Source organism: Dreissena polymorpha, chromosome 3 (genome assembly GCF_020536995.1).
Source record: "Dreissena polymorpha isolate Duluth1 chromosome 3, UMN_Dpol_1.0, whole genome shotgun sequence".
Classification (NCBI taxonomy): Eukaryota; Metazoa; Mollusca; class Bivalvia; order Myida; family Dreissenidae; genus Dreissena; species Dreissena polymorpha.
Window position 1 is genome coordinate 52,729,602 of NC_068357.1, and position 72,089 is coordinate 52,801,690.

The 72,089-nt window shown below is 35.5% G+C and overlaps 1 protein-coding gene and 1 long non-coding RNA gene across 2 annotated transcripts; both read left to right on the forward strand.

The window, feature by feature from the left end:
- Nucleotides 1-15,567: 15,567 nt before the first annotated feature.
- On the forward strand, nucleotides 15,568-16,770 carry LOC127874158 (uncharacterized). The gene is made up of 3 exons (XR_008046669.1): nucleotides 15,568-15,768; nucleotides 15,960-16,150; nucleotides 16,342-16,770. It is a non-coding gene; the product is annotated as an uncharacterized LOC127874158 (long non-coding RNA).
- A 6,865-nt stretch (nucleotides 16,771-23,635) lies between these two features.
- LOC127874157 (dystrophin-like) lies at nucleotides 23,636-52,246 on the forward strand. The gene is made up of 18 exons (XM_052418347.1): nucleotides 23,636-23,776; nucleotides 26,512-26,572; nucleotides 27,297-27,358; nucleotides 27,743-27,817; nucleotides 29,296-29,500; nucleotides 31,704-31,789; nucleotides 35,388-35,467; nucleotides 38,813-38,887; nucleotides 39,902-40,013; nucleotides 41,256-41,310; nucleotides 41,928-42,039; nucleotides 42,852-42,982; nucleotides 43,476-43,623; nucleotides 46,668-46,762; nucleotides 47,965-48,118; nucleotides 49,528-49,660; nucleotides 49,969-50,322; nucleotides 52,101-52,246. The coding sequence occupies exons 1-18, from the start codon at nucleotides 23,752-23,754 to the stop codon at nucleotides 52,241-52,243; spliced, it is 2,106 nt and encodes a 701-aa protein (XP_052274307.1). The 5' UTR covers nucleotides 23,636-23,751; the 3' UTR covers nucleotides 52,244-52,246.
- The last annotated feature ends 19,843 nt before the right edge of the window (nucleotides 52,247-72,089 follow it).

The following is a 72,089-nucleotide window of genomic DNA, read 5'->3' on the forward strand; positions in this document are numbered from 1 at the left end:
GACAATCTAACGACACTGGATAGACAATCTAACGTCACTGGATAGATAATCTTACGTCACTGGATAGGCAATCTAAGGTAACTGGATAGACAATCTATAGTAACTGGATAGGCAATCTATAGTCACTGGATAGACAATCTTACGGCAGTGGATACACAATCTAACGTCACTGGATAGACAATCAAGCGTCACTGGATAAACAATCTACCGTCACTTGATAGACGATATAACGCACGCCTTGTACAAAAACACAAAACGCTATATTGGCAATACTACGTATTGCCAACCTGTGAACTTAGTTATCCCTACGCTTTTAAAAGCGTTGGGATATTGTATTGATCTTCGCTTTTTGTCCGTCTGTCCTGGACACTTTATCCTTCTACACTATTAGCCCTAGAACCTTGAAACTTACACACATGGTAGCTATGAGCATATGTGCGACGGTTAACTATTTGGAATTTTGATCTGACCCCTGGGTCAAAAAGAATGGGTAAAATTATGGGTAAAATGGGTAAAAAAAACTTATTTTACTAACAAAATGCGACGCACATGATAATAACTTTTGACCCAGGGGTCAGATCAAAATTCCAAATAGTGCATCGTTGCACATATGCTCATAGCCACCATGTGTGTAAGTTTCAAGGTTCTAGTGCTTATAGTGTAGCAAGAGATAGTGTCCGACCACGCCCATCCAAAATTTTGTTTTAACATAACTTTTTCATTTATTCACCAATTGAATTAATATTGAACATCTCTTTTGACAACACGGTCTATCTCGACCATCCATGTCCACATCATCCTCCCCAGGGCCATTGATAAAGGTAAAGGCAGCTTGGTTCCCGTTCTATTTCAAATTTATCGAGAGGTCCACGGGTACTACCTCCCCGTTCCCCCGAATGTTTTTTCGTACACAAAATATTTCGTACCCAATTTTTTTCGTACCCAATATATTTCGTTCCCAATTTTTTTTCGTACCCAAATTTTTTTTCGTTCCCAAATTTTGTTCGTACCCATTTTTTTCGTACCCAAATTTTGTTCGTACCCAAATTTTTTCGTTCCCAAATGTTGTATCGTACCCAAACTTTTTTTCGTACCAAATTTTGTATCCCCACGCTTTTTAAAGCGTGGGGATATTGTATTGATCTCCGCTTTCTGTCCGTCTGTCCTGGACACTATCTCCTCCTACACTTTTAGAACTAGAACCTTGAAACTTACACACATGGTAGCTATGAACATATGTGCGACGGTGAACTATTTGGAATTTTGATCTGTTTCCTGGGTCAAAAGTAATGGGTAAATAAATGGGTAAAATTGGTAAAAAAAACAACTCATTTTACGAACAACATGTGACGCACATGATAATACCTTTTGACCCAGGAGTCAGATCAAAATTCCAAATAATGCACCGTCGCACATATGCTCATATACAAACGGAAAAAAGTTAAGCTACATGTGTTCGCATGCATATAAATATTGACACATTAAAATTGTTTCCAATTTATTTTTTAATATTGAAAGATTAACCATTAAGCCACATTTCTGTATCAAAACAAATTCATTTCTTCAAGTTCATCTGGTCAAAAATGTTACGTGAATTTCGACATATCATAATCCAATGTCACATACTGTCAATATATGTTATGGCCTCCCGCTTTAGCAATAACTGCTATGCATCTTCGTCTCATGCTGCCAATAAGGTCACGTATGACTCCTCTAGGGATCCTAGCCCACCCTCTCTGAAGGGACCGCTCAAGGTCGTTTACGTTGTCGACGTCATGACGTTTACGTACTCTTCGGCCTAACACGTCCCACATGTGTTCAATTGGAGAAAGGTCTGGAGATCTGGCAGGCCAGTCCAGTGTTATAATAAGGTTTTGTTGTAATACAGCCCGTGTATGACGTGCAGTGTGAGGCCGAGCATTATCCTGTTGAAATATGCGGGCGTGTCCTTGGCGTATGAAGTGTACGACAACAGGTCTGATGATCTCGTCGCAATATCGAACGGATGTGAGTGTCCCGGGGACGTGAACACGATCTGTTCTTGACTGGTGAGTGATGCCACCCCACATCATAACACTGCCACCTGCGTATCTGTCGTGTACCTACGCCGAAACCGTTCGCCACGACGCCGCAAAACCCTCACTCTTCCATCGGCAAAATCGACGGTGAATCTTGATTCGTCCGTGAATAAAACATCGTTCCAGTTGGCACGTGTCCATCGCTGATGAAGTATCGTCCAGTTGAGCCTTTCCTGGCGGTGGCGTTGTGACAACGGCACCCCAACGTAGGGTCTGTAGTCACGTAATCCTGACGCTCGCAATCGGTTGCGAAAAGTCCTATTGCAAACGAGCGTCCCTGTAGTGTTGTACAGCCTAGGGACAATCTTACCACTCGTCCAAAATCGATGACGCCTCGATGACGTCACGATGTAATTATTTTTACGTTGGGTGGTCTTTTTAGGCCTACCGGAGCGAGGTCGGTCTTTAGCGCTTCCAGTTTGCTGATACCGTGTCCTTAGGCGACTAACAGTACATCTATGGACACCAAAACGATTGGCGACGTCATATACGGGCATGCCAGCAACAGGCATTCCAACGTCAGTCCAGGAACACATCCCATTTGGAATATCGAATTTTGTACCTGGCTTTCTTTATGTCACTCCTCTATCAATCTACACATTCAAATCGTTTTTGTTTTTACAAAGCACGTGCACGACGTGGTTTTGTGTTTTTCCGCCCGTATGCTTTCAAGGAACAGTATTACACACGAACACATATTTAACCGATTTAAGGATCAACACCCCAACGAAATGCAAAGATAAACAAAACCCAAGGTCATTTGATATTTCTAATACCGTAACATTAACCATGTAGCTAAACTTTTTTCCGTCTGTATAGCTACCATGTGTGTAATTTTCAAAGTTTTAGTGCTAATAGTATTTTCGTACCCAATTGTTTTCGTACCCACATTAATATTTCGTACCCAAATTTATTGGTACCCCAAAAAAAATGTCCACATTACCCACCCCGGGGCCCCACCAACATAGGCCTTGCCAACCCAAAATTGCCTTTTAGTATAACATCTATGCGGCGTGTGGATACGCGTGGGCCTCTGCCGCGCCACTTTTAGTAAAAATTTTAATAATATTTTAACTTGAATGCAACCGAAATTAATATAACAAAGAGACACATGCATACAATAAAAAATAATGATACATAACAACATAAGAACTTAAGAAAGTGTACCACATAAAATCAAAGTACGATTCTCCAAGTTATGTTTTCAATAATCTGATCTAGAATAAACACACTGAGACAAAAACCATGGACACAATACGTTTAAAAATTACAATATTAACGAGTATTTCATAGTACTTTATTCGTATAAACATTATCACAGCACGAGCAATTATAAAGAGCGGATGGGTTGTTTAAGTTCATAATTTACCAAGAATGGATACAAATCCAATGTAAAACAATTAAAAACGGCATACACTATTTTATTGTTTGTGCGTGTAGCCATTAGTAAAGGCGATACGCACATACAATTACTTAATATATGCCGTACCGTCGGCTGCTTCGTGTTGACTTAAAATGGTAAAAGTGCCTGGAGAGCAAGTACCGAAGAAGTTCAAATTATAATCGGTACTTTTAAAAATAGGACATGAACCAATTCGGGAATAAAAAGAAAATTTATCAAAGTTTACTGTGTTTAAAATGTCTATTTTACATACAAAAATACAGCCATCAAACGCAAATTACTTGCGTCTGACATAATGAAGTATTAAATTCAAAATCAGTATGCAACTTTAAGAAATTTATTTAGTTAATTAAAATTGACTTAGTGAAAAAAACAATGTATAAATATGTATTATCTAATTTCCAAGAAATTAAATAATAAAATGTAAAAATATGTTAATGACATATACATTTAATTTAAACAAGAGGGCCAAGATGGCCCTTGTTCGCTCACCTGAAAGGAGTCGGTTCATTCAGATATTGTCCAGACAAACATCCTGGTCAAGTTTCATCATTATTTGATCTGCGAGTCATGATCAATGTACCTATGAAGTTTCATGATCCTAGGCGTAAGTATTTTTGAGTTATCATCCGGAAACCATTTTTCTAAGTTGAGTCACCGTGACCTTGACAGCCATTGTTTGAATACGTTTGTTGGCACTATGACCTTGACCTTTGACCTAGTGACCTGATAATCAATTGGGGTCATCTGCGAGTCATGATCAATATACCTATGAAGTTCCATGAACCTAGGCATAAGCGTTCTTGAGTTAACATCCAGAAACCATTTTACTATTTCAGGTCACCGTCACCTTGACCTTTGACCTAGTGACCTGAAAATCAATAGGGGTCATCTGCGAGTCATGATCATTGTACCTTTGAAGTTTCATGATCCTAGGCATAAGCGTTCTTGAGTTATCATCCAGAAACCATTTTACTATTTCAGGTCACCGTGACCTTGACCTTTGACCTAGTGACCTGAAAATCAATAGGGGTTATCTGCGAGTAATGATCAATGTTTCTATTAAGTTTCATGATCCTAGGCATACGTGTTCTTGAGTTATCATCCGGAAACCATTTTACTGCTTTGGGTCACCGTGACCTTGACCTTTGACCTAGTGACTTGAAAATCAATAGTGCTCTTCTGCGAGTCATGATCAATGTATTTATGAAGTTTCATGATCCTAGGCATAAGAGTTCTTGAGTTATCATCCGGAAACCTGTTTACTATTTCGGGTCATCGTGACCTTGACCTTTGACCTAATGACCTGAAAATCAATAGGGGTCATCTGCAATTCATGATCAATGTACCTATGATGTTTCATGATCCTTGGCATAAGCGCTCTTAAGTTATCATCCGGAAACCATCTGGTGGACGGACGGACCGACATGAGCAAAACAAGCAGCCATTTTATTCAACTGACCGGAACCATTTTTTAACTCAACTCTCGTATCAAGGAAACAAATGTTCTGAGCAAATTTCATGAAAATTGGGCCAAAAATGTGACTTCTACTGTGTTCACATGTTTTCACTATATACATTTAGAGAAAAATGCCCCGCCCACTGGCGGCCATGTTTTTTAACCGATCCCGACCATATCCTTACTCGTCCGAGTTATCAATAAAACCAATGTTTTGACCAATTTTCATGATGATTGGGCAAAAATTGTGACTTTTAGAGTGTTTACAAGGTTTCTCTATAGCCAAATAGGGAAAACTGCCACTATATACATATAGAGAAAAATGCCCCGCCCACTGGCGGCCATGTTTTTTGCCGATCTCGACCATTTTCGAACTCGTCCAAGACAGCAATTGAACCAATGTTTTGACCAACTTTCATGATGATTGGGCAAAAATTGTGACTTCTAGAGTGTTTACAAGGTTTCTCTATAGCCAAATAAGGAAAATTGCCCCGCCCACTGGCGGCCATTTTTTTCAACGGATCGGAACCACTTTTGAACTCAACCAAGATATCATTAAGACAAACATTTTGACAAAGAAACATGAATATTGGGCATGAAATGTGACTTCTACAGTGTTTACAAGGTTTTTCTTTTTTTAACCTAGTGACTTAGTTTTTAACCCGGCACAACCCAGTTTCGAACTCGGCTGAGATTTCATTGGGACAAAGCTTCTGACCAAGTTTTATGAAGATGGGACAAGAAATGTGACCTCTAGAGTGTTTACAAGCAAAAGTTAACGGATGGACGGACGGACCATCGTGATCTTGACCTTTGACCTAGTGACCTGAAAATCAATAGGGATTATCTGCGATTCATGATCAATGTATCGATGAAGTTTCATGATCCTAGGCATAAGCGTTCTTGAGTTTTCATCCGGAAACCATTTTACTGCTTTGGGTCACCGTGACCTTGATCTTTGACCTATTGACCTGAAAATCAATAGGGGTTATCTGCGAGTCTTGATCAATGTATCTATGAAGTTTTATGATCCTAGGCATTAGCGTTCTTGAGTTATCATCCGGAAACCATTTTACTATTTTGGGTCATCGTGACCTTGACCTTTGACCTCGTGACCTGAAAATCAATAGGGGTCATCTGTGAGTCATGATCAATGTACCTATGAAGTTTCATGATCCGTGGCATAAGCGCTCTTGAGTTATCATCCGGAAACCATCTGGTGGACGGACGGACCGACATGAGCAAAACAATATACCCCTTCTTCTTCGAAAGGGGGGGGGGGCATAATGAGAAAACTGCCCCCCTCCCAGCAGCCATGTTATTTAACTGACCGGAACCATTTTTAACTCAACTCTCGTATCAAGAAAACAAATGTTCTGAGCAAATTTCATGAAAATTGGGCCAAAAAAGTGACTTCTACTGTGTTCACATGTTTTCACTATATACATATAGAGAAAAATGCCCCGCCCACTGGTGGCCATGATTTTCACCGATCTCGACCATTTTCGAATTCGTCCGAGACATCAATTAAACCAATGTTTTGACCAACTTTCATGATGATTGGGCAAAAATTGTGACTTCTAGAGTGTTTACAAGGTTTCTCTATAGCCGAATAAAGAAAACTGCCCCGCCCACTGGCGGCCATGTTTTTATACGGATTGGAACCACTTTTGAACTCAATTAAGATATGATTTAGACAAGCATTTTGACAAAGTTACATGAAGATTGGGCATGAAATGTGACTTCTATAGTGTTCACAAGGTTTTGCTTTTTTTGACCTAGTGACCTAGTTTTTGACCCGGCACAACCCAGTTTCGAACTCGGCCGAGATTTCATTGGGACAAAGCTTCTGACCAAGTTTCATGAAGATGGGACAAGAAATGTGGCCTCTAGAGTGTTTACGAGCAAATGTTAACGGACGGACGGACGGACGGACATACGACGGACAAAGACCGGTCACAAAAGCTCACCTGAGCAATCAGGTGAGCTAAAAAAATAAACGACTTCTTAATCACAACCGTATTGCATATACATTTTTGTTGCCAAGCATACATTACTTTGTAAATCAGTGAACAGTTTGTTAAACAGCCATAGTGTGGTTCATCCAGATTCATGGTTTTGTTACATCAAATACTTCTGCCAAAACAAAACTTGCATAATGCTCGTAATTACCTGGTTACTCAACAATTCAAAAACAACAGCAGATGTACTTAAAACATGTGTTCTTTTGATGTATTGTTGTATTGTCGTATTGTAGAGGCGATGTATACTCATGTATATAGTTAGACGACTTAAAAACACACGAGCGTTATGTTATATATTTAATCAAATTTTGCGATTAATGAAAGCTGATGCTTTCCAAGTTGACACAGAGAGCGCTAATTGGATTGGTGGCGATCGCATCATGACTGCTTCTTTCTAACAAAGAAGAGGATCACGTTAACATAACGCAGTGCTATGCCCCGACGAACGACATTGAAGAGAACGAGAATGACAACTTTTACAACTGACTGTCAACCATCATTCAAAACAGACCAAAAAGTGACAACCGAGGGTATAAGGCAATCGTTCGTAACCTAGGGTAGGCGAGATGAACGACAACGGGAATAGATTCGCCGAAATGTGCGCCTCAAGTAACCTAGGAATCGGAGGCAGTCTTTTCTGTCACAGAAGGATACACATGGCATCTTAAATGTCACCAGACCTGTCAACGGAGAACCAGATCTACAGGCTGAGCATCGCAATGACGTTTCGTCGCTCTCTTCAAGATGTACGTCTTAAACGAGGAGCAGGCCTTGCTTCGGACCATCAGTTCCTTGTCGCCCGATTGAAACTGAAGCTGAAAAAGAGTTGTCGGTGTGGCCCAGCCAACGCCAACGTTACAATAATGCTACGCTGAAAGACACCTGGAAGCAAGAAAAGTTCAAGGTCAGTCTCTCCAATAAGTTCCAGCTCCAAGAGAAGCTGCTTTCAGAAAAAAACGATAGAGCAGAAGATGCAGAAAGTGAAAGTAGGAGTGACTTCAAAATGCCAAGAATTACTTTGCTCCAAGTGGTACACCCACAAAGAATGGAAATCAGCAAGTTGAAGAAATACGAGGAAAATATAGGGCAAGTTTTAACAATAACAGATCACGAGCCGCAAAAGTGAAAGCGCAAGAAGATAACACCAAAGCAAATAGAAGCGAAAAAACGAAGTATTTTAGCGGATTTTTCTAGAGACGCTTGCAACTGAGGCCGAAGAAACAGAACTACGGATCTGTACCCCATCAACATGAGAATAGCAGGAAAGTTTGCCAAGGCAGAGAGTCCAGTAAGGGAAAAGAAATGGAGGATTTATGACAGAAGACGAATAGCAGAAGAAGATATGGCTTGAACTATTTCAGGAGCTACTCAACAAACCAGCTCCTGCTAACCCAGTTACATGCGATCTACCAATCAATTGATGCGCTCCCACGAAGAGATCAGCAGCCATCAAGAAATTGAAAAAAGGTAAATCTACTGGACATGACAACATACCGGCAGAAGCGCTGAAGACTGACAACGAGACGAGTGTTGAGCTACTCTTCTCGCTTTCAAAAGGGGGATCGTGCACGGATCAGATCATAACCCTGTGCATTATTCTGGATCTATCCATGGAGTGCATTCGCCCCTTTACGTCAACTACATCGACTATGAAAAGGCGTTCGCCAGCGTTGACCGGTAGTCCCTCCGGATACTTCTGAGGCACTTTGGAGTGCCAAGAATGATTACCAACATCATCAGAAAGTCACATGAATGGATGACCTGCAAAATCGTCCATCGCAGATAGCTCACCGATGCATCCAAAGTGAGAACCGGAGTAAGGCCATGTTGCTTACTCTAACCTTTACTATTCCTGCTCGTCATAGACTTGGTCATGAAGACCTCGACTGATCAGAAGCGGAACGGAATCCAGTGACCATTCTTGAAACAGTTGGATGACCTCGACTTTACGAATGATCTGGCTCGACTCTCATACAGCCAGCAATGGATGCAGGAAAAGACAAACATGGTAGCGGACAATTCAGCTAGACTGGGCCTCACCATTAAACAGAGGGAAGAACAAGGTGTTCAAGACCAACGTATTCAAGGACACACCCATTACAATCTAAGGCGAGGCACTGGACTAGGGCGGCAGCTTCAGCTATATCGGCAGCATTCTTGAAAACCATGGAGGAACGGATGCAGATGTCAAACCCCGCATCGGTAAAGCATAAGCAGCCTTCCGTCAGCTGAGAAACAGCTTGGGATCCAGCACAACTGGCATGACCATAAAGATAAGGTTCTTCAATACCATCATGATGCGAATACTCAACCATGGAGCAGAGATCTGGAGAACTATGGTCCCCACCATAAAGAAAATATGGTCTTAATAAATGTTTGTCCCAGAAAGATCCTCAAGATCCGTTGCTCAAACAAGATCTAAAACGAAAAATTATGGAGAGGTCTAAAGCAGCAGCGGTTTGAAGAAGACATCCTTCAGAGACGTTTGCGGTGGATAGGCCACACCCTTTTCAATCCTGCATCCATTGCGACAATCCAATATCTCGCCTGGAACCCCGAAGAGATGCAGCCATGAAAAACCTGTCGCCATGATCTGGATGCAGATGCTAAGCAGATGGGCATAACGTGGGGGCAGTTCGAGAGACCCGCCCAGAACCGACACGCCTTGAGGAAGCTGGTTGATGGTGTAGCGTGAATTTCGCAAGACCGTGAGAACCGGATAGATTTACCGGACAACGATTGGCTGTGTGCATGCGCAGTATGATGTTAACATGTTAGTGATAAAAGCAAGACTTTATTATGATCAAACGACGATTCTTACCCATTATGTAATGATAAGTGCAAATACACATGATTTTGATGAAGATGGACCATTCAACAATCCCGGACAAGATCGTCATGATCTTTACTTGTTAGCTTTCTTATAACGTGAACACAAAAACAAGATTGTCATTATAACGGTAGCAGGCTGAGTCCGCCCCAAGCTTTTTCGGCTTGGGTCTTAAGCCTGGTTCAGTTATTCTTTAAGCATATTTTAACAATTATTTTTGGTCTAAAATAGCCGTTGTGATGCGTCATTTAACTCGGTGTTCGCACATGTTCACAGGCCTGTTATTCATTTTGCTTATCAGAAAGAATGTTTTCAAAGAATATCAGCAGCATTACCAGGATGTTTAAAAACCTTTAACATACCTACATTGCACATATATTAGTAAATGAATCAGACGGACTCCTTGTATAGTCAAAGTGCGTCAATGCCCTAGAGGAGCCTTGCACTTAATAAAAAGAAAAAAATGCATCCAATATTTTAAGCATCGGCAGACATATGACCATACACCGCACTGACATATGCCTTATGTCCGTTTCGGACAAGTGTTAGTCAGAAAACTGACACTACCAAACGTAAATCATTTCTGGCTTTTTTCATTAAGTAGCTTTTTTAAAGTATTTGCAAATCTTGCACAAAAGATGAAAATATTAATTAATATTAATCAAATTATTTTTAAAAATAACAAACTGATAAAAATAATATGTTATTTTTTGTGCTTCAGTTTTTTAGTGTTGTTTTTTAATAAATGTTTACTCAATGAATAGTAGAAAGGGATAAAACTTCATAATAACGGATCATAATAATAAAAATAATGTTAAGTAATTGTTAGTATGTTTATGAAATAATGCATAGTCTTTATCAGTATCTTTAATATAAATGGTATTCTATTTTTATTATAAAATCATACGGCACTGTATTTGTTAAGTTCTTGTAAGGCAACACATTAAGAATTGATATATTCGGTGTATTTCTTACACACAAAACACAGTGCATTTGAAATTGTTCTTAAGCATATATACATTGATATAAAGATATTTAAGATTATGTATTTTATTGTATGTGTGTTATTTGAATATCTTTATACTTTTGTTTTCAAATCGGTTCCCCATGGCATTTACATTATTAATCATTGTTAGTTTTCTCTTTTCATTGTAGATAAGAATTGCTTATTGTCTGTGTAATGTAACGGGTTATAACGGGTATATTTCAGTAAAATGTATATGCAATGTATTTTATTATTATGAGTTTATTTTATGAAAGGATAATAGATATATTTCAGAAATATGTAGCGAACAGAAAAATATAAGAATCGTGACTCGCAAAATGCATACAAACAATTAGTAGGTACATTAAGCAATACAAATTGAAGATGTCAAATTAAATGGAGACCCGCGAGTACAGAGGCGTAAAAGTCCGGTATGCACACGTTTGACGCCCATTACTTGATGACAGGCGTGGGTCACGAATTAGGCGAGTACGTAACGAAATTGGTATAAAAGCGGAGTAATTTTAAGGGACCATGGGGGGGCTAGTTTGACAATCGAGTAGAGTAGTCACGCTTTCTTGACGTGGCGGCCAATAGGCCGACGCGCTGTAAAATTGTACTTCATGAACATTAGAAGCGTTGTGTTTGAAAATATAGAACAGAAATAAATCTCGATGAAAACAGAAATGAACTTTGGTTGTTACTGTGTGTTTTCCACGAACGATACATAATTACGTGACACAGAACATTTATGGTGCCGTGACCAGAATGAACCAGAAGTGCCACTCATTTTAACGACCAACAGGAAAAAACCAACGCGACATGGAAAACGGAGTACAAACAACACTCTACGGAATCACAGGCCAACGGAACAAAGAACAAACGCGACAAGGAAAACGGTCAGTGTTTTCATAGATTATGGCAAACAGGTTTTTTTTCAAATTTTATCAAGTAAGAAATAAAAAGTAAAAGGCGTCATGACAACGAAATTTTTAAAAATTGTTTTAAAGAATTTTACGTAGTCAGATGTTAAAAATAATAATGATGATAATCAATTATGTACGAACAAATTTTGCAAATATCAAAATCATGCCAATTTTGCATTTAACGGTACATTTTTATAAATAGCGGTGAATTGAGAATAAAAAGAGATATTTGAGTTTTACATTATTTTTATGAGTTATGGAAATCATTAAATTAAAGGTGTACACACAGAGAGTATTTAAAGAATTATTATATATTTTTGGTATTGTTATAATATAGGATTATGTACGGACTTATGGTGGTTTTTTTTGCATACCAATACTTTTTAAATTGTTGGAATGTTTGTAAATTTTCATAAAATAAAAATGTACGAGGAAAAATAAGAGTATTTAAAACAGTTTTGTTTATTATTTTAATAAAGAAAATAAGACGGGTTTTGTTTATTAGAATGATAAAGAAAATTCAAGAGGACGAATAAATAAAATTATTGGAAATTAAAAATAGTTTTCCGAATTGTAAAAGATAGAAAATAGGAAATAAGAACAGTAATGGTAATTGCGAATATGAATAGGACAGACACTTAAAAAAAATTATGTAAATATGCATATACGTCATTGTGTTGATGCAAATATATGTAGGATATCGGTAATAATGAAGGTCTTGAGTAATTTTAAGTAAGAATTTAATGCGATCTGACGCGTATAGCGCAGTTAAAATATAACGATATGTACGCATTAAATTTCTAATATAATTGTTTAAGGGTTACAATTATATTTTATGAGCACGGCTGACTAATCAGCGTTCGGACATACCGAGCCCGAGGTTCTGATAACCTTAGCGTCCTCATGAGTAAGAGAATTTATCCCTGTGCCATCGAAGCAAATTACGCTATGGACAGAAGATGCGATGTCGCATAAGAATTATTTGAGTAGTTCGATTAGGAGCAAAGACCTGAATTTTGAAGTATACCGATACGTGTTCTTATATTATGAATGCATATATATAAAAGTCTGCCTTGTCATATTTGCGCATTTTTACAAGTGCACAGGTCACACATGTCAATAAATCTATGTCCAACGGCAAAACTTTAGTAGTAAAGATGAGGTTCATGAAATCATTATATGAACAGTTACGTCTATCATTACCCATTACTCTAGGGCAATAAAGTGGCGCGCGCCTGTCAAAAAATTTACTGGCTGCACGTGCGCAAAATGACAAAATACCAAATAGTCGAAATAGTAATCATATGATGCCTAAGGCGGTACACAAGTCATATTAAGTAAATGGCTTGTCAGATGTCAAACTGTCGTGTACTTATCCGAAGTATGTTTTGAGGAATTGACTTATATTTTTCGTTGTAAAGAATTTATTTTTTTGAATAAGATATCACAGTAAGTTGTCATGACGATATTCAACAATAACTAAGGGGATATTTATAAATGTTTGCCATGATTTTGAACAACTGATACTTGTATCACCACGACGCAGATAAAATATCGAGATTTGAAGACAACGCCGAAGAAGAGCGACTTCGCGAGACAACGCCTTCCACAACGAATAGAAGAAACAAACAACATGATTAAGATGGAACATCACGGCGTTTACTCTCAAAGTGAATACCTGGTTCTATCGATAAAAGAAGACCAACGCCAGAAGATTTCGAAGGACAACAAGTGACGCAACACTGGACACAATACTTGTGACGTTAAACACTATAGAGAAGATGCAGCCGTTCAACTGTTTGACGTGCGTAGATAACGCGTTTGGAATGATACTTCCGAGGCCTAAGACATCAAGGAGAACACTGCTATAGTTAATACCTCGTGAGCATTATGGCCAATAGAAGATCTTAATGTCCCGAGAGAAACGAAGACGCTGGGACCATCAACAAACGTACAAACGACAACGAAAACAACAACGACGATGAATACAACGGAAACGACAATCGACGACGCAAGTTAAACATCGGAAAGCAGAGCTGAATCAACAAACGCATTCCAATCGCCACGGACGAACCTACAATCGGCGTATCTTCATGACGGCGGCGATGACTTCAATGAAACATCGTATTCGCCGCGAGCTACAACTTCAAGACAACATGGACGACACCAGATGTACAGATGGCCAACGATCAACAGATGATGTTCTACACAACATTTTGATTGACATTTAAATTGTATAACAATTACTAATGTTATTTATTTCAGCAGAGACGCTTGTCAAGGAAATCTTATTGTTATCCGCATATTCTCCATCATTTGTGTGTGTTTATATGAATCTAGTTTCTTTCTTCATTAAATTAGTGATTGAATAGTAAAAATTTTAAAAGATTTTTTTAATATCCTAAAATATTAAAAAAAAATAAAATAAAGGGGAAGTTGTGTAATGTAACGGGTTATAACGGGTATATTTCAGTAAAATGTATATGCAATGTATTTTATTATTATGAGTTTATTTTATGAAAGGATAATAGATATATTTCAGTAATATGTAACGAACAGAAAAATATAAGAATCGTGACTCATAAAATGCATATAAACAATTAGTAGGTACATTAAGCGGGAAGAAGCGACATTCCGATAGGTATATTTCAGTAATATGTAACGAACAGAAAAATATAAGAATCGTGACTCGCAAAATGCATACAAACAATTAGTAGGTACATTAAGCAATACAAATTGAAGATGTCAAATTAAATGGAGACCCGCGAGTACAGAGGCGTAAAAGTCCGGTATGCACACGTTTGACGCCCATTACTTGATGACAGGCGTGGGTCACGAATTAGGCGAGTACGTAACGAAATTGGTATAAAAGCGGAGTAATTTTAAGGGACCATGGGGGGGGGGCTAGTTTGACAATCGAGTAGAGTAGTCACGCTTTCTTGACGTGGCGGCCAATAGGCCGACGCGCTGTAAAATTGTACTTCATGAACATTAGAAGCGTTGTGTTTGAAAATATAGAACAGAAATAAATCTCGATGAAAACAGAAATGAACTTTGGTTGTTACTGTGTGTTTTCCACGAACGATACATAATTACGTGACATCTGCTTATGCACGCATTATTATGTCTTGATTTTAAGCAATCCTTTTCTTTTAGAGCTTCTGTTTTATTTGGTTGAAGTAGGTATCTCTCACAATTGGCGAAATCTTCTGCCATACTTATCAGAGTTGCTGTTTCGTTACTTTTCGCCACGGTTACTGTTCGGTAACGTTCGTCTAGCAATCCCGTTCTCCTTGACCTTCGATCCAGCGGTAGCCCCTTGGATCGAGTGCTTTCTCAGAATTGGTGTCGCGACTGACGCAACGTCTTTCAATGCATCGACTTTATTTGCCCCCGCCTGTTTTCGTATGACTGAGCAACTTGCACCGGTTTACCACATGTAAGAGTTGCACCTTCGTTCATCAGATTTCCCCCTATTGTGTGTATAGGTCCCTGTAACTCGTCATTAATCTGGTATATTTTCATGACTTGATCTGAGCAACGCTTACTACATATTATCGCTCCCGGAAGAAAATGTGCCCAGGTAATGTTAATGTTTCTGCCAATGTCGCAAAGTTTACATGGAAAATCAATGTCGGCCGCCAAACAAATATTACCGGTATTTTTAATACAGACTTTTCATAGGCCGATTTAACCTCTGGCCGTTTTGACTAAGTTCTGAGCGTTGCTGTAAACGGGGTCCATACAATAACCGAAAAGCACCGAAAAGCACCGAAAAGCACTCAATTTCTCTCTATATATAGGCAATATATCGTTTTTAGTGTATGTTAACGAGTTTAATTAGTAACAAATGGTTATATGATTGTATGTTTATACTACATTGTGCCCAAAATGGTAAATATCGGCAATTACCGACCGAAAAGCACTTCATGTGGAAACCGAAAAGCACTCAATTTCTCGCTATATATATGAATATTTGCGTTTCTATTGTGTGTAAACGGATTAAATTAGTTATAAATGGTTATATTTCATGCATATTTATACTACCTTGGGTTTATTATGAGGTATTAAGCCCCAAAATTGGATAAATATCGGCAATATACCGACCGAAAAGCACTTCAAGTGAAGACCGAAAAGCACTCAATTTCTCGCTATATATATGAATATTTGCGTTTCTATTGTGTGTAAACGGTTTTAATTAGTTATAAATGGTTATATTTCATGCATATTTATACTACCTTGTGTTTATTATGAGGTATTAAGCCCCAAAATTGGATAAATATCGGCAATATACCGACCGAAAAGCACTTCATGTGAAGACCGAAAAGCACTCAATTTCTCGCTATATATATGAATATTTGCGTTTCTATTGTGTGTAAACGGTTTAAATTAGTTATAAATGGTTATATTTCATGCATATTTATACTACCTTGTGTTTATTATGAGGTATTAATGCCCGAAATTGGATAAATATCGGCAATATACCGACCGAAAAGCACTTCATGTGAAGATCGAAAAGCACTCAATTTCTCGCTATATATATGAATATTTGCGTTTCTATTGGGTGTAAACGGATTGAATTAGTTATAAATGGTTATATTTCATGCATATTTATACTACCTTGGGTTTATAACGAGGTATAAATGCCCGAAATTTTATAAATATCGGCAATATACCGACCGAAAAGCACTTCATGTGAAGACCGAATAGCACTCAATTTCTCGCTATATATATATAATATTTGCGTTCCTATTGTGTGTAAACGGTTTAAATTAGTTATAAATGGTTATATTGCATGCATATTTATACTACCTTGTGTTTATTATGAGGTATTAATGCCCAAAATTGGTTAAATATCGGCAATATACCGACCGAAAAGCACTCCCGCGACAGCAGAGAATCACCGAAAAGCACTCAAGTTCTCTATATATACATGCAAGTTAACTATAAGGGCCGATTTTAATGGATTGAAAAGATGTACATATTTATTTAGTCAATAATGACTTCATTAAATAAAAAGTTTAAATATAAAGCTCATTACTATTTTTGGTGGCCACCGAAAAGCACTCCCGCGACAGCAAAGAATCACCGAAAAGCACTCAATTTCTCTATATATAAACGAAACTAAGCTATAAGTGCCGTTTATAATGGATTGAAAAGATGTACATATTTATTTAGTCAATAATGACTTCGTTAAATATTGATTTAAGTTTAAAGATAAAGCACAAGCACTCAATTTCTCTCTATATTTAATATAATCAATGATGACTTCGTTAAATATTGATTTAAGTTTGAAAATAAAGCACTATATATATATGAGGCGCGTTCTGAGAAAAGTGGGCTTAATGCATGTGCTTAAAGTGTCGTCACTGATTAGCCTGTGCAGTCCGCACTGCTAATCAGGGACGACATTTTTCGCCAAAACGTGATTTTCGGTGAGGAGTGACTTCCTTGAAACTAAAAATACCATAAAAGCGGAAAGTGTCGTCCCTGATTAGCCTGTGCGGACTGCGTAGGCTAATCTGGGATGACATTTTACGAACATGCATTAAGCTCCTTTTTCTTCCCAGAACACGACTCATATATACATGAGGTAGTTTGCCAACATAATGAATATGTTGCCCAGCTCTTGCCACGTGGAGGCCACCTCTTGTAAGAGCCAAATTTTGAAAAAAAGGCCGAAATATTCCCGAAAATTTATGCAAGAAATAAAAAAAACGGAAATAGTCCCATTTGTATAAACAAGAAATTAAATATTTGCAGCTGTTTGTAATGAAATAAAACTGCACAGCTTAAGATAAGCTTGTCTGTCAATGATTATGTTACCCTCAAGTTCAAATCAGATTATGATTATAGAAAGTAATGATATGTAAAAAAAAATCCAGGACATACACCGGCATATGGGACGCAATGTGTATATAAATATATGGTACATACTAACTAATAAGTGGTACATAATATAAAAAACATAGAATAAAAATGGATAAACTATACATACAACTATGTTACATATACATATGCAAAGAAGGTAGTAAAGTTCGAATAAAAGATAGATTAAACAAAATAAACAAAGATACAACTATGTTACATAGACATATGCAAAGAAGGTACAAAAGTTATAAAATTCAAGATCATGATTATAATAACAAATGTGAACAATGATAAAAAACCAGGTATGATTATCATTAAGATTTGTAAAGAAATCTATACGACGGGGCATTTAAATCGTGTTTCATTTATTTTCAGATATAAATATCAACGGAATGCACAGGTAAACTATCAGTGAGTTTTAATTACAACACAACTGATCGAAGGTGTTAATACTGTTATCTTATCAGCGGGGTGTTAATTAAATAGCATCCGATTGAAGGTGCGATAGTCTTAATACACGCAGCGCGCAATCTGATTACCCGCTGCGCACACGCGTCAATATGATAGAAATGGGGTTTAATTTCCCACTAAACAATGTTACAGTTTTGTCTGCCTCAGAAGCCGTTGCTTGGTCATTTGTCAGTTCATCATTCTGATTTGCATCACTGCTCTCAGATAATGAGTTTTCAAAAGACCTTTCAACAGTTTCCGAGTGGTCATAATCGGAGTCGTCACCATCAAATACCACAAAAGTTGCATTAGCAGGAATTGAACATGTTTCTACCTTTGTAACTTTAATATCATCACTGAGTGGCGAAACATCATTTACTAAAATTTTGTTTGCAGGAATCAATGGCACAAAATGGTTAGGTTCTAGTCTGATTATCTCCGAGCGAGACATTTGAGACCACATTATTGTTATATCAGGTGACATGTCTTTACATCCCCTACCCACAACACGCCGTGTTAAGACATCGGACGTATAGTCCGAGAATGGCTGAGGCGGATAGTACGACTTAATGCATTTTTTTATTACTGCGCTTACCACAAAGATTAGCTCGACGACTGACCAAGTGTATAGACCTATAACATCATGCAACAAATTTGAATATTCCGCCTTAAGTATTCTGTCATCGGCGAGGAACTGATCAGATTTGTAGTAACTTTCGTTTTCAATAAGTTCAAGAGCAGATAACAATCTCAACAAAATATGTTGCTCTTCACTACCATTCAAACATTTTGAAATAGATCTAAACAGACAGTTGCCGTCACCGATTGTTTTTATAGGTGTGTAATGCCCTATCATTGCAGGATGAAATTTGTGCAGAATATTGATCGCCATCTTGTCCGCGTCTGAAGACGGGAACGTAACATCAGTCTGCTGTAATCCCACATTATACGCATCTAATAGTTTCCTTTCGGACTTAGCAGCATTTATCAATGCATTTTTCTTTTTTGACTGTAATGCGGCCCGAAGTCTGTAAAAAGAGGGTGTCCCGAAGAGTTGACTAAATTTCTACAGCTAACATTTAATCAAGCGCGTAAACTTCTCAAAAAACGATATTTCCCTATTTCCGTTCACATTTTAAAAATGTATGTATTAATGGCTTACTAACGCTCGATTGGTCATTGTCGGCTCGGGTACTACCTACATGTACCCGGTCGATATTAGACTGTACCCCAGTTGTATTTCCCGCCCAAAATCCGATGTCGTAAAACGCGCTAACGATTATCTTAAACAAACTTCTGTTAAGAAAAACTGCATCAACATGAGTATGAGTTACTTAAGAGTACCCGGGGTACATGTAAGTTTTACCCGAGCCGACAATGACCAATCGAGCGTTACTAACAGTAAAATACCCAACAGCGGTATAATGTTATAGATTTATTTTTGCATTAACATTAATTCAAAACATTTTTAGTTCAAAATGTTATTCACGTTAAATAAATACATCAGTTCTTCTGTTCATTTGCATCAAATTAAAGGTTAAAGTCCGATTGTTTTTAAAAAACTGCTATTTTATGAATATATCAAGCATGTACACTTAACAATAATGATGTTTTAAAATTTTTTGAAGGGCGCGGGCCATTGAACGTTGAGATAAGCAATGTTGCGAATTAAATTACACATAATTAAAAACTTATTTATTGTAGGATACCGATTACACGGAGCTTGATTACGCTGCGAACTAGAACTCTGCCGCAATGTATCTCCAATGAAAGATGTAACATTAATTCAAGCACGTATACTTACCAAAAAAAAGATATTTCTTTATTTCCGTTATCAGTTTAAAAATGATGGTATTAAGGTGTTACTAAACAGTAAAATACCCAACAGCGATCGGGATTAATGCACTTGGCCGCTAGACGAAAAATTTTATACAACTATTCTGGGCAAATTTCACTTTCAATAAATACATCAGTTATTTTTATCAACCAAATTCCTGTTGTGTGCTACTGTTTCTTATCAGAATTATTTATTTTACAATACACCATCAGACCCGAATGAATACACCATTTATTCCAAGCAGGTAAATAACAATTACTATAATAAAACAGTGGAAGTCTACACGGTGTATTAGCAACCTGCTGTGGTGATCTTATCAGTTCAATACACAGGAACATGGCTACTGTACTGGAATTGGAATTACAGCCAAAATAACTGTTTTCATTTCAGTCTACACTGTGTATTAGCAACCTGCTGTGGTGATCTTATCATTTCAATACACAGGAACATGGCTACTGTATTGGAAATATCGGATTTACAGCCAAAATAACTTTCATTTATTGCTGAAGTGGTGTGCACTAACAATTGATCCACCTCACCGTTGCACTTTTTTTTATTACATTAATTAATTTACTGAGTCGGCGCTGCGCTAATAAAGTGTGATGGTGGAAATTAAGAAATAAGATATATTTTCGCATGAAAACTGAATACACATGATACATGGATAAAATATATATAAGACACATTTGAATTTTTCATTTCTCCAAAAATTAGCACGTAGTCACATATATATAAGATAGATTAAATACCAGAAAACAATATAAGTAAGACACATTTGCATCTTTCATATCTTAAAAAAACAACATGTGAATTTAAAGAAATACATTTATTACTGGCACTAGCTATTCTAAAAGTCGGCCGTCAACATAAGTTCAAAGAAGGAACCACAATTAAATACGATCCATTTTCGAATGGTACTGATTGTATAGCAAGTAGTCACATATTAATTCTAGCTTGCATTAGTTAAAATAAGTTTGTTAATTTTGTTAATTAAGGTCAAATTAATCTGTTCTTTAGAGATTAAAAGGGTTTAAAGACGGCGCTAATAAAGTGTGATTGTGCCCGTGCCTGAAATATACGTGACACGTTGACACGTTGTTTTTTCTGCACTCATTTGGGGAGCTATTGAATTGCAAGTGTACATGTTGATTTTTTTGTATCTTCAATTAAAATCGCTATTATTAATACAGAGCACATTAACTAAAAGTCATGCTGCAATTTCTATTCAAGAGTTTCACGTCAATTAGAAATACTTAAAACATATACATCAATTTACGTATAAGATGATAAACACCATGAAATGCTTTTCGGTTGGTACATTGCCGATATATTTATAACTTGCTACCTGTTTTTTATAAAAAAATATATATTATATTCAATTTTTAACATGAATGTCTCAGTCCTCTAAACCGAAAAGATCCGTAACATAAAATAGTGTCTTTGTGTCGTATGAACGAATCTGCTCTAAAACTAAGATTAGATTCACATCGTACATCGAATAATTAATTGAGCACATGTAAATCAACAAAACTGTACATTAATTCACACGAGCCGCACTGTTCGGACATGAATTAAAGGCACCGATCATAACGCAACTTCTCATCATTATCTGGAATATAATTAATTGAAGGTGCGAAAATCTATTTCCAAACTGCTTTGTGCTGATTAAAGAAGCGTACCGGCCGTTCGTTCACAAGTTGTTAATGATGACTTCAGACATTAATATTAAGTTTTAATATGAACAGACTTTGACTAAATAAATATGTACATCTTTTCAATCCATTAAAATCGGCCCTTATAGTTAACTTGCATGTATATATAGAGAACTTGAGTGCTTTTCGGTGATTCTCTGCTGTCGCGGGAGTGCTTTTCGGTCGGTATATTGCCGATATTTAACCAATTTTGGGCATTAATACCTCATAATAAACACAAGGTAGTATAAAAATGCATGCAATATACCATTTATAACTAATTTAAACCGTTTACACAAAATAGGAACGCAAATATTATATATATATAGCGAGAAATTGAGTGCTTTTCGGTCTTCACATGAAGTGCTTTTCGGTCGGTATATTGCCGATATTTATCCAATTTCGGGCATTAATACCTCGTTATAAACACAAGGTAGTATAAATATGCATGAAATATAACCATTTATAACTAATTCAATCCGTTTACACCCAATCGAAACGCAAATATTCACATATATAGCGAGAAATTGAGTGCTTTTCGGTCTTCACATGAAGTGCTTTTCGGTCGGTATATTGCCGATATTTATCCAATTTCGGGCATTAATACCTCGTTATAAACACAAGGTAGTATAAATATGCATGCAATATACCATTTATAACTAATTTAAACCGTTTACACATAATAGGAACGCAAATATTATATATATATAGCGAGAAATTGAGTGCTTTTCGGTCTTCACATGAAGTGCTTTTCGGTCGGTATATTGCCGATATTTATCCAATTTCGGGCATTAATACCTCGTTATAAACCCAAGGTAGTATAAATGTGCATGAAATATAACCATTTATAACTAATTCAATCCGTTTACACCCAATAGAAACGCAACTATTCATATATATAGCGAGAAATTGAGTGCTTTTCGGTCTTCACATGAAGTGCTTTTCGGTCGGTATATTGCCGATATTTATCCAATTTTGGGGCTTAATACCTCATAATAAACCCAAGGTAGTATAAATATGCATGAAATATAACCATTTATAACTAATTCAATCCGTTTACACCCAATAGAAACGCAAATATTCACATATATAGCGAGAAATTGAGTGCTTTTCGGTCTTCACATGAAGTGCTTTTCGGTCGGTATATTGCCGATATTTATCCAATTTCGGGCATTAATACCTCGTTATAAACACAAGGTAGTATAAATATGCATGCAATATACCATTTATAACTAATTTAAACCGTTTACACATAATAGGAACGCAAATATTATATATATATAGCGAGAAATTGAGTGCTTTTCGGTTTTCACATGAAGTGCTTTTCGGTCGGTATATTGCCGATATTTATCCAATTTCGGGCATTAATACCTCGTTATAAACCCAAGGTAGTATAAATGTGCGTGAAATATAACCATTTATAACTAATTCAATCCGTTTACACCCAATAGAAACGCAAATATTCATATATATAGCGAGAAATTGAGTGCTTTTCGGTCTTCACGTGAAGTGCTTTTCGGTCGGTATATTGCCGATATTTATCCAATTTCGGGCATTAATACCTCGTTATAAACCCAAGGTAGTATGAATGTGCATGAAATATAACCATTTATAACTAATTCACTCCGTATACACCCAATAGAAACGCAAATATTCATATATATAGCGAGAAATTGAGTGCTTTTCGGTCTTCACATGAAGTGCTTTTCGGTCGGTATATTGCCGATATTTATCCAATTTCGGGCATTAATACCTCGTTATAAACCCAAGGTAGTATAAATGTGCATGAAATATAACCATTTATAACTAATTCAATCCGTTTACACCCAATAGAAACGCAAATATTCATATATATATATAGCGAGAAATTGAGTGCTTTTCGGTTTCAACATGAAGTGCTTTTCGGTCGGTAATTGCCGATATTTTCCATTTTGGGCACAATGTAGTATAAACATACAATCATATAACCATTTATTACTAATTAAACTCGTTAACATACACTAAAAACGATTGTATATATATATAGAGAGAAATTGAGTGCTTTTCGGTGCTTTTCGGTGCTTTTCGGTTATTGTATGGACCGCTGTAAACGCGTACAAATTTATTAAATTCGTACTTAACTGTTTGCTTTTGTGTGCATATTTTATTAATTGTATTCGCTTTTATTGCACCTATCATAGACGAGATAAGCATGCGTGATGGATGAAGGTCTAAGCTTGTACGGTAAAGTAAAAGCAGCACATTGTTACATTGAGTAATTTTCGGACATGATCATCCGGTTCATATGATCAAAATGTTGATGTTATTGCACTTGAAAATAAATGTATTGGAAACATTAACTTGTAAATGTGCCGTTGTAAGTTTAAATACATTTTATGATTTCTTTGATTAATCCATGAAAGTATGAACATGGTGTAACTTATGATATATGTGTTTGAAAATCGATTTCTATAATATTGTTCATGAATTTCTTTGTTGTAACAATATATTTTAACTTTGTCAAAAATAGGGTATTGTTTATATTCCTAAGGAAAAAAATTAATTCCTGTTTAAGATATCTTTATATTGTACGATTCCCTTATATAGAGCGCGTCCTAATTGTTATCACTTTGTTTACACTAAAGAGACTGTCAACCACCAATGACAAAAAAGAAAAGTTCAAACTAGGGTATTTTTTTACAATTATTAGTTTATATTGATTAAAATATCAAGACTGGTAAATTACATTACTTGTAAAAAGTTAATATTTTCAGTATCTTCGGTAATAGAATTTCGGATGTGAAATCAAAAGTACATCGCGAAAATAGGTGACTTAACGATATGCACACTATTAATAACGCAAGTAGATTGATCATTTTATATATAAAATGTATTCAATTCACTACGCATGCACAATCTGCATTCCTTGGTTTACCACGTGACGATGATGATCAATCTACTGGCATTATTTATAGTTAACTGGTAGTTATCTGGTAGACATACCCAGTAAAATTTATTACCGAATATACTGAAAATATGAAAACTTAACAATTTTTTTCAAGTAATGTAAATTACCAGTTGTTATACTTTAATCAATATTAACTAATAATTGTAAAAAATACGGTATTTTACAATTTTTCTTTTCTTCGTCGTCGTGGTTGACAGTCCCTTTAAGAAGGCAGCTCTTATGATTACTTCAAACACATACACTCCGAGTATTTTGTTTCAATTACTATACTAAGCATGGAAATAAAGACAGACAACAAAATGTGGAAAACAAGTATAATTTATTATTACATTTCAAAATCTTACTTCAACTGAAATAATCCAAATTTATCCCTAGGCAAAACAAAATAAATTGTATGGTTCAGGTAACTCGACTAGGGTTTTTTATCTGATTTTGGGGAAAGGGCCTGGCCTTTTTTGAGGGGAAAAAATCGCGCGAAATGCCGGATTTTGAGGAAAAACACTCGAAACTGCGGATTTAGGGGAAAATAAGGAAAGTTTTTTTAGGGGGAAAAAATGAAGTCCGGGGGAAAATTTACCTGCTGAGGAGAGAAAAAATCCGAGGGGAAAGGGCTGTTTTTCAGTGGGTCCCAAAGAAGGAAAAAAAGCCCTGCCGACCCTACCTACGATTTTGGTCCCGACCATGCTATTTTTCGTCTTGTAAAAAAAACATCTTGGAAAAAAATCGCGGGTACCGTCAGATATTGCTGGAAAATAACCGCGTATTTGCCACTTCCGCTTTCATTATCAATCATCTGATTTTACGTGTTTTTTTCCAATTTTACGCTAAAATAATGGTTTCTGCCAGCGTTTTGATAAATACCTTTTACTTTGCTCTGCGCACCTGTCGCTTATATCATTTTCACAAGATGGCAGACTATACAGAAAATAAATTGTAACGCTATGCAAAAAATAGCAAATAACAATCAAATTTACGATGGAGATCATTCATTTAGAAGGGATTAATGAAATGCCTGTGATAATCAACAATGTATAAAACGTTTTAGATACAAACAACATATTTATTAGTAATTTACTCAGTGGTTGTATATCACCGAAACAAGTGTTTGCAAATTGTTAGCGTTTAGTTTACTCGTAAAGTTAAAACATCTGACAAGATTATCCTTAGAAAATGAGATATGAAGACAAGCATGGTTTCACTGATATGTAAGTGGATCTGTATATAATTAGATTCATATTCATTTATTGCTTTGTTATGTTTGTCCTGCGGTACCTCCTGAAACAGCATGGAACTTAAATGGACATTGCCATTAATATTAATTATTGTTCCATGTGGATGGATAGTTCAATAACTGAATGAAGATGTGTCTTAGAGGTTAGTATCATGGAATTATGGGCATTTTCTGAAATAAAAAGACAATGTATGGTTAACAAAATATATTTAAACACTATAGCCATTGCAAAAGCATGTGAGCCATCGAAAAGACAAAAAAAAATACCTACCTACCCTAACTAATGTTTTTTCAGCCGTTACCGGAACCATACAATTTATTTTGTTTGACCCTATTCCATTCATTTTGTGAGTAAATCTTTGAAGGTTAATCATTTATTGCTGTATTCTTTGCATCAATTCAGCAACTATTTTACTTGTTTCCTGAACAGCTCGATACACAGTTATTGGAGGATTAATTGCATTATCATCATTATTAACATTTTTATGATTATAATATATATTATTATGCTGTACAGTAGATAACAGACATTAATATCCAGCACTGAATTAAGTTCATAGTACAGGAACTCCCGATTGATATATTAGCGATTTCATTATTAATACCTACTGCCCTTTGCGTTTTAAACTACAGTCTTGAACTGTTGCCATGAAATTTTTTATCAAAAGTCTTTATCACTTATTGACTTCCCCATGATTTGATTGGTTTAAATTGCCATTTGCCTTGAATGCATGTAGTTATAAGTGAGTTGTAATTTAGTCGGATGTGCTTTTTTTTCAGATTGCATAGTAGAAGGCTGGGAAAGAACACAGACAGAGAATGGAGTACCATACTTTGTTAAGTTAGTCTCATTTTTATTTTAAAATGTATGAACATGTCTTTGTTTTAAGAAAATACAATATTTTCTTTTGACCACAGTTAATTGTTTGCTCCCATGTTGGGCTCCATTGTGTCATTTGTTGAATCTTGTGAATGAAATGAATTTGATCATGTTAAGTCACTCAATAAGTTTCAATTGCCTCTCTCAAAAAAGGCATTGCTTGGAATGGCTATATTATGGATTGTGTCTGCCGTCCATGTGTTGTTAATTTGGTGTTGTATCATCCAATGATAAATGTGCATATTTTTTTATATCCCGGGTAGGGTGGCATATACATGTAGCAGTTAAACTGTCCGTCAGTCCGTCTGTCTGAAAACTTTAAATTGGCCATAACTTTTGCAATATTGAAGATAGCAACTTGATATTTGGCATGCATGTGTATCTCATGGAGCTGCACATTTTGAGCAGTGAAAGGTCAAGGTCATCCTTCACGGTAAAAAAATCAAAGCGGCGCAGTAGTGGGCATTGTGTTTCTGACAAACACATCCCTTGTTTAATTTGAATGAGTTATTTGGTCAATAGAAAAAAACTGTTCAAATTTAATTTAAAATATACACAATGACATTGTGAAATTATCATATCTTATAAGTAAGCATTCAACTAAACCAGGTATTTGGATATATTGCCACTGTGGAACTGTTAATTTTATATTAAATGTTGATTGAAAGTCAAAATCATTTTTCAGTCATACCACTGAGAACACATCATGGAATCATCCATACTGGCTGAAGATTGTTGAGGACATGGGTATGGACTGGCCTTCCTTCTCATACAGCATTGAAATAACTTGAAATCTAGTGCAATTATGTTACTGAACTGACTAAAATTCAGTGTTAATAATTTGGTTTTTGGAAAAAGCGTTCAGAAATAAAGACGAGACTGGGTACACAAATTTGGTGCATGTATGTCTGATAGTTCCTTTGGACCACAGTGCATTTGAAACTCAAATTATTTGAGTATTTAATAGATGTAATCACATCAAATTTGTTAGTCTGAAATGCTATTCAAGTAAAGAAAATACAATATTGTCCATTGTTTTCATTCTGTTTGATATAATTTTGTGCAGGATTTACGTAACAAGTTATCAATATGTATAATATAAATGTTGTATTTATACCAATGCCTTTTCAGCCAAGCATGGGGATGTTAAATATGCTGCATACAGGACTGCTATAAAGGTTCATCATATACAGAAATGCTTGAAGTGTAAGATGATTGTTGATTTATATTCATTCAAATTGAACAGTGTCATGCACAAAAGTCTTATGCAGAGGTGTTATTCCTCCTTCTTTCAGCTGATTTCCTTCCTTTTAATGTCAAATTAATTTTACAAATGTTTCTTAAATTTGCTTTTTTATGTACAAATTAAGAGTTTAGTTGAACCATCTTAGGGGGTAGGGCAATTTTATCCCTAAGGGTGGTTTTTAAATCACACCCTTGTTATGCCATGTGGGGTCAACTTAGCTCCAGACTAGCCCCTGCAATTGCTCTGTATGTCACCTAGAAAATCATAGGACAAGATCTGGATCTTGGTGCATATGGCATAAGACCCATTTTCACATAACGCAGCACATATACATGTATGTGTCAAGTTATGACCCTTCAAAGAATCAGCATGTACATTGCTTTGCACCTTTCTGTCTAATCCTAAGTTAGTATAAATAAGGCGATTCTGTTTCCTCACTGTCATAATGTCATGTCATAATGTTGGTCATTATGATTATGTGTTAATCAATCATAAGAACTCCATAAGTTTGTATATACTTTTATTGCGTGTTAATGGTTCAATGGCTACATGTGAAGTGAAGCAAACATACATTATTACAATCAGTATCAAATATTTCAAGGGAAGTAAATACTACATGGTAGATATATAACATCAGCAAATGGATCAAGAGTTAATCATCTTAAGATCATGACACTCATGATAGCTAGAGATCTTAGACCAAATTGCTAGGCTTATAACTAGAGAGCAAAGGAAGAAGCCTATGTATTGGGATGTCAACAAGTCAAAGGGCGTGGGCTCATAAAACATCAATAAAGAAGACTTTTATTTGTGAAAGTTTGACTCTGAATATCATAATTATTGATAAGATTAGATTCTGTTAGTATGACATAAGTAATGGAACACAAGCGTATCGCATTGATATTCATAATGTTAACAATAGGAAACCTTTCCCATCCAGTTTCTTTACTAATCTAGTGTTATTTAATGCATTCATATGCATAATGATACAATTTTGGGGGGCTATACTATTTATATTTTATGTAAGTTGGCGAAGGGGAGGGGGCATGCATTTTTTACATTTCGATCGATTGGTGAAAAAAAGGTACCATGTGCCTTCTAATTTCAATGTCACGTGGTACCTATTTGCACCAATTTAGCGATATATTAGGTCATGACCGGTAATCCATAGTGTTGAGGATGGAATGTTTAACTGCAGATACCAATATAAAAATGGTATCAGGCTGTAACAGTTTTCGTCCTGCAGATACCAATATAAAAATGGTTATCAGGCTGTAACAGTTTTCGTCCTGCAGATACCAATATAAAAATGGTTATCAGGCTGTAACAGTTATTGTCCTTATCTATTTATTCAGCTTTTAAGGGCCAATCATCCAATGGCATGGATTATCTTGTAGTTTTGAAGGTTATTTTGTCTTCATGAATTTTATCTTTTTAGTGCATATGGTGGATCTCTACACCATTCAACAGGAATTTGAGGAGGCGGGACTTGCAACAGGATCCCAGGACACCATTGGCTGTGATGACCTCCTAACACTGCTCATTAGCATATTTGGCCACACCCATTGCAGTGACAGACAGCTAGGAGAGGTGGAGCTACTTGCTGACATTACTTTGAATCTCCTCCTGAACCTTTTTGACCAGTAAGTTGGGAGATTTCGCTACCTTTTGAAAACTGTCATTCACATAGGGTTAATACATTGGGATATGCTTTTTGTATGCTGTTTTCTCACAAATGGCTTGAGAGATTTTGTGTAAACTTTACATGTATACTTCCTTTATTAAATAAAAAGATGTAGAGCAATTTTGGTTATTCTGGTTTATAATTGGTGTAAAATATTTAAAAAGAAGATTAAAACATGAAGTATGGTTTCATGATCAAAATCTTACAAATTGTGTGTGATGAAATTTTGTGGATTGGTGCATAATATCAATATGCTAGTAAAGTCCTCATAATTTGTGCAAATGGCAAGAGTTCCTCAAAGTTGAGAAAAAAATTCTACTCAATCATGAATTGAGATATTTCAACCAGACTTCATATAACTATATCTAAAATCATGACCTTGCTTAGTTTTGTCTTTGTTTTGGGTAATCATTTATTAAATAGAAAAATGGTTTCTCCTCAGTAACTGCATTGCAAATTACAATATGGCACTGTTTCAGAAATTAAGAACTTTAATGTGTATAATGGTTATTTAACGATGGAAATTGTATGCAGTCAAGAAGGTTAGGAACACTGGGGAATGCGGATTGAATGGATGCTGAAGGAGTGTCCCCTTCCCACATGATAATTTTAAAGTTCCATGTTATGCATGGTTTGGTGTGTTTTATAGCTCACTTAAGCCAAATGTAGACATTATTTACACAATTTGTTCAAATTATGCCCCTAGTGTCATAAATGGCCGCACCCCAAGATGTCACTTGAGCAAAGACCCTTATAGAGAAAAACTTTTAAAATCTTATATATATTCTATATCTTGTATATTGAAACTGCTTAACCAATTGCTGTCATATTTGGCATGTTGCATCATCTAGAATTCCTCTGGGAAGCTTTTTCAAATTACCTTTATTTGCCTATGGGTAAAAACTGGCCTTGTCTTGGGGGTCACCATTTTCTTTGTAGACTTTGTAGAATACCTTTAAAAATCTTATTATTTAAACCTGACCAGCAAATTTCATTCTTTCATATTTGGTATAAAGCATCACCTAGAGGTCCTCTACAAAGTCTGTTAACATGATGTTCCTTGGGTCAAAGCTTACCACACCCCATTTAATATGAAAACAACGGAAAATAACATTTGCTGAGACAATGAGCCCCATGGCTTTGTTATTTAGTATGTAACATATGCTCGTGGTCCTCCTCAAAATTTGTTTAATTATGTAACTGAGGTTTAAACTGGACACGCCCCTGGTGTCATATTTTTAATATACACTTTAATAGTAAGATAATTGAAAATATATTCTCTAAAAAGGACAAGGCACATAGATGTAACATATTATTTCATCTATTAAACCTCTGAAAAACAGTTTCTTGGGTGAGTGGTTAACTCTTTCAGTGCTGGAACCGAATTTTGAAAGCCTTTGCAAACAGTTTGGATCCAGATGAGAAGCCACAGAACGTGGCGTCTCATCAGGATCCAAACTGTTTGCTATTCTGATAGTAGCATGAAAAAAATCGAAGAAAATGCTAAATTTAAAAATTCAGCAGACGACATTTTAGCAGACGACAAATTTCCCAGCATGCAAAGGGTTAAGGAGCCTCATTCTCCTCCTATTTTCAACTAAAAATGGTGATTCAAGATACTTTTAGATCTTGTGACATGTTGCATACTTGTTTACACGTATTGATCAGAAATGTAGCCAAATTTAGTTTCTGAGACAGGCCTATTTTCAAGCCCCCGGATCGAATGATCCGGGGTATATTGTTTATTGTCAGTCTGTCTGTCTGTCTGTTTGCCTGTCTGCCTGCCTGCCTGCCTGCACGCCCGCCCGCCGCCTGTCTGTCTGTCATTATATGTGTCCCAAAACTTTAACCTTGATCATAACTTTTGCAATATCTATGAAAGCAACTTGATATTTGGCATGCATGTGTTATGCATATCTCAATGAGCTGCACATTTTGAGTGATGAAAGGTCAAGGTTATCCTTCAAGGTTAAAGGTAAACAAAAAAAAAAGCGGTGCATTAAGGGGCATTGTAAAAAGTCACAGGCCTTTCTGAAATATTTTTAACGTTATGATGCTTAAAAAATATATAAATTAAAGAATCCTAAGATGTTGTATCAGCTACAGCAGCCTAGGGGTCTTGTATGCATGCAGGTTTTGTAATTGGTTAATGCTCATTGCAGAAGCAAGCAGGGTGTGGTCTCAGTGATGGGTGTGAAGATTATACTGGCAGTACTCTCAGCAGGGAAACTCACTGACAAGTACAGATGTAAGTGGCCGGGATTTCAGTACAGTATGATTAAATGTATTAAAATATGTGGATGGCTGTCAACTCACAGACAAGTACATGTACAGTTGTGAGTGGCCTAGATTTCAGTGGGAAAGGTAATTAAATGTATGAAAAATAGAGATGCAACCGGTTACACAAAATATAAACCGCTTAACATTTTATTGTAGCTGGATATTAACCGGTGAACTTGACAACCTTAGAAATTAAAAATGTTCAAGTTTTTTTTAATAAATGTTAAATTACTCATACATGAACTCTGAAAAGAAAAAAATTGTTTAAGATTGCTTGCGTTGATTACATAAGCGGCCATATCATTTTTATAATAGATTTTTTAAATTTATTTTAATAATTTTAAATTTTGTAAATTTTTATTCGTGCATAAAAGCATATGTGTAAAAAGTGATTAGATCTACACAATGTTCATTTTCAAGTATATTATTTTATTAGCCGGATTTTTTTCGAAAAAATCTCGGCTTATAGATTGATGTTGTCGGGCGGGCGGGCGGGCGGGGTGGCGGCGTGCTCGAAAATGTTAAAGTTCTTATTTCATGGTATAACTTTGGTATGCTTGGACCTAGAGTCTTCAAACTTGACATGAAGGTTGGCCAGGATTAACAGATGACCACTGGTCATTTCAAGGTCATTCATTTGAAGGTCAAGGTCACTGTGACCTTCAATATAAAAAATGTTAAAGTTGTTATAACTTTGGTATGCTTGGACCTAGAGTCTTGAAACTTGACATGAAGGTTGGCCATAACTAGTTAGTAACCACTGGTCATTTCAAGGTCATTCATTTGAAGGTCAAGGTCACTGTGACCTTGAATGTAAAAATGTTAAAGTTCTTATTTCATGGTATAACTTTGGTATGCTTGGACCTAGAGTCTTCAAACTTGACATGAAGGTTGGCCAGGATTAACAGATGACCACTGGTCATTTCAAGGTCATTCATTTGAAGGTGAAGGTCACTGTGACCTTCAATATAAAAATGTTAAAGTTGTTATAACTTTGGTATGCTTGGACCTAGAGTCTTCAAACTTGACATGAAGGTTGGCCAGGATTAACAGATGACCACTGGTCATTTCAAGGTCATTCATTTGAAGGTGAAGGTCACTGTGACCTTCATTTAAAAATGTTAAAGTTGTTATAACTTTGGTATGCTTGGACCTAGAGTCTTGAAACTTGACATGAAGGTTGGCCAGAACTAGTAAGTAACCACTGGACATTTCAAGGTCATTCATTTGAAGGTCAAGGTCACTGTGACCTTGAATGTAAAAATGTTAAAGTTCTTATTTCATGTTATAACTTTGGTATGCTTGTACCTAGAGTCTTCAAACTTGAAATAAAGATTGGCCAGTACTAGAAGATGACCACTGGTCATTTCAATGTCATTCATTTGAAGGTCAAGGTCACTGTGACCTTAAATGTTAAAATGTTAAAATTGTTATAACTTTGGTATGCTTGGACATAGAGTCTTCAAACTTGACATGAAGGTTTGCAAGCACACTTAGATGACCACTGGTCATTTCAAGGTCATTCATTCTAAGGTCAAGGTCACTGTGACCTTGAATGTAAAAATGTTAAAGTTCTTATAACTTTGGTAGGTAAAAATGTTAAAGTTCTTATTCCATGTTATAACTTTGGTATGCTTGTACCTAGAGTCTTCAAACTTGACATAAAGGTTGGCCAGTACTAGAAGATCACCACTGCTCATTTCAATGTCATTCATTTGAAGGTCAAGGTCACTGTGACCTTCAATGTTAAAATGTTAAAATTGTTATAACTTTGGTATGCTTGGACCTAGAATCTCAAACTTGACGTAAAGGTTTGCAAGCACACTTAGATGACCACTGGTCATTTCAAGGTCATTCATTTCAATGTCATTCATTTGAAGGTCAAGGTCACTGTGAACTTAAATGTTAAAATGTTAAAATTGTTGTAACTTTGGTATGCTTGGACCTAGAATCCCAAACTTGACGTAAAGGTTTGCAAGCACACTTAGATGACCACTGGTCATTTCAAGGTCATTCATTTGAAGGTCGAGGTCACTGTGACCTTGGATGTAAATATGTTAAAGTTGTTAATACTTTGGTATTGCATTGACAAAAACACGAAAGGTACTTTCCTGTCATTTAAATCAAAAATCCGGCTTCAATGCGGTCATCTCCGACCGCGGAACTCTTGTTTTTGGTGCGGCTGCTCATGTTATGTTCTCATCGTATAGCTCCCAGTAATGTTGTGTTTCTTTGTTGATTCCGAAGCAATTAAATACATACTAAATTTAATGATTTGATGTTTTTATAATTGTTTGAAGTGTGTTATGTTATCAAATTAATTAAAAAAATTACTTTCTTAATTGAAAAATTTTCAGACGATTGTGATGGCAACGCTGATTATGTTAATCACTACTTATGATATTAAATTAAATTAAAACAAATACCTCTTTAACTGGTCAAGATTTTAAAAGCAAATGCTAATCTTGATAAAATTGCTGCTTATAAGCACTTTATTTTTGCGAGAAATCAATGTTGGATATTGGTTAACAAAACAGAAATAAAGCCGTCTAACGTGTCAACTGATTTTGATTACGATGGAATAAATATATCAATTAAGTCTACACTAATAGCCCCCAATCCCCGCAGTTCACACGTTAAAATTTCGCGAGTAATACAACACAATGAAGCTCCTGATCAAAACGTACCCTTTGTAACCACAGAGGTACTGATTTATTGCTGTACTAGTGCTGTGACACATTATTTATTACCATTGTTATGTGACATGTTAACTAGATGCCAGCGGTAGTTCGCCGTGTTCCGTGCTTAAAAAGAAAAATCATGCCCTTTATTCCATTAAAAAAAGCGTTAATAACAATTTGGTTAACCTTTTCAAAAAAATGTAACCGTTTAAGTGATCATTTTGGTAGGTTAAACGGTTAACCTCTTGCATCCCTAATTGAAATATGTGGTATGGCGGTCAACATGAAAATGCAATATGTCAATCTGCTCTGTTTCTGGTTATTGTCCCCTACCGGTGAAACAGGAGGGGACTAATGGTTTGCACTCCATCTATCTGTCAGTCTGTCTGTCAGTCCATCACACTTTTCTGGATCCTGCGATAATTTTAAAAGTTGATCAATTTTTTTTCATGAAACTTGAAACATGGATAGATGGCAATATGGAGATTATGCACGTCTTTTCATTTTGTTCTTACGTCAAAAATTCTGGTTGCTATGGCATCAAATAAAAAATAATAAAAAAAAAAAATACTGACAATGGTTGAGTTTCACTCCGGTAGGGGACCATATTGCTTGGCAATCTCTTGTTATGTTTTGTCAGTTCATGTTCAATGTTTTAATGACCCCGGTAGGGTGGCATATAGCATTTGAACTGTCCGTCAGTCAGTCCGTCCATCAGTCCAAAAACTTTAACATTGGCTATAACTTTTGCAATATTGAAGCAACTAGGGGGCATTGTGTTTCTGACAAACACATCTCTTGTTTAAATTGTTTTAAGTATTTATGAATTTGATACATTTTGAATGTTTTTGTGCACGTAAATCCTCTGGATTGTGTTTGTTGCAGTCGTATATCAGGAAATACATGATCCCAGCACGTATATACAAGACAGGAGCCTGGGCTACTTCCTCAATGTATTGATGAAAGTAAGCAAGCTATTGATTTGCTGTTGATGTTCATTATTTATGTATCCATTTCAACATGTTATTTTGTCAATGTTTCGGGATAAAATACCATTTTGGTCAGGTTTGCTTATTTAAACATGTTCATTTTAAGCTGATTGCATCAAAAGCCATTTGCTTCGAGAGACCTTGAGTCAGTTTCCAAGGTAGAACCAGTACTTTGGACCTATAGAATGTTCCCCAAGCCAGGATTGAACCCAAATTCTCCAGGCTACGAAGCTGACACATAGTGCAGACCCCAGGACTTTGCTATGCAGGGGTCGGCTTATGGTCAAATTTTAGGGAGAAGGCACTTCTCTCTTGACTGGAATATAATGAGAAGTCATGATATATGGTTATTATATATCTTGTATTAAATTGCATCTATTTACCAACTGAAATCGTATAACTTTATAATATAAAGTTGTCAACAAAACAAAATTTGGACAGTTTTATTTCATTGAATAGTTTGTTTTGTCACTATTATTTTGAGCCTCATCTTTTTACATTCATTTAGTGTGACTGTGAATCCTCATGTGCTTTAACAGAATCTTTTCGAAAAAAATGTGAACCTGTTACAAAACTACCGTTGTTTTCAAATTTGAGACAAATCTTGCATTTCATCAATCGCGACTCTTTATCAAATTCAAGCCATGGAAATTCATCAAGCGACGATGTTTGAAAGTTGCACTTTCGTGATTCATTTTCATATTTTCTCTTCCTTTGTTTTTTGGTTGTTTTGGTTTGTTTCTTTGAGTGTTTCGCGTTACTTTTATTAAAAATAGAAAAGATCGACTGGACGCTACCGTCCGCCATGTTGAAAGTTTAAACATCTGCCGAGTAGAACTTGTTTTGAGCGTTTAGATTGGCTTAGTCAACGCAAAATAAATATTTAAAAAATACCACAATTATGCTAATAAGAAACGGACTGGTCAGGCTGACTATCTACTTTGGAAAATCACTTGCCCGCGACGATTTTAACCCGGCACGGGCGAGCGGGCATCCGCTTAAAAAAAGCCCTGACACAATGACCTAAGTTTAAAAGAAGGTATTACACTGAGATTCTGTAAGTAAGCAGATTACCTGCAAGCCTAGTTTAGGATCGAGTATGAAATGAGTCAGTTTACTGAGTCACTGTTGCTTTAAATTTAGATTTTCCACTCTAACTTGAGCGTGTATAGAATTATTGCTCTGAAATTTGTGCAGACCTAGCTCGATATTGCAGGTTGTGTCAGTCATAAGAAGGTCTTTTTTGCGAAAAAACAAAGCAATAATTTACCCAGAAAAAAAAATTGCATGATGGAATTATGCTAAAATGTTGTGTTTATATTGCTAACATTTGCCTACCATAACCAATCTAAGAATTCATGCTCAGCCAGTCATGTTAAGGTCATGGCCACTGAATGCTTATTGTTGGAAATCGTGTTGGTAGCTTACAGGCAGATCTAGCTTGAGAATACATTGGGTCCAGTTTGATACAGAGCAAGGCCATGGTTACCTCAAATAGAATTTGGTTTTTGCTAAATAACTTGGGTTTGATGGAGATGACTATTGTGCTGATATTTTGCGTGTTGTTATCTTTTTGTCAACGTTAGCTTATTATTGTCCCCTACCGGTTTCACCAGAGAGGACTTATGGTTTGCGCTGTTTGTCTGTCTGTCTGTCAAACTTCTCTGGATCCTGCGATAACTTTAAAAGTTCTTAATATTTTTTCATGAAACTTGAAACATGGATAGATGGCAACATGGACATTATGCACGTCATTTCATTTTGTTCTTACGTCAAAAATTCTGGTTGCTATGGCAACAAATAGACTAGAAATACTGCTGAAAATGGTGGTTTTCTGGATCCTTCGATAACTTTAAAAGTTTTTAATATTTTTTCATCAAACTTGCAACATGGATAGATGGCAATATGGACATTATGCGCGTCATTTCATTTCGTTCCTACGTCAAAAATTGTGGTTGCTATGGCAACCCCCCCCCCCCAAAAAAATATCTCAAAATGGTGGAATTTCTGACAATGGTGGAGCAGGTAGGAGACAATATTTATTGTTGCATTTATTTTAATGTATGTCAATAAATAAGTAAGACATTGAAAACCTTGATTGATTGCATTTATTTTCTTGTTGTGTTTTACTGTGCCAACATTTTTGCAACAAATTAATCTGATCGATGTAACCCATACATTTAAAGGCGTGTATTTTGGTACAATGTGGCACCATTGTTTTTATTTCAATTTAAATTGTATGTATTGCTTATGTAGTCTTTCATCACTTCCGTTGTAGTTTGTTCAGGTGTTATGCTGTTTGCTTCTCATCAGTAACTAAGGGTTCGAAATGAAGCCTTTATAACTTAAATTTAGTAAGAAAGGTATTTAATTAAATGTAATTTTCTAAGGGACTGCAAATGTGTCAAAATTTGTATCTTAGTGATAAAGGGTCAAAAGCCACAAGAACCCATTTGATTAAAGGCCCTTTGAGAAGGCCTTATTATACCCCCACAAACAAAGATTAGGGGAGTATATAGGAGTGAGCTTGTCTGTCGGTCTGTCTGTCGGTCGGTCGGTATAAAGTGTCCGCTCTCTAATTCAAGTTGTTTACATCCGATCTTCACCAAACTTGGTCAGATGTTGTATCTAGATGATGTTTAGGTCAAGATCGAATATGGGTCATGCTGGGTCAAAAACTAGGTCACGGGGTCACTTAGTGCGTGTTAAACATTGAGCATGGTGTCCACTCTCTAATTCAAGTAGTTTTTATCAGAGCTTCTTGCTAAGGAGTAATTCAAGTTGTATCTAGATGATGTCTAGGCCAAGTTCAAACATGGGTCATGGCAGGTCAAAAACAAGGTCAAAGGGTCACTTAGTGCATTATAAACATTTTATGCCCCCAAAGGAGGGCATACAGTGATCGCACTTGTCTGTCTGTCTGTCGTCTGTCCGTCACACTTTACATTTTGGTTTCGAAAAATGCTCATAACTTTTCTGTCGATTCAGATGTAACATTCATATTTGGTATGCATGTGTATATGGACAAAGCCTCTCTATACCAACACAAATTTTGACCCCATTGACCTTGACCTTGAACTTAGGGTCCGCATTTAGCTTTAAAAAAATGCGTTTAGGTTTGGAAAAAATGCTCATAATTTCTATCAAAGTGTTTACCGGTGGCATATGTCATCCTATGGAGACAGCTCTTGTTTTAAACTGTTTTTTGTGAAGACAACATGCCAAATTCTGTGTCAATGTGGCATGTGGGGGTATTCGTCACGTCTGTGACAAAGCTCTAGTTGCTTTAGTAATCCTTTAGCCTTGACATTGTCATTACAGCTGCCTGAATTTCTGCACGAAAGTTTGGCCTTTGGAAGATCTACAGAACCGGCCATAACTAGCTGCCTTCAAATGGTAAATGACTCTTTATTTTGGTCATAGTTTCTGTCCAAACTGCAGTCTGAAAGTTTGCTTGCCAACCCTAAATGTCACATGTGTTAAATAAAACGTCTAGTATATTCAAAAGTGACGTTATCATTGGATGCATGTACTTAACTCAATAAAAATTCAATTTAAAATTGGTATTTATTTATTATCCCCCGCCATAGGCGGAGGGATATTGTTTTGGCGTTGTCCGTCCATCCGTCCGTCTTTCCGTCTGTCCAGCACTTTTGTGTCCGGAGCCATATCTTGGAAGTGCTTTGGCGGATTACATTGAAACTTGGTATGAGTATATATATGGATAAGATGCACACCAAATGGCATTGTACACCATCTGTTAAAAACAGAGTTATGGCACTTTGTATCTTGAAAAAAAGCTTTTTTGAGTGTCAAATATAACACTTTTGTGTCCAGAAGCATATTGGCGGGGGATATCAATTCAACGAATTTGCTTGTTTAACAGTTAGTTGTAACTGATATTTATTTATTTAACAGTTAGTTGTAACTGAACTTTGGCTAAAATTTAATATGCCTATAGCATTCACTAAGAACATATGTACACTGTTTGACAATCTTCAGAATTTAAGACCATGCCTTAAAATCTGTTCAGAGCAATTTACAGAGTCAAAATCTAGTCCAAAATCTCGTTGCATGTGTCTTTTAATAATCTGATCATTCTTAGAATTGTATGTGATTGCTTAAGTCTAGGAATCGCACAAATTGCAGCCCTTAACAACTTACAACTTTGGTGCATCAATTCTTGGGCATCTGAACTATCATTTTAAAATAGGGAAGATTAATATATTTGTATATACCAGGTTGTTATTTCTCCTCATTTCAGATGATTAGCCCCTTTTAAGAGTCATGATTGCTTCAGAAATGTTTCTAATGTATAATGAATAGACTTAGGCGTCCAATGAAATCAGTAAGGGGGAGGAGAGTGAGGTATTTCCAACATCACACCAGGTATTTCATGAACTGTTACAGGGTGCTAACAGTGGTGGTATTACAGAGGAAGTGTTCTACCGTTGGCTACTGAAGGAACCCCAGACTCTTGTGTGGCTGCCTACCATGCATAGACTAATTGCCTGTCAAAATGGTACAGTCACTGTTGGTATCCTCACGGGGCCTACGCTGCCATTTGCCTTATTATCAAAAAGCTACAAATCAGCAAATTTTGCATACACAATTTTCATTTGGCAACAGCTGTTTCTTTATAAACTCATGAAAAAAGCAAATTAAAAAGAAATCTAAGGTTGTATATTACAAATCCAGACACCTTTGCTTGTGTGTTTTTTTACAAATTGTTTCCAAAATTACTGCATCAAACCAAAATAAAAGTTTAACGTAACATGTTGGATTTAATTCAAAGCATTTGTAAAAATAGTTGTAAAAATTACATTTGAGCAGATTTTGTATTTAATTATATTTATGTTTTCAGATTGCTGCAACAGTATTGTGTTCATGTATAAATGTATGTCATTTAAACATGATATAATTATCCAGCTGTATCTCAGATACAATGCAAGATGAAACTTCTTGGGTGTATTGGTATTAATAAAGAGAAGTGTCATGCTTGAAAACCATAACCCTTCACTTTGTTAAGAGCTATTGCCCTTTGTTGTTTTTGTATGATGGAACTTTTCAGGGTTATATTTCACATACGCTACAACATTTCAACATGACACTTATTGGGTGTGTAGAAATAAATGGAAAGAAGTGCCGTGCTCAAGAACCATAAACGTTCACTTTCTTAACTAAGAGTTGTTGCCCATTGTTGTTATTGTATGGTGTAACTTTGCAAGGCTATATCTCAGACACGCATCAAGATTTCAACATGAAACTTCATGGGTGGATAGATATCAATGTGGAGAGTTGGAATGCATAAAAACAACTACCCTACATGTAATTATTTTTCTATGATTATACCGTACATCAAGGGATTTGCAACCATCCATAAACAATTATTTGGCGGGGGATATTAATTCAACGAATTGAAATGATAAGCGTTTGTTAGGAAAGAGGTTCAATAATAGGGGCAAAATCCTCCAACTTTGTACAGTGTCAATTGCTTGAAAAAATGTTTTGGAAATAGTGATAAATGAACTCATCAGAAACAAATTGTCCATTGCAGCAGATGGAGAAATCCAGAGTTAAACATTTAAATTATCTTTGATCTATCGTTCGACAGAAAAAACAAGTATATAGACGAAAGATGATTGATTATTCCACATCTGGCACAGAATGATGCGGAACCAAGAAGATGTGGGGTATTGTTCTGAATATCTCTTAATATTTCCCGTCACATGGTTAATAATTTCCACCATTGTTTTTGTTTCAGTGGAGCATGCTGTGAAATGTTCAGTCTGTAAGACGTACCCAATGAAAGGCTTCAGGTAGTAGATTTTTTACAGGAATCAGTTGAGTAAAAAGTTACAAATTGATAAGAACATTATTTTTTATCCTTTTGTAATTATCTTTATTGCATCTATTTTGCATGTTTGGTATTAAGAAATTGACCTCAATTGACAACATTTACTTCTGAAAATCTTATTTCAATACATGAATCTGGATATGTTTAAGTTGTACAGTAAAAAAAGAGCACATTCATCTGGGGATGTTATTTGTTTCCTTATTATCAGTAAGAAATCATGCTTAGGACATTCATTTATTTTGAACTTGATGTTTGCTTTTATGTTAAAAAAGATTTCACGTTTAATGTGATAATAGGCTTGATGATTTTTTGCTGCTTGTAATTTCTGATGATATTCATGCAACAAAATGTAACTAAGCTTCTTAAAATGCCAGGCATGATAAATATTTGATTATAAACAGTGACAAGTTAAAAATAGCTACACAAGAGTTTCATAACTTTGATAGCTAAATTTTCATGATGATTGCCACATAATGTACACATAGATGCTGTTTTTTTCCAAAACATAGATAATTTTTGTAAAACCTTTGTTAAAGTGACAATAGGATTTTGATTAGACAATGTTTATCACAATTTCAGGTACAAGTGTTTGAAATGCTTCAACTTTAGCCTGTGTCAGTCATGTTTCTTTACTGGCAAAACGAAGAAGAGCCACAAATCCAAACACCCGACGCAGGAGTACTGCACCAATGTAAGATGTTTTAAGACTTGATTGCTCATGAATGTGAAACACATGAAAACAGTTTTCATTTGACTATATTTATAAAAAGGATATTTGTTTTGTTTTTTTACATAATATTGATTTTTTTCCCAAAAGATCAGAAGTTAATATTGTGGTGATAGTCACAGCAACAAAATAAAGTATACATGTAAAATGAATAATGTCTAATAAAAAAATATATTCTACCGAAACCAATCTATTTCCTTTCAATTTAATGTTTTATCTTTATGTAATGTTGTGTTTTCACATCTTAATTGGTTTGCCTGTAAAAAGAGCATTGTATATAATAGTAATATGACACAAATTTTAAATATGTCATAATTGATTACAGTGTCCTATTAAAACTGAATTTATTCAGGAAACAGAAAAAGGAAATTTCCTAGATTGTTTTTAGCAGTCTTTAGATGTACACTAAAGACACCAAGTACTGGTTCTTCCCAAGAATGAACTCGAAAGGGTCTCTAAAAGCATATTGATTTAGATGCCATCAAGCTAAAATTAATAGGTTTATACTGAGTTAACATAGATGAATTGATAAAGCTTTTTATATCATACAAATATTATTCTAAACAATAAACAGTGAGATGTTCTCCCAAACATGGACCTTGTCTTGAATTACTAAAATTGCTTGGACTAGCAAATCTTCCAAAATTACCTTCTCTTAAAATAATGGAAATATTTATTAAAAATTGAAACAATTATACCCAGTGGTAGTATTGATAGAATAACAATACTGAAACAATTGATATACATGTATAGACCATTCAAACTTCTTATTATAGTCAACTGCAAAAGATGAGACAGCAGCTTTCGTGAAGACTTTGAAGAATAATTTGAGTCGCAAACAGCGTAGGAAATCTTGTATCAAATATCTACCCATTGAGGCCGATAATCAGTACACCAATATGGCATGGTGAGATGGCGTTGTTTTATATTGCCTTTCTGTTGTTGGGAGCATTTGTAAAAGCAAGCGTTATCACCTCATTTAACGTGACAAGGCTTTAGTCCTATGGCATAAATAATTACTACTTTTTTTCTGTGCTTGAACGGACGTTTCTTATGCGTGGAAACTAATTATTCCTTATTCATTAAACTGGGATTTAGCAAAACTTTAATGTATTTCTTTGTTTAGGAGACTTTTCCCTATCACTAAATCAATACTCTGACATTTTTTACTCACAAAATATTTCAGTTCAAACTTAAGTTTGTCTTGGTCAACCATATGAACTATATGTTATGAGCAAAACCATCTGATTCATCCAAATGTATCAGTTTTGTTTTGAAGAATATACCCCATTTTTAAAGCAATTCAGACATTAAAATTATCTTTCAGTAGCTACCTTGACTTTTTCACCTTGTTGTTACACTTCTGGTAGAATTATTAATTATATGTTATGTGCTTCTAGGTCTCCAGGTAAAGAAGAGAGTGGTGTTGATATTCATGCCAATATTTCCCAGACTGCTCAGCGACTGGCAGAAATAGAGAAACGAGAGGCATCGGTGCAGACAACCCCCATACACAATTTGCATATACCCAATGTCACACTGTTCAAGGTGAGAATATATTAATAATGTAGGAGCAGGAGTTTCTTTTTTTGTGTTTGTCCTTTTATTCATTAATTTCAGTGTGTTTTTTGTTCAAAATTGGGTTCGGTATTCAGCACCATTCCCAATAGAAAAAGGTGTATATTTTTTCCAAATTGGACCTAAAATTCCCAATTAAAGGTTCCAACAAAAAAATATTATTATATTTCTAAGATCTCAACATTTGTGTCCATCACCCATCCAGCTTTGAAAGTCCAACCTTAGTAAATATAATACTGAAAACACTTAAATTATCAATGTTGAAGCATTTTTAGCAAAACAACAAAACTAATTTCTCAGTTTAAGTCAAAATGCCGTGAATTTTTCCTAATGCATTACCATTTTGAAATAAAAAGAGAAGACAAAAAGGTATACATAAAAGCCATCCATTCGATTTTAAAACACTTTTACTTCATTTAACATTTTTAGGGGCAGAAGTCTATTTGTACATTGTGTTTCCAATTGGTAAACATGAGCTTTTAATTTTGTCAAAGCCTGTACCACATTGTATGTAGGTTAATTTATGCCTTATTTCTGCTGTGGTCAAAAAAAAACAAACCAAAATAGCTAAAGTCAATATTCCTTAAGCAGTCCCAACAAATAACGACAGTCTTTCATGACGAATATTCATGGAAAATCAACATTGCCCCGAATCGTTGAGTTTTTAACCTAATTACAACATCAAAATGTGTTTGCTTTCCGGATAATACGGTCAAATATTTCGTCAGAGAAATGAAAAAATGTACACAAAATATTTATTGTCTCACTTTATTGAGAAAGAAATGCATGGTATGACACCAAAAGCAAATAACTATCAACTATATTCTTGTTGATGTCATTGGTTAAGGGCTTACTCTGCCATTTGTTAAATAAGCTTATGGCTACAAAGTAGAACATATGGCAAAGAAAATTTCTATTTGGTCACATTTGTTTGTTTTTTAAGCCCATTAAATATCCAATACTATTAGAACTCTGACATAATAAGGTAATTTGGCGTAAGAAAATATTGAGCAAATCGGAACCATGATTTGAAGATTTATTTTTCTGAATAAAGTTTTTCTCTTGGGATATATCATATCATATGAAATCATGACACTTATTAATGTCTAGTTTCTTGCATGTAAACATTTTTTATACGCCCGTATAAAATACGGGACGTATTATGTGAAACCCCTTGGCGGCGGGCGGGCGGGCGGGCGGCGGGCGGAAGGCATCACTTTGTCCGGACTCTAATTCAAATTGTATTCATCCGATCTTCACCAAACTTGGTCAGCAGTTGCATCTAGTTGATATCTAGGCCAAGTTCGAATATGGGTCATGCCGGGTCAAAAACTAGGTCATAGGGTCAATAAGTGCATTTTCAAAGGGGCCACTTTGTCCGGACTCTATTTCAAATTGTATTCATCCGATCTTCACCAAACTTGGTCAGCAGTTGCATCTAGTTGATATCTAGGCCAAGTTCGAATATGGGTCATGCCGGGTCAAAAACTAGGTCATAGGGTCAATAAGTGCATTTTCAAAGGGGCCACTTTGTCCGGACTCTATTTCAAATTGTATTCATCCGATCTTCACCAAACTTGGTCAGCAGTTGCATCTAGTTGATATATAGGCCAAGTTCGAATATGGGTCATGCCGGGTCAAAAACTAGGTCATAGGGTCAATTAGTGCATTTTCAACGGCGCCACTTTGTCCGGACTCTAATTCAAATTGTATTCATCCGATCTTCACCAAATTTGGTCATCACTTTGTCCGGACTCTAATTCAAATTGTATTCATCCAATCTTCACCAAACTTGGTCAGCAGTTGCATCTAGTTGATATCTAGGCCAAGTTCGAATATGGGTCATGCCGGGTCAAAAACTAGGTCATAGGGTCAATAAGTGCATTTTCAAAGGGGCCACTTTGTCCGGACTCTATTTCAAATTGTATTCATCCGATCTTCACCAAACTTGGTCAGCGGTTGCATCTAGTTGATATCTAGGCCAAGTTCGAATATGGGTCATGCCGGGTCAAAAACTAGGTCATAGGGTCAATAAGTGCATTTTCAAAGGGGCCACTTTGTCCGGACTCTATTTCAAATTGTATTCATCCGATCTTCACCAAACTTGGTCAGCAGTTGCATCTAGTTGATATATAGGCCAAGTTCGAATATGGGTCATGCCGGGTCAAAAACTAGGTCATAGGGTCAATTAGTGCATTTTCAACGGCGCCACTTTGTCCGGACTCTAATTCAAATTGTATTCATCCGATCTTCACCAAATTTGGTCAGAAGTTGTGTCTAGATGATATGTAGGTCAAGTTCAAATATGGGTCATGCCGGGTCAAAAACTAGGTCACGAGGTTACTTAGTGCATTTCAAGCATTTAGCATGGTGTCCGCTCTCTAATTGAAGTAGTTTTCATCTGATCTTCACCTAATTTGGTCAGAAGTTGTGTCTAGATGATATGTAGGTCAAGTTCGAACATGGGTCATGCCGGGTCAAAAACGAGGTCACATAGTGCATTTCAAGCATTAAGCATGTTGTCCGCTCTTTAATTGAAGTAGTTTTCATCTGATCTTCACCAAATTTAGTCAGATGTTACATCTAAGTGATATCTAGGTCAAGTTCAAATATGGGTCATGCCGGGTCAATAACTAGGTCTTGAGGACACTTTCAAGCATTGAGCATGGTGTCCAAAACCTTCGAACGGGCGTATCTTGTGACAGTTTGGCACTCTTGTTATTTTTTGTTAGTCACGTTTTATCATAGACCCATTATCTGCCATTTATCGTGTGTTATCTTTACAGCATAAACCTGATTCAATATTCTTGCATCAAATTCAGGGTTGAGTCACACTTAAAACTCGAAATACATTTGTAACAACCAAGTGGAACAAGTTTTTCAAACTAAATTCTAAAGTTGAGAATATACTTTAATTTGATCAAGAAATTGATTGCTGTTATTTTGTGATACTAGGTTGTTTGTTGTAGTTTCCTTCTGTTATCATAATTTGTTGATTGTAATTCCTTCTTTAGGAGAATATTTCCCCCATATCTCCAAAGAATGACGGTCTTCAAAAACAAAGAGATGAACTCAATGCTGTCATTGAAAAACTGCAAGAAGAAAACAGGTAATTTGGGGGGGCTAGAGCTTTGAATCTTGTATTTGGAGTGGCAGAAATGGTGACTGCAGGTGCCAGGTTCAATTGTTTGTATCACTCAAACACTTTGTTTACTTGCTCACCCTAGTAAGTGGAAACTAGTCTGTCTATAGAAGATTTCCATGTCATTATGCTTTAAAAACATGTTTTAATTAATTGAATAAATCAAAGGCTTACAATTTGTATGTAGCGTAAACTATAGGTTTTAAGTTGTCTAGTGGAGACATTACAGGGGCTTACAAGATTCTTGTTAAAAACTTGTCCAAGTCACAAATTGTTTGTTTGAAAAAAAAATTTGTTGGGGAAAAAAATCCACTGTTTAACAGTTGTATTTGGCTGAACAAATCCAAACTTTGCAAGTTTTCTTTGGAAAAAATACTCTAGGATTTTTAAAAATTGTTAAGACAAATTCAGGGTAAATGAGTTGCGTTTTTAAAAACTCCATAGTCTACATCATATGCAACTTAACTCTTTATTTTACAACTTTTCTGAAGAATAAAGTGCAGCTCTTAATTATTAGTCCCCTTCCGACGAAACCGGAGGGGACTTATGGTTTGCGCTCTGTGTGTTGTTTTGGCATTGTCCGTCCATCTTTTCGTCTGTCCGAAGCCATTTCTTGGAAGTGCTTTGAGGGATTTCATTCAAACTTGGTATGAGTATATATATGGATAAGAGGATGATGCACACCAAATGGCATTGTACACCATCTTTTAATAACGGACTAATGACCCTTTGTATCTTGAAAAAATGCTTTTTAATATAAGCTTACAGCTTTTATCTCCATTAACACATGAGCCAGAGCCATGAAACTTGGCATAGTTGTACTCAATCATCTGGGGGTGCTTCACATTCAACACCCATAATCCTAGGGGCTAAGGTCAAGGTCAAACATTGAGGTCAAAGGGAGTTGTCCATCCGTCCAGAAAACTTTTTCCGTCCAGAAGCATATTGGCGGAGGATATCAATTCAAAGAATTTGCTTGTTATCCCGCGCCATAGGCGGAGGGATATTGTTTTGGCGTTGTCCGTCCGTCTGTCTTTCCGTCCATCCGGAGCCATATCTTCAAAAATGCTTTTTTGAGTGTCAAATATAACACTTTTGTGTCCAGAAGCATATTCGCGGGGGATATCAATTCAACGAATTTGCTTGTTTCCTTTTGTTCCTACGTCAAGAGCTTTAAATGAGCAGTTGTGCCGGATGGAGATTGAAGAAGAGGATATGGGCAGTGACTTGTTTGACAGTCACCCATCTTCCTCCTTCTCTGACAGCAAGCCAACGTCACCAAATGCCACGCTCGACATGAGGCACATTCACCGAATCTTACGGGTAGGAAGATAGCTATTTAGCTTTTTTTTTCCTGTTTTGCGTTTGCATATGGACAAGGTTATTTATGATTTTAAGATTAAACTGTCTAAAAGCCTTTTTCTGGTATTTCTATTGTTCCGTTGAATGGACCTGTTCTCAAAGGGCAGTCATTTATAAAAATCTCAATTTGAAAAAAAAAATAAACATTTAGAAAGTTTTGTGTTATCATTGTTGATCTGAATTTTATTTCAATTCAATCTAAAAAAGTATATATTATATACCTGTTTAATGCTTTTAACAAAATACTGGTTGTATCAATCGTTGAAATAAAGAATCCCGTTTTACGCTACTCGCTGTTTCCAATTCGGTATTACCATACTAGCCGGACTACTTTCTTCTACCCATTTAATGACGTCACATTACGCGCACCGAAAATAGGAAACCCACATGTTATGCAAAATATTACCTAGTACATCGTGTGACGTCATTTCTGTGATGAAACACAAGTATAGTTTTATTTAAACTCTCTGGAATTTAAGGACATGTCGGACGTGGTTTTGCTTTAACAGTAAACTATTTGTTTAAAACAAACGAATGCAGAACGTTTTTCGGATAAGTGTTTATCATGCATAAATGTAAATTTCGATAGGAATACAATAAAATAGTGTGGTTTAAACTAAGTTTCGATAAAGACATGTTAGAATAGAAGTGGAAGTGCATATCGTTTCAACGCTTTTGTTATAAACATCGGATCAAAGTTGTCAACTTAATTGTTTTAAACATTGGATTATTGATGTCATTTAGGTATGCGTGTCGGAATCCTGTGTTTTACCGGTTCAAAGGTTTACACAGTAATTTACATAAACTGTATTTATACGCGTCTTAAATAAACTTAAATACAATTGTTAACTGTTTTCGTTAGTTGTGTATATAATAAAAGGAATATTACGCTAGCCAATTGTTCCAAGAGTTTGTATTCAGTCTCGTTGCTTGTGCTTTTTCGCATCACACTCGAGGCTCCGCCTCTCGTGTGATACGTCATCACACAAACAACTCGACTGAATACAATTGGAACAATTGATTAGCGTAATATTCTGTATATATTTTATATTATTTTGTTTCTTCTAATTTGAATTATTATAAAAAGCTATTTTTGTTTAGTTGTTTCCAAATTTCCAACTTTGAAATTGCATTTTTTTACAAAATGGCAAGGAAAAGGCCTGCTCTACTTCTTATTCCATGAATAAGAGTTTTAATTTTATAGTGAATGTTATTTATTTTAGAAATACTTTGTTGTTGTTGTTGTTTTGATGTTGTCTTATTTGGGGGTCGCTCATCAACAAGAGTTCAGTGTCTCTTTATATTAAAGTTATAAGTACTTAAACTCTTTACATTATTGATGTTGTGATTGATGTTGTTGATGATTTTAGGAGACCCATAACCTGCCAATACGAGAGCCCCTCCCACATGAGACCACGCCCATCTATCTGAGTGTGCCGCTGATCAGTGTTTCTGGTTTCCACAGGGATGCAATGTTTGGCAGTTCACACAACTCTCCTTTAAGTATGTGTTGTTTAAAAATTGGTTTTTTGGAATATATACATAATGTAGCGCTAAGAAATGTTTGGATTTCTTAAACAGTGCTGTTGATTTTAAAAATATATATTTTTATGACACATCTTGTGAAATCCAGTCAGAGTTTTTGTGAGCTGAAATCGAGTGGGAGTTTTGTGTTAACTAGAGAAAAAGTAGCAAACCATCTACCTTATTTATATAGTAAAGGTCATTAATCAATCATGCATGTGCAAGAAAATTCTACATGAAATGCACCAGCAACCGGTTCGGTAAATGTGGATTGCTGTTTATTCCAGGAAGCATGCCTCAGCCAGATTTCACCATCCTTGACCTGACTCACTCACCTTACTCCACCCACTCTACACATTCAACATTCCCCACCCACTCCACATACCCCACCCATTCCAAATTCCCCAACCACACCACATACTCCACCCACTCCACTTACCCCACCTACTCTACTTGCCCCACCCCCTCGCCAGCAAGGCAGAGAACTCTAGCGGACAGCCTTGACTGCCTGGATACGAGCCCCAGCAGGTTCTCTCTACCATCGCCAGCCAAGAGCTCCGATGAATTCAGTGCAGAAGAGGCGGAACTGAGGGCACTTGTGGATGAAGCTGACAGGAAATTCCCGCTGAATTTGTCTTATGGTATGTGATTTATTTGTAAAGCGCATAGAAAACTCCCTCAGAATATGATTTATGCTACGTAATTAATCAGTATTGTAAAAAAATTGCATATGGTATGTATTTAACCATAATGGGAACATAAGACATTGCTGCAGAATTTGTTCTATAGTATGTCTTACAAGTATATATTAATTGTTGCAAAAACAGTCTTCTGAATAATGAAAATAACCTTGTACAGAACATATGATGTTGCTGCAGAATTTGTTTTATGCTAATTCATTTACATGAAAAGGAATTTAGCCAGTTGCTGCAGAATGTGTTATATGCTATTAAAATTAACATGTATAAGGACATAAAAGCAACAACTGGATTGGTCTTATGCTATTTGATTAACCTGTATAAGAACATAAAAGCAGAATATGATTTATAATATTCCATTTACCAGTATAGAAATATAGGTTATACCCGCAGTATATGTATGAGTGTATGTAATTAAGTAGTATCACAGCATAGGAATTCATTTGTCATATGGTATCTTCTTTACCAGTGTTGGTAGAAAATTCATGCAAACTGTGTTTCTTACGTTATGTAATAATTAAACAGTATAGGAACACATAAGAAATTAACACAGAAAGTGCTTATCTTGATTTCAACAATTTTGGAAAACCCTATCTAATCAGTGAGTACAAACAGTGCTGACCTGTATAATAAACCAATGGTATTTTCATACAAACATTTGAAATGGTATGCAATTTTAAAAGGATTAATAATTGGTCTGTTTTGTTTGTGACCTCAGATTTGTGTGTTTTATTGAAATCGAGTCAATTCTAAGTCTAGGTATGACCTTAGCTCAATACCCATTCAGTGTGTCTTGACCTTAGCTCAATACCCATTCAGTGTGTCTTGACCTTAGCTCACTACCCATTCAGTGTGTCTTGACCTTAGCTCAATACCCATTCAGTGTGTCTTGACCTTAGCTCACTACCCATTCAGTGTGTCTTGACCTTAGCTCAATACCCATTCAGTGTGTCTTGACCTTAGCTCAATACCCATTCAGTGTGTCTTGACCTTAGCTCACTACCCATTCAGTGTGTCTTGACCTTAGCTCAATACCCATTCAGTGTGTCTTGACCTTAGCTCAATACCCATTCAGTGTGTCTTGACCTTAGCTCAATACCCATTCAGTGTGTCTTGACCTTAGCTCAATACCCATTCAGTGTGTCTGTTTTGTCCAGGGATCTTAAGTAAAATAATTGGATTATTCATTATGTGTGCTGTTATTTAAACGCTGAAGTATTAATCAATAAATGATCAATTTAATCCATGTCAAGATTAACAAATATTTGCAACGGTTTTCTGTAATCCATTTAAGATAGAAAGGTACATTGGTTAATCTGAAATTGACTTCCATTCTGTTACTTAGATCCAAAACATTTCATCTGATCTTTGGCAAATTTAATTGAAATTATTCTTGGCCAAGTTCAATAATACGCCAAATTCATTAATTGCAAATTCAGAATAATGGCACTTAGCCAAAATTAACATTCATGTCAAGGTTGCTTTAACCAAGGAGCAGTATACTGTTATACAAACAAGTTCTTTTTCATGAACAGAAGCATATGGGAAATGCAATTCCAAAAGCTTAACATTTATGGTTTGAGATGTATAATGTCTTTAATGTTTCTTCATATGTCAGAAGTATATTTATGCAGCCATTGAAGGATGTAACATTAAATTTGTATTGTGTACACAAACAAAGTAGTAAATACCTTCACTTATTTATTGATTATATGTTGCAGGTCGACCTGTCTCGAGTCAGAGTATTGATGAAGACGAGATGCTACGAGCAGCAAACTCCATACGCCAGGCCATGTCCGACTTTGTGACCCAGGCTGTCCACCCACCCATGCTTCCTAGCCTTGATCTGATCATACCTACGTAAAACTTGAGATATGAGCCACGTTCGGAGAAAACTGGGCTTAAAACATGCGGACTGCACAGGCTAATCTGGGATGACACTTTACGCATATGCATTATGCCCAGTTTTCTCAGAACACGACACATATCAAAATGGATGCAAACTAGTTGAATTCCAACATGATTTAAGATATAGTTGTTGAAATAATAACTTTGACATACTTGTGCTCCAGTTCAAAACTTGCATTGCTAAGAAATTTAGATTTTGTCCTGCTTTGATCATGTTTGTGACTTGTTTCTCCTTCGTTGTTAAGGAGACGATTCAGGAAGGAAGTTTTGTTTATTGTCTTTGTAATTATCTGAAAGTACATTGTATCATGGAGGAATATTAGATAGAATTGCCTTGAACATTAAATGGACATTCAATTCTACATTTTATGTCTACACTTGGTCTCAGACGTTGATGTCGGGTGCTAGCTGTTCCTGTACACATTAGGCTTTGTGTATCGTATCTATTTAAGATGAATAAGGCATTCAACTTTGCCACCTTGCCTCATTTTGTTGTCATATGTAACCGTGTGAAATTGTCAACCTTTTTTTACTGCCATGTTTTGCTTTGTGAACCTGTTGGCAAGTTTGTCAACAATATTTGATTCAGAGATGTAAATTTTACTTCAAGTCTCAAAGAAATCTAGTCGAGTTTTTTACCTCTCTTTTTTACGGCCCTTCCTTAAGGTATTATGTTTTAAAGAATAAATTCATTTGTTTTTTGTTATTGAAATATTGTGCAATACATGGATTGATATTTTTTTCACCAGATCTCAGTTGTGATTTTTACAGCTAATGTAGAATTGTAATTCATGTACATTTCTTTTTTTAGTCTTTTAGAAAGTACTTTATTCTTTGTTTTTATTTTTAATTCACTCATTCATATATTGCTACCTATACCATTTTAGATTGCCTCTTATGGTACTTATAGTTCTTGGTATTGTGTTCATTTTTTCTTGTCATTTTTTTTTAATTTAAAATCTTTTTTATAACCCAATCATGTAAATTCTTCTATCAGAAGTTTGTATTAACCTAGAAATTGTTTGGTAGTCTTTATTTACCACACAATTTTTGGTAGTTAGTATTTAAATAGAAAGTTTTGGTAGTTTGTATTTTCCTAGAACATGTTGGTAGTTTGTATTTACCTCGAGTGTTTGGTAGTTAGTATTTACCTAGAGTATTTGGTAGTTTGTATTTACCCACAGTGTTTGGTAGTTTGAATTTACCTAGAGTGTTTGGAAGTTTGTATTTACCTAGAGTGTTTGGTAGTTTGTATTTACCATGAGAGTGTTGGGTAGTTTGTATATACCTTAAGTGTTTGGTTGTTTGTATTTACCTAGAGTGTTTTGTAGTTTGTATTTACCTAAAGTGTTTGGTAGATTGTATTTACCTTGAGAGTGTTTGGTAGTTTGTATTTACCTATAGTGTATGGTAGTTTGTATTTACCTAGAGTGTTTGGTAGATTGTATTAACCTTGAGAGTGTTTGGTAGATTTTATTTACATTAAAAGTTTTGGTATTTTCTATTTACCTAGAACGTTTTTGATTTTAATGTCCTGTATTGCTGTAATCAAACATTTACAAAGAATAAAAAATGGGTGTTGGCTGTTATTAAATTACTAAGTACCAACTTAATACTACTGCACTTTTTATACCAAAAATGATAATTAAGAAACATTACCAGGAGATAATTTCTTGTCAAATTCCTTCAGTCCCTAGCTCAAAGTAAGATGCCAACTGCCCACACAAAACAGGGCAAAACATGCTACTCAATTATTGTACGCACAAAAATACAATGCACAAGCCACTGCTATCCTTACTTAACTAAATTGTGTGAATTTTTTAGTATTTGCATGATTAAAAGAAAACACAAGTTGGAAATAGTGTTACAACCATAGTTCCTAAATGGTATTGTTTTTTTTCCCAAATTACATTTGATCAACCACGCAGGACGTTGCTTCACAGGAAAAAAAATGAATCTTCATTATTTGTGAAGAAAATTGTAGCAGTGTTTATCTATTAATATCATGGTTGTGTGTAATTAACTTGTTTTAAAATGGGCATTAATTGTATCAATTAAAGGCCAGTCATTGATGAAATGATTTTAGCATTTTACTTGTGTTTCACTACTTGGTACTTTGTACTTGATTGTGTTAGCAGTACAGAGTGTGATAGCCATAAGTGTGCCTTAAAATTATGACATTTTAACAATGCTTTGCATTTATTATCGAAGATAAAAGTTAAAATGTAGTTTTGCCTTTAATTTTATTTATTTTTATGCTCCCCGAAATAACATTTCGGCGGAGCATATAGTTGCCAGTTTGTCCTTACTTCCATACTTCCTTACTTCCGTCACACTTTTGTTACCGTTTCTCATAGCGCTTTCAATTCTTTACCAATCTCTTTTATATTTGGCATGTAGGTACCATGCATGGACCTCTACCTTTTGATGAGGTTTGAGGTCACTGGGGTCAAGGTCACTGAGGTTAATAATAGATTTTCCGTCACACTTTTGTTACAGTTTCTCATAGCACCTTATATTTTTTACCAATCTCTTTCGTATTTGGCATGTACGTACCTTGCATGGACCTCTACTTTTTGATGAGGTCACTGGGGTCAAGGTCACAGAGGCTAATAATAGATTTTCCCGTCACACTTTTGTTACAGTTTCTCATAGCACCCTCAATACTGTACCGATCTCTTTCATTTTTAGCGTGTACGTATTTTGCAAGGACCTCTACCTTTTGATGAGGTTTGAGGTCACTGGGGTTAAGGTCACCAAGTTTAATAATAGATTTTTCCGTCACACTTTTGTTACAGTTTCTCATAGCACCTTCAATACTTTACCGATCTCTTTCATATTTGGCATTTACGTACCTTGCATGGACCTCTACCTTTTGATGAGATTTGAGGTCACTGGGGTCAAGGTTAAGGTCACCGAGGCTAATAATAGATTTTTCCGTCACACTTTTGTTACAGTTTCTCATAGCACCTTCAATACTTTACCAATCTCTTTCATATTTGGCATGTATGTACCTTGCATGGACCTCTACCTTTTGATGAGGTTTGAGGCCACTGGGGTCAAGGTCACCGAGGCTAATAATAGATTTTTTGTCATGCTTTTGTTACTTTACCGATCTCTTTCATATTTGGGGCATGTAGGTACCTTGCATGGACCTCTACCTTTTGATGAGGTTGAGGTCACTGGGCTCAAGGTCACCGAGGCTAATAATAGATTTTCCGTCACAGTTTTCAAACAGTTTCTCATTGGGCCTTCAATACTTTACCGATCTCTTACATATTTGCCATATAGGTACCTTGCATGGATCTCTACCTTTTGAAGAGGTTTGAGGTCACTGGGCTCAAGGTCACTGAGGCTATTAATTAGGGATGGCAAAACTATTCGAATATTTGATTGAATCGCCAATAGCAGAGTTGGCATTCGAATATTCGCAAGTTGACTATTTTAATCGATTTTGTGCTTTTTAATTAATTATCCGCAAGTTGCTTACTAATTACAGCAACAATAAAGACTAATTATCAACCGAAATCAAACGGAATTAACATGTTTGATAAGACGCTCTTTGTGTCAAACTGATAACGTGCTCTTATCAACGTCGATTGTGCAGTCGCAATATACACACCCAAAGAAAGGGCCTCAACTTGTGTTTGTCAATTTGCTGCATATAAGGGCCTTAAAATGACTTGCGCACAATAGTTAAAATGTTGTGATCACAGTTTGAACAGCCATCTGCTGTTTTTGTGTACAAACGACATTTTGATAAGAACTGCATCAACCGTGAAAATTCTCTGTGTATTTTGAAACAAATTGCAAGTAGGGCACGTAGCAAAACGAGATAACACATTGCAGAAAAAAAGAAATTATTTTTATGATTAAACTAAATCGCAAAGTGAACTCGTTAAAACATATGGAAAAAAGACTGTAATGCGAATTAAATCGATTTAAATCCCATACATATTCTAGTCGTATAAAACTTTTCATTAAAAAAATCGTCCATTTTGTCAGAATATTATAAATACATTTTTGTAAACGCTTCTAAAATTAAATACGCTTGTAGATTGGCCGTTTATTTTCAACATTACGAAGTGCCCGATGCGTGCACATCCCGGAACGTGATTTACGCATATTCAATTATAATGCACTGTTTATGTTTTTATGCAGTTCTTTAACACTTGAATCGTTTATTTAAGCAAGATTTTGATCTTGAAAATGGGAGTACGGAATTATGAAGTAATCGATAGAGTCGTTAAAAGTCGTTTGCATGAGGTAATCGATAGAGCCGTGATAATACGTATGTATGGGGGAATCGATAGATTCGGAATTATACCTACCTATGTGGGAAAGGGTTAATGCGAATATTCGAATATTCGATTGAATGGATTTGCGAGTATTCGAATACCGATATAGGTATTTGATGCCATCCCTACTATTAATGTATTTTCCGTCACGCTTTTGTAACAGTTTCTCATAGCACCTTCAATACTTTACCGATCTCTTTCATATTTGGCATGTAGGTACCTTGCATGGACCTCTCACTTTTGATGAGGTTTGAGGTCACTGGGGTTAAGGTCAAGGTCACCGAGGCTAATAATATATTTTTAGGTTGTTATTAACCCATAGATTGAAAAAGCGCATCATCGGGGAGCATCCATCAGTTTCACTGATATTCTTGTTCAAAATATTAATGTTAATGTGTAAGCACTACAGTAAGTCTCGTTGTGCACTAAATGTCATACACCCCTATTCAATGAATAAACAAGAGGGCCTGAAAGGCCCAAAGTCGCTCACCTGAGATTCAAAGGAACTGACCTGTTCTGCGCAGCCCAAGATGTCATTAGAACAACTTTCATGAATGGTGGCAATGTTTTTCAACAGACTGGATACATTTTCGTGCACATCCAAAATATCATTAAATCAAATATTCTGAACAAGTTTCATGAAGATTGGACAAAATATGTGACTTAAAGAGTGTTAACAAGTTTTTACAATAGCCATATAAGGAAAAAAGCCCCGCCCCCTGGTGGCCATGTTTTTTTAACAAACTGGAACAATTTTTCAACTCTCCCAAGATATCATTGGGACAATTCTTGTGACCTAGTTTCATGAAGATCAGACAATAAATGTGGCCTCTAGAGTGTTAACAAGGTTTAAACTATAGCAATATAAGGAAAAATGCACCGCCCACTGGTGCCCATGTTTTTCAACCGATCGTTACTATTTTTCAACACATCTAAGATATCATTGGGACAAATCTTCTGACCAAGTTTCATGATGGTCGGACAATAAATGTGGCATCTAGAGTATTTACAAGGTTTTACTATATCTATATAAGGAAAAATGCCCCGCCACCTGGTGAACATGTTTTTCAACCAGCCCGAACCATTTTCAAACTCGTCCAAGATATAATAAGGATGAATCTTCTGACCAAGTTTCATGAAGATCGGACATTAAATGTGGCCTCTTGAGTCTAACTAAAGCCATACATAGCCATATAAGAAAAAATGCCCCGCCCCTGGTGGCCATGTTTTTAAAGCAACCGGAACCATTTTCGAACTTATCCAAGATATTGTTGGGACAAATCTTCTAATCAAGTTTCATGAAGATCGGACAATTAATGTGGCCTCTAGAGTGTTAACAAGGTTTTACTATAGCCATATAAGGAAAAATACCCCGCCCCCTGGCGGCCATGTTTTTCAACCAACTAGCATCATTTTCGAAATCATCCAAGATATTTTTGGGATGAATCTTCTGACCAAGTTTCATGAAGATCGGACAATAAATGTGGCTTCTAAAGTGTTGACAAGGTTTTTCTATAGCCATATAAGGAAAAATGCCCCGCCCCTTGGCAACCATGTTTTTCAAGCAAACAAACATTTTTGAACTCATCCAAGATATCATTGAGACCAATCTTCTGACCAAATTTCATGAAGATTGGACAAAAAAATGTTGCCTCTAGAGTGTTAACAAGGTTTTATCATAGGAAAAATAACCAGCCCCCTGGGCGGCCATGTTTTTCAACCAACCGTAACCTTTTTCGACGCACGACGTTTCTGAATCTTATTTAGAAATCCACATGACATAATTTGCATACAAAATTATTCATATAAAGGAACCCAAGATGCATTTTGACTCTTTAAAAATACATCTTCTGCAATGTATTAGTCGTAAATTGACGTATTTTGTCTATAGTTGCAATGGGTCAAAACTTTCTCATTGTGTGCATTACTTCCAGTGTAAGTTTTTCATTCTAAAAATGTATGTACTGCGTTGCAAGTCTATATTTTAAGTTTAAGCACATGGTCTTTGGCAACACGCACGCTTTCCTTGCACGGAACTTGACGACCATCAATTTTGCAGTCTAATTTACACATGGCAACATGAATAGTGATTGGTGTACAGTGTACTTTAGTTCTATAAACGGACATGATGAAATATACATGTACTGAAATCATAGTGTTGGCACATTAAAGTGTTAACAGATGTTGTTTTCACAACTTATTTACCACCTGTCATTAATCGCTCACCATTTGCATTTGACTTTTTTGTTTGTAATAATTGTTTACAGTAAAAGATGTAATGATGATTCTCGGCACCGTCTTTAAAGTTCTTTTTAAATACCGGATTACACCTTTGATAAACAATAAATCCGATCCGATTTAATACAGTTCACAAACGTTACTGGTTGTGTACACTTAGGCAATGAACTTTCCAAGCCAATGACATCACACGAGGTACATTTACAGTCCTAAACAATTATTCGCTAGACGCTAATCGACACCACTTCAAAGAGATGCTTTGAACTTTCATAACCACGTGTTGTGTTGTGTAAACTTAATTTCACAAAAGAGTCACATAGAACAAGCGCCTTACCGTTTTCTGTTGTTTGTCAATTAATACGCGTTAATTTGGCTCTCCGATATAAACAATTGGTATTCTCGCAATTTAATTGGATTAAAGTGTTGACAATTGATAATACGGTCGAAAAGATACTGTCGTGTTTTATGAAAATGAGTACAAAGCAATTCATAGGTGTTTTCACAGTTTCGATTTTATTTTTTATTATGAACCATAATTCAAAGGTTCTGTTCTAAACGCATATGTATGTGCCCAGCTACTACCTTCCATACAGTCATATAAGTGGATCATGATGGAAGAAAGAAACTTGCAACTCTGGCATCAAAGATAAAGGAGTGAGCAGACCAGTGTCAGTCTGCTACAACACCAACATTCATCAGATCATTGTGGGACTAGTGGAAAACAATAAACTATATGTTATAGAATTACAATAGCTCTTATAAAGGAAAATACCCAATTATATTAACATGGTTATAAATGTTAGTTGTTACTTTTAAATGTAACATTTTATCATAGAAGTTTATATCTAGGTAAGAAAAAATCCCATGTAAACAGTTACTGTTGATCTTGTGTTGTTAATGTGTTATTTATTGAACTTGATTTTGATTATTATTATTTTGATGCTCTTAAGATTGTACAAACTTAGCATACATGATATATATAATGTCAATGCTGATTGGTTCGTTAGTCTTGCATCATCAATTAGTTATTAAACTAATTGTATACATGGCACCTGCTTATAATTAGTAATATACAAATTAAATGGCCTTGTTGTGGACCATTTTCCGCAAATTACTTAAACACTTGTGTGTAATATCACGTTACAATTACACAAGACAAAAGTATCACATTAGTTTTTGTTACCTACGAGAAATTGAACAATCAAGTGTACTTATCTTTAGCAGGGATTTCAATCGATGCAGAATGCTGCGTTTTGATGTGAGCAATTTAAAAATTACTCAATTTTGACCCGACCATTGTTTCTGCCATGCGTCAATTTGATGCATCGAAAATTTGACCCACGCGTTTGTGAATTGTGATCTCGAGTTCCATAGTAATACATCCCGTTATACTCCTAATTGAGATTCAAGTCCCAGTATTAGAAGCTCGGTCTATACATTGAGGGGATACCCCCATGCGTTGTTTATCTTACCTCTTTCGATAAACATGTCACCGTCTACAGAGGACGTGCACACTAGCTCCGAGGCACATCCACAGACAAGGACTTGTCCTGCAGGTGTAACATGTACAGCCTGAGGCAGTCGTAGTTCAGGGTCCGTGAAGGTGGATATCAGGGTGCCATCTGTAGTCAGTGTGATGAGCTTGTGCTTATGTAGGTTGGTGACATAGATCCTGTCCCCAGCAGGACTAACTGCACATGTAAGCACTGCAGAACATAAAACATGCAATATACTGTAGATTAGGATAATAATATATGAATACACACTATGGTTGCCTTTTAACATTTCTATTATTGAAAAGAATCTTAAAAATGTTAATTAATTTTTAAAAAATATCTTTTCTTTTTCTTTTAAACAAAACACATCTACCTGTATTAAAGCCATCTGCATCCTCAAACAGTTTTTCAAGAAGGGATCCAGTCAGGGTATAGAGATACAGAGCAGTGCCAGAGGTGACATACAATGTTTCCTGACGGTGGGCAATACCATGGGCTTCATGTGGTAACTGGAAATTGCTCCCATTCACCAGCTGTCCATTGGTCACAAATATAAACTGCACATCCTTATTAAAAGTCACAGCCACCTCACTGGATGTGATTTGGCAAATAAATCACAATGACTGGGCACATTGTAATGCTCATCAAACATCTTGACTCTGTTATTATTACTATCTGCAACAATAAACTGACCACTAGGCAAGCTACACATTACTTGATGCTGCAATTCTCACTTTCGTATTTCCATATTTTTTTAATTATAGTGCGGCTTTGTCTTCAGAGTCAACACCGGGTCAGGATTTAGACCGCTCGGCCATCCTGCCAAGTATGTATAAGAGACGTATTTTATACCTTATATAAGTAATCTTCGTAGTTTCACAAAATTAAACGAGAACAACAGAACTCTCCAAGTTATTCAATCGTTTCGCGTTGCAACGCCATATAATTTTCAGGTTTTTAAATCGCCAAAAGATGCATATAATGGCTATATTAGACCATGGTAAATGTTCAGTATTACTGTTTCCTCACAAATATCATAACTAAAAAGAAAATTTGCGAATCTGAAACAACTTTTTTCAATTTTGTCAATTTACCAAAACGTGAAAAGATCCCTTTAAATAGTATTGAACTCTGCACCTTCACAGGCTTCTTCTTCAGATAAGTCTTAGACTCTTGTATTTTGTCTAGACATTTTCTTCTAGCTATGAACTCAATATCATTTCTACTCTTATCACAAAGGGCATTTACAGTTTCGCTGAGTTGTTTCAGTTCATCTTCCAGTCTGCTGCAGTTGTCAATGTCTTTTTTGAGAGAGGTTTGCAATGTGGTTTTAATTTCCTCCAGTTTTTTCAAGGTAATTTTTTTCAGGGCATTCAAAGCAGCATTTACTTTCTTTTGTAGGTCTTGAATTTCTTGCAAATTTTCACAATATGATACCTCCACGGACTGAAAGCTGGCCTCTTGTATGCTCTTAAATTCATTTAGTTCATCAAATATAGCTTGAAGATTGATCGACAATTGTTGCATATCAAATGACATCTTGTTGACAGAATCACAAATTAGAGTCACATTGGTGCACTGTCTGAAACAGCAACACGAACCATAATTACCACATGTATCATTTATATATATATTACACATACAAAACATCATATTACAATAAAACATTAAAAAGTATTCAATTTATAATATTTAAAACAGAACATGTATTGACAAACATTTTGAGTTTAAATTTAAAACTTGGTTTGATAGTGTAATGTATGTTTTCAGTCCGGCACCTTATAAAATAACAGTGAAGACAAATTTTAGCATACCCCAAAGCAATGTGAAGTATTTTTTCTATTTAAGTAACAGTGACCTTCACCTAACTGGCCAAAAATACAATCTGCATAGATATTACCTTCACAAAAGCTTACAGCAAATGGGCCAGCTTTATTTGTACCTATTGAAATTGATGCCGTTTTCCTCCATCTATTCAATGACTGTTTTTTACTTACCTGTGATTCAGTAAAACACACACAGTGCAACATAACTGGCTGTAGTCATGACAGAACGTTTCCAGATTCTTGTTCTTGTGGATATCACATTTCAGTAGCAAATCCTCCATTGTCTTTGTAAGAGGCCATTTATTTGTTTCTCCTCTTCCATATTTGGAATGATTTGCATGCTGATAAATACATTTTCTGCAAAAAAACTTCATACATGTTTCACAAAAATGATCAGCACTTTCTTCTATATTTTTACTTTTGCAAGCATCACAAAAATAGTCCTTCACTAAATCTGAACTTGCATGAACTGAGCCTACAGAAGTTGCCATTTTGCAATAGATGTTGTGAATTGTTCATTGACTGTTAATATATGTATTCACAGTTATTATGGTTCCTTCCCAGTAAACAGCATGAGAATTTATGAAGACATACTCAGTTTTTAGTATAAAGTATATGTACCCCTTTTCTCAACTTAAACCTTGCAGCTGCTTAATTTATTTTCTTTTTAAGCGAATCCCTTCTCTACATACACACTGAAGTACAAAATTCATTGACACGTTACCAAAAGACCATGTATGCACTAGTGGCTTCAAGTTTCGCTGAAAACAGAGGGCAAAACCATTTACTGACAATAGGGTGAAACACGATATCCGTCAACAAACATGCTTCTGAAATTTGTAGATATAAATCGTCTTTAGGTTTAGTTGTTACAGTTCTCACTTGAATTCTTACCAACTGTTCTGTTCGGGACTGATTTACGATAAAAGTGTCCAATTCCGAGTCCGAGTTTAACTTGTATAAAAATGAGGAAGTCAGCTCACACCATGGGGTTTTATCTAGGTCTTAGATTTTGTAGTCAATATGAAATGGGTAGAGGTCATCATTAAATTTTAGTTCATTGTTTTGAAGAACATAAATGAAACTTTGCAATGCAATTAATCAACGGTTTGTAAACTTAGCCATCATAAATCAAAATACCAGAGATATATACAAGCACTGTGATACTAAGATAGATGGATAATGCACATACAAATATGCACAATGCTAGAAGTCAATGGATAAAGTGTTTACTTTAAATGGAGCTTTGAAGTCTGGTAATTTTGACAGTTTAAGATAAAAAACGGATGTACTCATTCCATGAAAAAATAATTCAACCAGTGGTCTGTCTTAATATTAAAAAACGTTTTGTCTTATACATTAACTATCATATTTGTAAGCATTCGCCTTTGTTAAGATCACAGCGTTTTTCCTCCAGAAATATACCAGTTGAATGTTATTGTTTACATTCGGGATTTTCCGCTAATGCGCACTGACTGGTTGGCAAAAACGCTGGTTACAGTAACGTAAAACATGTATTAAGGGCTTTTGTTTAGTCAATAAATTGGTAATAAAACCGAAATAAACATAAACACTCTTAAAAAATAGTGCAAATATATCATATTTAGTACCAAATATATGTATATTAACAAATAAAATTTCCTCTTCATAAAATACAAACTAGTTATAAGCATAGAGTAAAAGGAAGACTTAATACTGACAATTCCACAAAACAAAACAATAAATTAGCTGTATATTCTTTCTGATAGTAAGACTTAAATCAATTATATTTCAACAATAATTAAACATATATTAATTGTATTATAATTATAAGTGGTGTGGATAGTGTTATTTTTCATCAGCGATCGATAGTGTCAGTCTGTCGGAGGTGCATTTAATCAATTATAAAACAAAGCCCTAAAAAGCTGAATACATTACAATTTTTAAATATTGTGGTAATTTTCTTTGACATTGAATGAATTTTCGTTTCGTTTACATTGAATGACAATATTAATACAATTTAGCATACAACCGGAAGTCCCTGCATATTATGCAAATTGAACTGTCTTTGCATATACATGTATATTATATTGAAATCTCTTTACCAGTAATAAGGAGTGATAAAAATCTAGCGTTTTATGAAAAATGCATATATGTTATTTATGTAACGCAATTATTTTTTTACCCTATTTTGATGGCTTGTGTTCATGATGGTGTTTCTTACACTGCAGTAATTTACATTGTACAATCTTTACACGTAATCGCGGAGTTTACTTTTGCCAGTACCTGTTAAATACCTTAATTGCGTAGCAGTAAAATTGCTCAATATTTTAAATGTATAGTTATTAAACATTGAATGCATTATTATTATTAAACTGGCTAATATATATACACTAGTTCCCGTTAATGCATTTCCGACAAATGTCTTTCTTTTTTAATGTTAAAATGACTGCTCAATATGCCAAGAGATGACATGGAGGTATCGTAACTTGTTTTTAATTACCAGACACTGAGACACATATAAAGGTTCAAATCAGTTACCCTATGTTGCGTACATAAAATCAACCTATTGGTTGTTAGTTTTTATCCTTATTTGCTTTCGCTCATGAAATTTATTTTTTTCTGAAATAATTTCAATTTCTGAGAATGTTTTAACTAAAAATGGTCGCGAAGAAGTGCCAAGATTTTTGTGGTAACCACATATCGAGCTCTTAGATTGTGTTTCACTCCCGAGTTTGTTGTCAGTAAAAACAAATAATAACAACAATATAATCGTTCCAAAGATGCATTTCCTTGCATGCTAATGTTTTATTCAGACACAATGAGTAAATTATATTTGATATTGTGTATGATTATGATTAAAAACGATGATTTGTCAACCTTCTCTATATGCGCTTATATGAATTCTACCTCTTTTTGCCAACTAGTGGGGCGAGTCTAATCTTTGCAGGTGCGCGTGACGTTACTCGTCAACTGGTCTATATACAGTTGGTACTGTAAAACAGCACCAATGAGACCAATTTTCCCAATATCAAAATTTAAAAAATCCCAATTCACTTAGAAAAATCCCATTTTGCAAACTAGAGTGTTAACAAGATTTTACTATAGCCATATAAGGAAAAATGCCCCGCCCCTTGGCAGCCATGTTTTTCAAGCAAATGTTACCATTTTCAAACTTATCTAAGATATCATTGAGACCAATCTTCTGACCAAATTTCATGAAGATTGGACAATAAATGTGGCCTCTAGAGTGTTAACAAGGTTTTACTAAAGCCGTATATAGCCATATAAGGAAAAATGCCCCGCCCCTGGTGGCCATGTTTTAAAAGCAACCAAAACCATTTTCGAACTCATCCAAGATATCATTGGGACAAATCTTCTGACCAAGTTTCATGATGATCGGAATATAAATGTGACCTCTAGAGTGTTAACAATGTTTAACTATAGCTATATAAAGAAAAATGCCCCGCCCCCGTGGTGGCCATGTTTTTCAACCAACCGTCATCATTTTTTAACTCGTCCAAGATATTATTGGGACGAATCTTCTGACCGAGTTTCATGAAGATCCGACTATAAATGTGGCCTCTAGAGTGTTAACAAGATTTTACTAAAGCCATATATAGCCATATAAGGAAAAATGCCCCGCCCCTTGGCAGCCATGTTTTTCAAGCAAACGTAATCATTTTCGAACTCATCCAAGATATCAATAAGACAAATCTTCTGACCATATTTCATGAAGATTGGACAATAAATGTGGCCTCTAGAGTGTTAACAAGGTTTTACAAAAGCCATATATAGCCTTATAAGGAAACATGCCCCGCCACCTGGTGGCCATGTGTTTAAAGAAACCAAAACCATTTTCGAACTCATTTAAAATATCATTGGGACAAATCTTCTGACCAAATTTCATGACGATCGGAAAATAAATGTGGCCTCTAGAGTGCTAACAAGGGTTTACTAAAGCCATATAAGGAAAAATGCCCCGCCCCCTGGCGGCCATGTTTTTCAACAAAAGGGAATCATTTTTTAACTCGTCCAAGATATTATTGGGATGAATCTTCTGACCATATTTCATGAAGATTGAACAATAAATGTGGCCTCTAGAGTGTTAACAACATTTTACTATAGCCATATTTAGTCATATAAGGAAAAATGCCCCGCCCCTTGGCAGCCATATTTTTCAAGCAAATGTTACCATTTTCAAATTCATACAAGATATCATTGGGACAAATCTTCTGACCAAGTTTCATGAAGATCAGAAAATACATGTGGCATCTAGAGTGTTAACAAGGTTTTACTAAAGCCATATATAGCCATATAAAGAAAAATGCCCCGCCCCTTGGCAGCCATGTTTTTCAGGCAAACGTAACCATTTTCGAACTCATCCAAGATATCGTTGAGACCAATCTTCTGATTAAATTTCATGAAGATTGGACAATAAATGTGGATTCTAGAGAGTTAACAAGGCAAATGTTTACGGCGCACGACGCACGACGGACAAAAGGCGATCACAAAAGCTCACCATGAGCACGTTGTGCTCAGGTGAGCTAAAAATAATTTGCTTGACTTCAATTGAAAGATATTTCAATATTTTAGAATTCAAGAGGAAGCTTTTCAATATTCATGAAAACCAAATACTGATTCTGCCCCGAAATGTTGTGTTTGCTTATCAATTATAAAGTGAATTAGCATACATTTTCTGAAATACACCAGAACGTGTGCTCACTTGACAAAATGTATGAATTAAAAGATGTATTGGTAGGTGTTCACTAAGTAACATTTAGGTCTAAGGCTTTAAACAAACACATACAACATTTCTAGGAGTGGTTTCACCCAGAAAATGAGCTCAAGTGTATACAAGCCTAAGGCTGTCAATACATCAGTCTTGAAGTGATTTTTATTTGACACGATCTCATATTTTAAACCAAGGTCTTTTCCATATTGTAAGTGCACCTGTCCTGGCTTTAATCCCTGGTATTCACATTTCTCGTAAGTTCTCATTTCCACTCAGTGAGTTGTATTTTTCTTTAAAACTTTCAAACAAAAATTTTAGTAATTTAGATTGTATTTCGATTCAAGATTTGTACTAAATGGACATCAAAACCTTCCTTTTTTATCATGGTAATAACAAAAGCAAGAATTTCTAAATCTTAAAAAGAGTATGCACGATTTTGTCAAATATTTATGAATTTATATAAAATGTGTAAAAAAAACTTATTATACATATATTTCAATATAAATTAAAATAAAAGTTAAGAAGAACATGTGTCGAAAAATGCGAAATAAGCAAGATATTTAATTCTGAAACCAAACATGTATGTACAGTCGAATTCGCCAGCATGTATATCATGCATGTGCGATGTGAATCTAAATTTAGTTTTACGGATCATTTTATTTTTTTGCAACGATATCTATTCATACAAAACACGAACACTTACTCCGATAATAAAAGGACGAATGCTTCGGTCATTGTAGGAAAATATGTACGAACTATTCGAACTAGATCCGCTTCCGGTTTACTGTGTTGCAGAGACGAGTGCATTACTATGAAGAAAAATAAATATTTTACATCAGATATAGCCCCCTCCCATTAAGTCATACCCAGGTTCTTTGAAATTGAAATACTGTGTAACCCAACTGCCAAATTTGTTGCTTCAAACGTCGAATTATATTTATTTTTTTCAGTGTGAAATAAAAGCACATGGTCAGGAATCCTCAAGATGTTCGCCATTTGTACCATTTCATAATAGTAACGTCTTAGAATAGCAAACCAAATTAAATGTGGATGGTAAAACACTCAAAAGTCGTCGTCAAGTAATGACCACACACAAAGCCAAAAGTCCAAGCAGCTCAGTGCCTTAGATCATGACTATAATGTCCGAAATGAGAACTTGTCTGTTGATTGTAAAGATCTGCTCCCTTATGATGGAAACGGTATTCAATGTGAACTATGCGATAGCTGGTATTGTTCTCCTTGTTCAGGAATGACACATACGTTTTACCAGGAGCTACTTTCAGATGAAAATAATGGAAACTGCATTTGGATCTGCAATGGTTGCAAGAAGGCGATTCCGTGTGTGAGAAAAGTACTGAACATGGTGAGTTTGATAACAAATGATGATAATAAATTAGCTGTATATTCTTTCTGATAGTAAGACTTAAATCAATTATATTTCAACAATAATTAAACATATATTAATTGTATTATAATTATAAGTGGTGTGGATAGTGTTATTTTTCATCAGCGATCGATAGTGTCAGTCTGTCGGAGGTGCATTTAATCAATTATAAAACAAAGCCCTAAAAAGCTGAATACATTACAATTTTTAAATATTGTGGTAATTTTCTTTGACATTGAATGAATTTTCGTTTCGTTTACATTGAATGACAATATTAATACAATTTAGCATACAACCGGAAGTCCCTGCATATTATGCAAATTGAACTGTCTTTGCATATACATGTATATTATATTGAAATCTCTTTACTAGTAATAAGGAGTGATAAAAATCTAGCGTTTTATGAAAAATGCATATATGTTATTTATGTAACGCAATTATTTTTTTACCCTATTTTGATTGCTTGTGTTCATGATGGTGTTTCTTACACTGCAGTAATTTACATTGTACAATCTTTACACGTAATCGCGGAGTTTACTTTTGCCAGTACCTGTTAAATACCTTAATTGCGTAGCAGTAAAATTGCTCAATATTTTAAATGTATAGTTATTAAACATTGAATGCATTATTATTATTAAACTGGCTAATATATATACACTAGTTCCCGTTAATGCATTTCCGACAAATGTCTTTCTTTTTTAATGTTAAAATGGCTGCTCAATATGCCAAGAGATGACATGGAGGTATCGTAACTTGTTTTTAATGACCAGACACTGAGACACATATAAAGGTTCAATCAGTTACCCTATGTTGCGTACATAAAATCAACCTATTGGTTGTTAGTTTTTATCCTTATTTGCTTTCGCTTATTAAATTTATTTTTTTCTGAAATAATTTCAATTTCTGAGAATGTTTTAACTAAAAATGGTCGCGAAGAAGTGCCAAGATTTGTGGTAACCACATATCGAGCTCTTAGATTGTGTTTCACTCCCGAGTTTGTTGTCAGTAAAAACAAATAATAACAACAATATAATCGTTCCAAAGATGCATTTCCTTGCATGCTAATGTTTTATTCAGACACAATGAGTAAATTATATTTGATATTGTGTATGATTATGATTAAAAACGATGATTTGTCAACATTCTCTATATGCGCTTATATGAATTCTACCTCTTTTTGCCAACTAGTGGGGCGAGTCTAATCTTTGCAGGTGCGCGTGACGTTACTCGTCAACTGGTCTATATACAGTTGGTACTGTAAAACAGCACCAATGAGACCAATTTTCCCAATATCAAAATTTAAAAAATCCCAATTCACTTAGAAAAATCCCATTTTGCAAACTAGAGTGTTAACAAGATTTTACTATAGCCCTTGGCAGCCATGTTTTTCAAGCAAATGTTACCATTTTCAAACTTATCTAAGATATCATTGAGACCAATCTTCTGACCAAATTTCATGAAGATTGGACAATAAATGTGGCCTCTAGAGTGTTAACAAGGTTTTACTAAAGCCGTATATAGCCATATAAGGAAAAATGCCCCGCCCCTGGTGGCCATGTTTTAAAAGCAACCAAAACCATTTTCGAACTCATCCAAGATATCATTGGGACAAATCTTCTGACCAAGTTTCATGATGATCGGAATATAAATGTGACCTCTAGAGTGTTAACAATGTTTAACTATAGCTAAATAAAGAAAAATGCCCCGCCCCCGTGGTGGCCATGTTTTTCAACCAACCGTCATCATTTTTGAACTCGTCCAAGATATTATTGGGACGAATCTTCTGACCGAGTTTCATGAAGATCCGACTATAAATGTGGCCTCTAGAGTGTTAACAAGATTTTACTAAAGCCATATATAGCCATATAAGGAAAAATGCCCCGCCCCTTGGCAGCCATGTTTTTCAAGCAAAAGTAATCATTTTCAAACTCATCCAAGATATCAATAAGACAAATCTTCTGACCATATTTCATGAAGATTGGACAATAAATGTGGCCTCTAGAGTGTTAACAAGGTTTTACAAAAGCCATATATAGCCTTATAAGGAAACATGCCCCGCCACCTGGTGGCCATGTGTTTAAAGAAACCAAAACCATTTTCGAACTCATTTAAAATATCATTGGGACAAATCTTCTGACCAAATTTCATGACGATCGGAAAATAAATGTGGCCTCTAGAGTGCTAACAAGGGTTTACTAAAGCCATATAAGGAAAAATGCCCCGCCCCCTGGCGGCCATGTTTTTCAACAAAAGGGAATCATTTTTTAACTCGTCCAAGATATTATTGGGATGAATCTTCTGACCATATTTCATGAAGATTGAACAATAAATGTGGCCTCTAGAGTGTTAACAACATTTTACTATAGCCATATTTAGCCATATAAGGAAAAATGCCCCGCCCCTTGGCAGCCATATTTTTCAAGCAAATGTTACCATTTTTAAATTCATACAAGATATCATTGGGACAAATCTTCTGACCAAGTTTCATGAAGATCAGAAAATACATGTGGCATCTAGAGTGTTAACAAGGTTTTACTAAAGCCATATATAGCCATATAAGGAAAAATGCCCCGCCCCTTGGCAGCCATGTTTTTCAGGCAAACGTAACCATTTTCGAACTCATCCAAGATATCGTTGAGACCAATCTTCTGATTAAATTTCATGAAGATTGGACAATAAATGTGGATTCTAGAGAGTTAACAAGGCAAATGTTGACGGCGCACGACGCACGACGGACAAAAGGCGATCACAAAAGCTCACCATGAGCACGTTGTGCTCAGGTGAGCTAAAAATAATTTGCTTGACTTCAATTGAAAGATATTTCAATATTTTAGAATTCAAGAGGAAGCTTTTCAATATTCATGAAAACCAAATACTGATTCTGCCCCGAAATGTTGTGTTTGCTTATCAATTATAAAGTGAATTAGCATACATTTTCTGAAATACACCAGAACGTGTGCTCACTTGACAAAATGTATGAATTAAAAGATGTATTGGTAGGTGTTCACTAAGTAACATTTAGGTCTAAGGCTTTAAACAAACACATAAAACATTTCTAGGAGTGGTTTCACCCAGAAAATGAGCTCAAGTGTATAAAAGCCTAAGGCTGTCAATACATCAGTCTTGAAGTGATGTTTATTTGACACGATCTCATATTTTAAACCAAGGTCTTTTCCATATTGTAAGTGCACCTGTCCTGGCTTTAATCCCTGGTATTCACATTTCTCGTAAGTTCTCATTTCCACTCAGTGAGTTGTATTTTCCTTTAAAACTTTCAAACAAAAATTTTAGTAATTTAGATTGTATTTCGATTCAAGATTTGTACTAAATGGACATCAAAACCTTCCTTTTTTATCATGGTAATAACAAAAGCAAGAATTTCTAAATCTTAAAAAGAGTATGCACGATTTTGTCAAATATTTATGAATTTATATAAAATGTGTAAAAAAAACTTATTATACATATATTTCAATATAAATTAAAATAAAAGTTAAGAAGAACATGTGTCGAAAAATGCGAAATAAGCAAGATATTTAATTCTGAAACCAAACATGTATGTACAGTCGAATTCGCCAGCATGTATATCATGCATGTGCGATGTGAATCTAAATTTAGTTTTACGGATCATTTTATTTTTTTGCAACGATATCTATTCATACAAAACACGAACACTTACTCCGATAATAAAAGGACGAATGCTTCGGTCATTGTAGGAAAATATGTACGAACTATTCGAACTAGATCCGCTTCCGGTTTACTGTGTTGCAGAGACGAGTGCATTACTATGAAGAAAAATAAATATTTTACATCAGATATAGCCCCCTCCCATTAAGTCATACCCAGGTT

What these genes read in the sequence shown, in the direction of transcription:
- LOC127874157 (XM_052418347.1), top strand. Translation starts at nt 23,752, where the DNA reads ATGGATGAAGGTCTAAGCTTGTACG. An exon ending in TGAAGGTCTAAGCTTGTACG is followed by an intron (nt 23,777 to 26,511) that starts GTAAAGTAAAAG and finishes CTTTTTTTTCAG; the next exon opens with ATTGCATAGTAGAAGGCTGG. An exon ending in TTCACACAACTCTCCTTTAA is followed by an intron (nt 49,661 to 49,968) that starts GTATGTGTTGTT and finishes TGTTTATTCCAG; the next exon opens with GAAGCATGCCTCAGCCAGAT.